Genomic DNA, 72,089 nt, shown 5'->3' with positions numbered 1-72,089 from the left:
TCGGGGATTCTACGCATAATGGAGGGAGGGTGGTTGCTCTTGACGTTGACGTACTGGGGCATGTTGCCTGGCTTTGTATACGGTTTGAATGTTCCGGTCATTAGATTGAATGTAATGTCTAGAAAGTTTACGCATTTCTTGTTAGCCTCGATAGTTAGTTTGAGTTTATTGTCGCTGAACACTTTACAGATTTCTTTCTTTATTTTTTCTATCTCGAGGGACGTTGAACGCGCTCAGGCCATCATCTCGGTACAAACCAATAGCATTTCTATACGTGGCAGGAAGTTGTGATAGCAAGTAGGCTCCCACCAGTTCGCATGTTTCCACACCGTCAAAACTGCCCATTGTCACATCAAAATTCGAGCTACTGTCCTTCTTGCACCAAGCTTGGTTTTCACTAAAGAGCAAGGAGTTCTTGGCTTGAATTATGATGTGACTTTCTTCTTCTGTTATCTCATCATATTGGGACGCGAATGCGATAGCCTTGTTTAAAAGCTCGTCTGTTTTCGATGGATAAAAATCAACGACGTCAAAGCTGATAAACGAGTGTGCGGGTTTGTTATCAATGTTCTTGAACCATTGAATGACAGAGATACTGTTTTTCCATTGCATCACACCGGTGGAAGATATAATTTTATTGTTGATTCGCTCGAGGATTTTTTTACTAATAATGCCGATCTCGGATTTTGCGGGATTGATGAGGCGCGTTGTCGGATTGTTGTTGAAGTTTGGCTTGTGGTCTTTTAACGTAATGAAACATTCTTTCTCGGCCATTGCATCGATTCTACTATCTAACTTTAGGTTTTTCGCGATTCTCCGTTCTTCTTTGGCTACTTCGGCTGTGCTGTTTGCTGCCGCTTTCTTGTAGGTTTTTGTAATGCTGTTGTGCATGGAGAAGTTGTTTGTATGGCTCGGGTTTCACGCGGTAGAAGTTGGTAGTCTTGTCGGCGGGTATGAACAGTTCGTTGTCTTTCTTTATTTTCTTAATGTCTTGGTTCAGTTTATTTTGGAATGCAGATGTTGACGGTTGGAATTCAATGTTCTGAACTAGCGTTAGCATTCTTTCCTCGAAATCATGAAGTTCGGCGATTGGTGGTGGTGATGTTGTTGTTTTGAAGCCATATGTTTCTCTCTTGATTGAAGTGTCAGTTTTGTGGAGAAAGTGGTGCGCTTTCCATCTCAAACGTTGAAGGAAGGATTGCGTTTTTTCAATTAGGCATCTTCTGTACATGTTCGACTGTGCTGTTGGGATATTCTTCGTGGAGTAGCCAAGGTTTGTGGGTTCCATTTCGATATGTATTAGAGTGCTCGACAGTGAAGGAGCGTGATATACAGGTGTAGTGATAGAAACTATCGTGAAGATAGAAACTAGCGCATACAAAATCGTCTGGGTAGAGTGCTCAATGCTAATGCAGAGCGGCATAACACAAGATGAGAAAACGCAGGTTACTTCATCGAAATTTTATTTACTACAGGACTGTTTCGTATGACAAGCTTATAGCTTGCCACACTCGTCAGGTAAATAATATAATATTACAACAGCACGAAGCTCTCTTAACAAACGCAACGAACTCGTATCCGCCTGCCGACATCGAAAGAAATTTCTCCTTAGTAACACCCATGTAACATGATCTAATTAATTATGCATCTCCTGTATATAGTCCGTCGTGCTGTTGTAATATTATATTATTTACCTGACGAGTGTGGCAAGCTATAAGCTTGTCATACGAAACAGTCCTGTAGTAAATAAAATTTCGATGAAGTAACCTGCGTTTTCTCATCTTGTGTTATGCCGCTCTGCATTAGCATTGAGCACTCTACCCAGACGATTTTGTATGCGCTAGTTTCTATCTTCACGATAGTTTCTATCACTACACCTGTTTATATATAATATATTAATTATATAATATATATATATATTATATATAATATATATATATACACCCGTTTGCAAAAACGTTGGCCACAGATAGATAGATAGATAGATAGATAGATAGATAGATACCTGAAATCTAATTAGAATTGCATATGTTGTGTAATATGATTGAAATCCCAAGCAAATGTAATCATATGCAATTCTAATTAGACTTCGAGTAATTATCTATCTATCTATCTATCTGCGGCCAACGTTTTTGCAAATGAATGTATATGGGTGTATATATATATATATATATATATATATATATATAATATATATATATATTATATATATATTATATATATTATTATATATATATATATATATATATACATAGCTACATAGCTTAATTGGAGGGGGGTGCATGTTATTCATTTTTTTGTCTTATTCATGCCCGAATGATTTCTTTTGTACGCTATTGTGCCTATTATATGTAAATATGCATGAATAAAAAACACATCCCCCCCCCGCAACAAATGAAGCGGTCCAAGTACGGTGCTGTAGATATACAAAGAGGGGAAGCAATACAGGTTTTTCATGGAATATTTCAGGTCAACTTCAAAGTTTTCCATTTATTAATGTATGCATGCATGTTCACCGTCGGAACTTTGAAGTTGATCACAAAGATGGCCGCCGTGAAAAGCCTCTTTTTGATTGGTTAAAAACCTGGATTTCAGACACGAAAAAATAAATAAATAAATTATGTTTATTCCAGTAAAAATGTCATCTTTTTATTGGACAAATAAGCTGAAATATTTCAATGTACATTGAAGGTATACATTTTCATGTTCATTGTCATTTGAAGTATACATTAAATGCACATATGCAGTTTCATTCATTCACAAGATCTATGAGAGTATATTTAAACTTTGCCTTATCCAGCCTCTCTGACAATCGCACCCGGATCTAACCTGTGCAATTAATTCCATTTCCTTCATATCCAGTTCGACATTCACAAATGTATGAACCATTCGTGTTTGTGCAGTTTGCATTGTAACCACATGGACTATCTGCACATTCATTGATATCTGCAAAGTTTACTCATATAAAAGATTCCTTTTCTGCGAACAAAAATTTTGTTTCAATATCTTACATATCTTTTCAATATGGGCTGATGAGGGAATAATTGATTATGAAAATTGGTTTAAGTTGCACTCAAGATATATAACAGCAATGCTGATTCAAATGATGAGAAATAATTGTGTACCATTGCATTTCTTTCCATTTCCTTCGTAACCAATTTGACACTGGCAGTTATATGAACCTGGTGTGTTACTGCAATTTGCTTTTTTACTACATTGGTGCGTTCCTTTCCCACACTCATCAATATCTGAAATAACATTTTTCATACGTTAATATTCATATTATTTAGAAGATAAATACGAAAAAAATTGATCACCTCCGATCATAAAGTGTCATAGGGTGGTATAATAAACCGTTAAAATTGGTGTTGATTGTGAATTAAATACAATTTACTTAGTTACAGTCTCCTGGCAAGAATTGCACCTACGCTTGTCCGATACCGGAGAATTGCTATCGCCACTAAGCTACAAAGGACGTTTTTCGTGGAACAGTTCATAGAACATGTTTTTGTTTTCCTAACCAGATTATTTACGGCAAGTTAATTATTACGCATATGTTTTAAATAGGGTAACTATGTAGACTGCGTTATTAGCATTTGCATTTTTTTTTAAAAAAGTTGCACGATAGTTTTTTTTACTTGCACGGCTTCCTGTATTAAAACTTTTTAGTTTTCAACTGTCTAAATAAAGCAAACTGATTGGCTGAGAAGCATTTCACAGCGGGCCGGAATTTTGCATCAGGCCCGCTGTGAAATGCTTCCAGTCTTCAGTGAAAAATGTAAACAAAACTACAATACCAAAGCAAAATGCGGCTAAAATGTGTAAAAACATTTCTGGAAAAGGCCAAAACACTGTAAAAAATAAAAAACTTACCCGAAAAATTCTTACTTTGGACTTTTACTCTTTTTTCGGCTGTCAATGTGTTGTTTTTTTAATCGAATTTTATGATTTAGTTGCTATGGTAACAATATTTTCCTTTTCATTAGTTGTTTCCCAACTAGGATTTCTTTATAAGGAGTTGTTGACGTACAAAAACTTTAAAATGGCTTCCAGAATTCATATAGTTTTTTAGCTCGCCTGCACTTTAGTGCAAGAGAGCTATTGCTATAGTCTTGGCGTCCGCGTCCGCGTCCGCGTCCGCGTCCGCGTCCGCGTCCCCGTCCCCGTCCCCGTCCCCGTCCCCGTCCCCGTCCCCGTCCCCGTCCCCGTCCCCGTCCCCGTCCCCGTCCCCGTCCCCGTCCCCGTCCCCGTCCCCGTCCCCGTCCCCGTCCCCGTCCCCGTCCCCGTCCCCGTCCCCGTCCGCGTCCACACTACATGATAAGTAGAATGTTAAGATGCCACTTTTATTTTCCCATTATTTTCAACTTATCTACTTAAGGAGTCTATTTGTTGCAAAAGAACCATTTACCAGGGGGGAGTGAACATTATACAAAAAAATATAATGATAAGGTCAATGTTAAAATGCTATATTTTTTCTATACTTTGGCTTTACATCAGAGGAATCATTATCAATATAAGTCATCAATATGCATTGTGACTATTTATTGCCATTTGGTACACATTTATACAATAATAAAGAGAGTTTTGCTCAAAATTATCAAATGATAAGGTGAATGTTAAGCTAATTAGCATAATGATAAGGTCAATGTTAAGATGTTATATTTTTTAAATATTTTGGCTTTGCATCAGAAGATTCATCATAAATATAGCTCATCGATATGTCTTGTGACTATATGGTGACATTTAGTACACATTTACACAAAAATAATGGGAATTTTGTCAAAATTATCAAATGATAAGGTGAATATTAAGCTAATTAGCATAATGATAAGGTCAATGTTAAGATGCTATATTTTTTAAATATTATGGCTTTACATCAGAGGAATCATCATAAATATAAGTCATAGATATGCATTGTGACTATTCAGTGCCATTTGGTACACATTTATACAATAATAAAGAGAGCTTTGCTCAAAATTATCAAATGATAAGGCAAATGTTAAGCTTATTAGCATCATGATAAAGTCAATGTTAGAGTTATCCAGAGTTATCACGCTCATTACGATTTTCAAGGCTATTGTGTAGCCCTGTTTTTTTTAGTTCAAAGTTGTAGCTGAATCATATTTCACGAAACTATTTGTACAACCCTAAGCCAAATGAGAAACTTTCAAATATTTTCACCTGTATGCTACCATTTGTTTGTATTGTACATGTACAATTATAAATTATGAGATTGTGTTGTGACATGCCGTATCAAAATTCAATCGCTTAATATAGAAATCATTCAGGGAGTGAAAATATATAAAACATAGTCCAACGTTAAAGTTTAAAGAATATTGTCAGATAATTCGCAATTACAAGCTTTAGCACATAAGTATTTATAAGTAGAAAGCCGATAGGCTCGGAATGCAAAGGCAAATTAATGGCAACGCATGTGACATATATTTGCATATTATTTATGTAGATACACATGCAAATATATTATTAAAGCACCTATAAGATTTATGTACATACCTTTTCGTTGTTTGATGCATAATCCTTTTTTGTGTAGATATAAAAATCCAATCTTGTTTATTTCATAAAGCTAGGCGCACACACGACGATTTTAGTCGGCCGATTCCTGTCTAGATTGTCTAGATGGATGTTTTCATCAAAATGTGGCGACTGGCAATCTATACTTGGTCAGATTAGACCAAGTAGACTCGCGTACACGCGCGAGGCGCGAGCGCCGCGAGAAGGAAAACATGTCTGGGCAAGCGCTGCCTATATGTCTAAACCTGAATGGACCAACTACCGTAAAATCGTTGTGTGTGCGCCCGGCTTAAAGCAGGGACTTTTGCCTGGTCCGTTAACTTACCTGTTGATATCACGTGCGCGGATTGCGACAAACGGAAGAAATATTGGTCACAAATAAAACTAATGTAATTCCGAGGCCAGTTTTGGCCAGTAATTCTGAGGTCACAACTAATATCTGAAGTTTGTGCTTAATATTACCTTCCAACGCGGATTTTAGCCTTGTAATTTGTAATAAAAAGATCGGTAATTTGTGCTTCATACAGATACCTTTCATACAGAGTTTAGCCTTATTCTAGACAAACAGTGCAGGCGAGCGTTAGGTGATTTCAGCACCTCTCTGGTTTTTATAGTTTATTCATTAAATTTGTTGTATTTTTTGTGTTTGATAAAGTCAACAAAGTTAAGGTTATAGAAATAAACACGTAACATATATATGTATTACTATTGTTCAATTTGTCAAAAGGACTCCATAATGCGAATAATGTCATTAAAAACGATATTTTTGCTACGTTATGTGCCTTGTAATCTGCTTGGAGTGTAGAACATAAAAATATTTAGAACCTCATATAATTATGTTGAAAAATTAGATAAAACATGAATCAGAATATTATTTGCATGCTCTAAAAAGGGACTTTCTATTTCCAAATATAGTTTATTCCTATGGAATTACCTGCAAATGCAAACTCTTAATGCGTTTTTTTTTCTTACCTTCTGTGACCTATATGAGAAAGAAAAAGAACATCGTAAATTCACATATTGCTGCAATCTTTGTTGCAGAGCAATGTAAAATGAGTTGTGGTTTATAAACAATTCAGTTGCATAATTTGGCTCTTACCAAAACATCTTCGTAAAAAACCCATGGCCCATTCTTCATTTTTGTTTTGTTCATCTTCACCGAGCTGTTGCTCAACTGACAGTTTGCTGTATAAAGGTTGCTTGACCTCACTCTGTAGTTGTAACCATAGCAATTTTCTTGACTAATACAGAGAATGTGGCACTCTCCCAAACGATGGATGATATGATTAGATATAAGATCGGATGGACGGAGTGCTTGGTTTCCTGCAAGAAAACATACAAACAATAACAGTTGATTAATTTTTTATTATATACCAGTTGTCGGAGTTGGTTTTTCGTAGCGCTTTATTGGCGAGAAGTGAAACCCGTCTGCTGGTGACAAAATCCCGGTGTCGCCCTTGTGTCGCCCAGTGCGAACGAAGATATATATGTTATTTACCGATTGCGAGGCCCGGATCCAAAAAAAATGTAACGAGGCCGTAGGCCGGGGGACGTTTTTCAGACTCCAAAAAAACTATAAATTCTGCAAGCCATTTTAGAATTTTAATGCCTCTGCAACAACTCCTTATCCTAGTTGGTATATGTTTTTCATTTATAACAGTCTTTTCTACGCGAGGTAGGAGATCTTTTACAATTGTTAACTAACGTTTTTTAATGTTAGTTTTTGGCTTCGTTCTTCTCTTCTCTTCGGATTCTTCGTCCTTTCGGACCTCGTTGTTTTCTGTTCTTGTCTTTGGTTGTCTGTCCTGTAAGGTTGAGCTTCTTAACGTTTCACATGCTTTCTACTCCGCTAGTCCACTGAAGGTTGGGGTGTTGTGCACGCCCTTTTATAGTAACGGTTGAGGGAAACTTGCAGACGTCATCAACCAGAGTGGGCTGATCCTTATCCAACCAATCAGCGTTGTAAGTTAGAAATGTGGGTTGGTCTTAGAAGCTCGTTCCAGCTCTCATATCTTGTTTGTTTAAGGCGTTGTCGCCCTAGTCGAGTTGGTCTTTTGGTCAATCGATCAATATTTAAAAATGTTCACAACTTAAAATATTCATCATCAACAACTAGTAATAATTACAAACAATACGTTTGTGAACAATATCTTTCAAGTTAAACTATTTTCACTCTTATTTTATCGAATTGAACTTTTGATGACGTAATCTATTACATGCTTGACCGCGCAACATTTTTAACACAATTGATTAACATAAGAACTTGAATGGCCTACAGCACGTACACTTTTTTTATAAAATGCGACTATTTAGATAAGTGAAGACTTAAGACTGTTTGTCCACGTATTAGTTTTGAGAGGATTATAAATATTTTCACCTTATTACTTATTTAATCCCACGATATGTGGCGATATATAAGGCGATTAATGTTTGCTAATGGCCGAAAATTATAGTTACTCAGGCGTCTTGTGGCAAAAATCATTCACTAATCCCTGCCATGCTATTGATATTTTTATTTTTACAGCTATTTTTATGTGCATATCTCTAAACTCAATAAAGCCTTGCGTAACAGTTGTTTTGGTTTTGTCGTTTTGATAATAATGACTGTCTAGAAGTGGATCTATTTTAGAGGTGGGGGGGGGGGTGTTGTTAAAATTGGTGTATTCATTACTTATAGACCTGTTTAAAGCTTTACAATTTACATCGGGCTGGATGCACCATTCAGGCCGCTTTGAAACGTTTTTCAGCGAATCAAATTGTTTTATTTACACCGTTACAAAATAAAACGAATTAATTGACGAGAAATAGCAATTATGTACGGGGCACGTGGGCTTGCAAGCGATCTTTAGACTAGGTCTCCAATAAAAAGTACATAATTAAGGAATAGATCTTTCATTGTTTAACTTCTTGTTTGGTTTTTTCTTGACAGGTGGTATTGACCGTCGATATTTCGACAGTCTTCGGGTCCACAAAACATAAATATTTTTTTTCGTTCAGTCGCAGCGAATAAGTCTTAAATGTTATAATTTTCATGTCTTTTTAAGGGTGAAAGATCGTTTTCCACTATATGCTAATTTGTTTCCGCGAAGTTATAAAAAGAAGGAAGCGATCCTAATTTTTTTTCAGATCGGATCACATTGCCGGATTTCAAGCTTGGCATCGCGCCACAGGAAGTGCCTAATTCAAAATTGTGTTTCACCTAGAGCAGGGGTAGAAGAAGATGGTAGAAAATAGCGAAGTATATGCAATCAGGGGCGTACTTTAGGGGGTGTGGCATTCCTCCCAGCCAGCAACTCATTAATCTTATTGTCAGTTATAAATTAGTCTTATAGTCAGTTATTAGTATTTCGTGCCGAGCTTTGTCTTGAATAATGCGCTCTGAAATTTCAGTTAACATATTATATGGTATAACCTCGGTATAAAATTCGGCACATAACGGTCTACTCTTTCAGTCAGTTAAATTGTGTATATTAAATGTTTGTAGTAACACAGACATCTGCGGAAAAAATTTTACGAAAAAATAGGAAGAATCTAGAGCATTTAAACTTCAAAAATTTCTTACTCTGCACCGACCAAGGTGGCGTATCGTTAGCCTATGGACCCCGGATCCTAAGCATAACTTATTATAATGTATTCGTTTTTTGTAACAATTCATCGTTTCACCAAATCGAGCAATTTATGCCGTAACAGATGACGTCTTAGAAATAATTGCAGCCTAAAATCCGGTTTCCAAAAGATAAAATTTTTAAAATTCTTGGAGCTTTGACAACTTTCCATGTGAACACTCGTATCTCCGCTAAAATTATTACGCGTACTCTTGTAAATTAGAGTCACAAAGCTTAGGATACCCCGATATTGGTTTTTTCAATAATTATAACAATATCCGCCAATTAACGACTGGGTGCAATTTACGACCATCTTCTTGATACAGAGAGTGTATTCCAAATTTTCCACTGAAAAGTTTGCGAGTCGCGAACAAACTTAGAAAAAAAGGATGTAGAATGTTTAAGAGCCTACCTTCACTGATCCTCTTAAAATTCCTCAATGTACATGGTTTGCCATCTTCCGCTTGTTGTGAATTAACCGTTGGCAAAATTACCACAAACAATAAAATGGAAATTAACATTTTGCACTAGAAATATAAATGCGACGTGTTCCGTCTGTGCTCCAATGAGTTAATGTACGGTAATTAATTGCACCAGTTGGTTCAAATTGCTTCAAAATTGAAAACATTCAATTGGTGCTTTAATTGCATGACAGATCTAAAGTTTGTTTACGTTCATTAGCATTTGATTAGGCACATTAAAAGTTCGGCGTCGAAAACGGGCTAAGGTAATTGTAAGTGCTTTATTAAAATGCCCATGGCAGCTGCAGCGTTTCATGAATCGAAACATTTCAATGCATTTCTATCAAATCGAGCTGATCAAAGTCTAAAAAAACTGAAAAAACGAAAAAACTGAATTATCATATCCTTTTTACACGGCACTAGAAAATTTTATTCTAAAAAACGTGTATCAAACGCGTGTTCTCATTGGAAGAAGCCGACGGGAATTAATTCGAAATAAAACTTGAGTGAGTACAGGATGTCCCAAGAAACTACTTCGGTTTGCTTGATCATAACTTTTAAAGCATGCAGTGAAGCCATTACACGCAATTCTACGCACGCGCGAATGAAGATTGTAATGAATAAGGTTCTGATGTGACAGTGTAATTGAAAGTGTAATTTCAATTTTGATAGGACAAATATCACTAGATCGACTGTAAAACATTTAGGGTTGACTGCATCTTTGTCTTTTTGAACCTTGAATTTTAAACATATGCTAGCTGCAAAAGTCCATAAACTACCTGCACGCGTAATGGCATAATGGCATACAAATCATACAAACATTATTAGTATTACTTATTACTATTATTATTAATTTATTAGATCTCCCAAAAGGGCTTTTAAGATCAATTTACAAAATTATATAAAACTGTTTAAATTACACTTTATATATAATATTTACATAAGTTCAGGGACCGCGGAGGGGGGGATGGGGGGCTTTAGCCCCCCCAATAATTTTCAAAATACATGTGATTCCTTTATAGCGATTTTTATATGGCCATAATAATACGAATAAAAACTTCTTATAGTAAGTTGTGTAATCATAATTATGTGTTCACTATCCGTGTTGGTGAACAATGTTTTCATTGAAGTGTTTACAAGAAAAATATAAACAGATAAGTATGGTCCCCCCCCGAGGGTTCACTCTTTCGGCTTCGCTAGCCCCCCAATCCAAAAACTGCTCCGCGGTCCCTGAAGTTAGAATAAAATATTAATCCTTAGAAAAATGTTTTGAAAGCATTGTCCGCTTTAACTCCTTTTTAAAAGTTATAACATTGCAAATGTCTTTAAGCTCATCATCTAAGTCGTTCGATAAGCTACACACTCGCTCTAACAATAACATTAGCTATGTTAAAGTATCTGCTCATATATCCAATTAAACAAAATAGACTAGTGATGATTAACGTAATAAAGACTAACCATATAGACTAACCAAAATAAGTCCCCAGTAATCGAAAATAGATTCAGATATAAATACATATATATAAATAAGTGTAGAGAAAACTATGTTACCAAAAAGGTATATTCGGACTGAACAGTCACATACCATACCATAAAAGTATATTCATTCTCTTATGAAAACTGTATTCCATTTATAGTAAAATAACTGTGTAAAGATAGATTAACCCAAATTGCTGTAACCATATAAATACGAGTGATTCTGTAACAAATACATTAGATGAAAAAGCTTCCAAACGTTGTATGTTGTGCTTCTGACTCAAGGTAGAGAGATGACAACATTACGAAACTTAACAAGCTAAATACTCGATACTCCATCGATAATATTATATAATATATACTGATTTGCATGAGTTTGAAATACTTGTTGTGTGTCAATATCTGATCGCTAATAGTGGAAAAAATTATTATAATTTTTTGTCATGTTATTTTTAGGTCTTTTCATCCTAAAATTTCATTGGGGTGGAACATTGCATGGACAACCACGAAACTAAGATCTAACTCACATGCAATGCATGCCGAGAGTTTATTAAAAAAATATTCGTTATATATTTTTTAAATATAACATAAATATGGGGAAAGAAAATGAGATAAATGAGTAATTTGTTTCATTGAAATTTGCATATATATAACAGGTCGATTAGTTTTTGACATAATTATTGACCACCCGCATATTCCCATTAACCCGTCATCGAGATGAAAGATCTTTTTGACTTCAGACCTTCTTGACTTTGATATATTTTAATATCAAATAATAAATTATACCCATGCAGTCGTGTTATAAATTATGAAATATGAATACATGTAAAAACCGCTAGAACAAAAACTGGATAATAATTAAACATTTTACATGTATCTCATACAAATATAATTTTTTAAAATATGCCTTTAAATTAATATATAAGCTGAATGCTGGCATTATCTGCGGCCTGGGCTACTACATATATTTGAAAAATACATGTATTTTGAGTGCTTAATAATAAATATGCCTTCAATTTAGCCTTGAAAACTTGATGCGAATAACATTAATTCTCTATATATTAATCAGTCAAAATTTTATTAGTATTAACAGTATGCATGGAGATATACTTCCTTTTTTCATATTTCGCTGTTTCTTGCTAACTATTTATAGTTCTTTTGGATGAGTACTAACTCTATATAGCTACCATAGACGGTATTTGCCTTCAATTAGGAAACACAACGACAGCAGCTATTAATACAATGGATCATTGAAACGAAATGAATAATTAAAATAAGAAGTTTTAAGCGGCGGGGGGCAAACCAGTGAACTCTATATATGGAAGGTTCGCTCTAGTACATTGAGTAATCTAAAAGTGAAGCCAAACATGGCGGATCATGAAGGCTGTTTGGGTACCGAACCTGACCACCACGAATGAGCGGTTAAAATTTATCGAAGAGATCTCGGTCAATTTTGTAAACACAACACAAATATACGGCATAAGTTCCGTCTCTAGAAAGAGTAACATTGCCAGATAAGGTTTTAACGAATTGTATGTATTCATTTTTAAAAACTTTATAACTTAAAAACTTATAGTTTTAAAATTCGTGTTTTTAATTTCCACGCGCGTTTTACGCCCTGGTTTGGTACTCAGCAGCCTTCATGATCCGCCATGTTTGGCTTCTCTTTTTGAACAGAGCGAGCCTTCCATATAATATCTAGAGTTCACTGGGGCAAACAAAACGAAGAGGAAGCCTAAAATTATACAAGTAAATGCGAACCTGGAGAACGCCTTTGCAATGAATGGTTTTAATTCGGAGAGTAGGCATTATATTATCAAATGGTGAATGCATGTGTGATAGTATAACATGATAGAAAAGGCCACATGCAAGACTGCCCTTTATTTCCGGCGCCCCTGCCTATTTGGGAGTTTTAGACGTCGCTTACGTTCTGTTTACACTTTATAATAGCAAATCTGCAAATCTTAAAAGTGTAATTTGAATTTTGAAACAACGAATGTCAATACAAAAATTTCAAAGTCGACTGCATACCCTAAATACATATTCGAAAGATAGCATTTACCGTTTCTTTGTCTTTTGAAATATTTTCTACTGTACGGTCTTTTCTGAAGGTTCATTCTTAGATATAAAAATTCACTTAAGCCGCAATTGTCCATATGTAAACCGTGCATGTATATCAATTAACAGAATATTAGCTATGATTAAAACAAGCTTTATGGCTTCTATTGTTGCTCTAAGAAAAAGGGGAATCTTACACCTAGTTTTGTTGCTCTGGTAATCCTTTCATTGCAACTTTCACTACGATAAATGGACAGGTACTAAGAAGCCTGTCTAGCAGTGGACCTACTTTAGAGGTGGGGGGGAGGTGTTGTTAAAATTGGTGTATTCATTACTTATAGACCTAAAGTAAGCGCCGGGGATTCGTTGAAATATTCCCGAAGTGATGATCTACAGGGTTGTTTAAAAGAGTACAAATTTACCTACGTTGCACAACTTTGGAATTAAGGTTATAGTAACTTAATAAGTTACAAAGATTGAATATTCCTTTGTTATTATAACAAATGGGCTAATTGCAGATCCCTCTGGTCCCTTCGGAGAAAGACGGCATGATAGTACAATGTTGCACCACTCAGGGCTGCTGCAACAATTAAGGCAGCATGCAAATATCAATGGAAATCCACTTTGCCTTTATGGTGATCCAGCCTATCCTCTAGAGGTCTATCTTCAAGGCCTTTATATTCAAACAACGCCAGATTACACCTGAAATGCAGCACTAAAATAAGGCCATGAGTGCAGTTCATGTCTCAGTGGAGTGGATTTTTGGCTGCATCAGCAATTATTATTATTTTCATTTTGTTGATTTTAAAAAAAAACAGAAAATTAATTTAAGTACCGTTGGAAAAATGTATGCTGTATGTGAATTATTACCAAATACAAATACTTGTTTATATGCGCATATTATAACTACATTACATTTGGGCTTTTGCCTCCAAACTTAGGAAAATATTTTCTATGATGGATAATTCCCTTTTTGTTGTTTGTTATTTCATTCAAAGTTTTCTCTTCAACACAAGGTTAATACTTGTATAAAAACATTGTAATATTCTTCACTTCACCCCAAAAATAAGCTCATCGGCCTCTTTAGCTGCTACGTTCTATCCAAACTATCTTGGCATTTCACCGTTCGACACTGTCAAGATCGTGGATCTCCAAGCATATTCATTCTGTAGGTAACCAGTACATTCGTAAATGGCTTGAGATCCCAATATCAGGAACGCTAAGTACTGTTTCTATAACCCGCATTGAATTTGGTCAAAACATTATTTTATACATCCTTCTTCTGTCAAATTTACCCAGTGTCAAGCCGTCATTCGAAATGCCCAAGAGCACTCTCCTAACGAAGCTATAATAATTGTGGAAATCCACTAGCAGCCATACATTATATAATTAATCCAATACGACATATGCAACTCCACTAAAGACGTATTAAAACAGTTTCGCTCTGGTCATGATGATAGACTTCAAAACCACCTTACTAATCAAGGATCCTTTTCCTCGAGTATTACCAAGTTCGCCTTACCACATCTCAACAAGGTCTGGTCATCAGCTCAAACAAAACTTCCTTTACAACATTTACAACTTTACCATACTCTGTTTAAACAACTCTCTTCCCACGCGAAAAAATATTCATAAATGGGGAATATCTCCAAGTTTGTAATTATAGTTTGTAAGCATAGTTTGTAAATTTCTAATCGGGGGGGGGTCATTATAGCGAAAGCATTACCTAATTTAATATGGCCAAGCTACACTGAGGAAAAAGTGAAAAAGCACTCACATATTTTCTTTTTAGTAATCTCCACAATGGGCAAAACTGCTTTAGATGGTGTAAATAAAAAGACCCACGTGTGAAAATATAAAATGCATAGTCAATATCGGAAACGAGGCATTCCAAGATTTCCTGAGCTCCGCAATGTGGTGTTTGCCTTGCGAAAAAACTGTGCATAATACGTGCAGATGAAAACAAATGTTTAAACAAGCGCTCTGAACTGCTTTCAAAATGCTGCTATAGAACAAGTTTAATAACGGAAATTTTAGGCGCGCGAAACATAGGCGCGTGAGAGACGAGAAACCGTTAATGCATGACGTAATCTAATATTGTAATGAATTTTTGTTTAGTCGCTTGATGATCGCTTTGCTTTTATAGCTTAGCGTGAAACAGTGTGTAGCGATGGCTTTATTTTGAAATTAAAGAATTAGTGAAATATTATTTATGTGCTTTTTTTTGGTATTGAGCACTCTACTTGGTATTGAGAACTCTACTTATTACAAACCAACTAAATTTTGAGTATAAATATACATCGGAATGACGACTACTTCAACTAACTACGGCTTATCTCATGAAGGAGGTTTAAGAAATTGCTTATATATAATGTATTATATAATATAATATTGATAACTGAATCATTAAATATATTAATTTTAAAATTTTAATGTAACAATAAACTGAATACAAAAAATTTATTCTGAAAATCAATAATTTTGATCAAAATATTGATAATTACAATAAATTATCAGGTATTAAATGCATCCAATATAAGATGTCATTAAACCAATGGAGCCAAATAAAACACCAAAGGCCATCAGAAGGGCATCCAAAGCCGCAGCTGGTGTTCAGCATATTAAAAGATAGTAAACTAAATATCACATATTTAAAGAGTGTCTCAAGTGCATAGTCAAAAAAGTTCCATTCCAGGCTGGATTGCTTTAATGACAAGTTCAAGAGGAAACTTAACTTTCAAAGTTAAGAATTTAAGAAGAGAACAAGAAGTTTACACTTTCATGGTCCATCACAAAACGCGCGTCATATAATAATATATATATATATATATATATATATATATATATATATATATATATATATACGTGATTTTATATATCGCCGATATTTTTTGAAAAACTCCTTTGTAGTTTGTAATTATTTCGTAAACTATAAAATGATGCCAACGAACTTTATGGGTGTTATTTTGCGTTTTAAATGTGGTTAAATATGGAGATATTAGCGAAAACAGCATGGTGTTGTGATGCCTTCAATGGAGTGAAAGTTTGAATTTGAGAGTTTGGGTAATATCCTAAAGTCTTAAGCATGATTTTACCGTAAGTAAAAAGCTTTTTATATTATGTTTATATCAGGAAAATTTGAAAAAAAAACATTGATAATTTGCGGCGAATGGAAGCATTTTCCAACTAGTTTTTTTTTGCACTCGTATTAAACTACTTTTTTTTCGCTACGCCGGTTGCCAAATGCGATAGAGCGATGTTAATCAAACGTGCACAGCCGCTGACCGAGCAAAGTAGAAAATTGTGTGCCAGGCCCCACAACACTTTTAGGTTAAAGTCCGAGCTAATTGTCTTTAAAATCTACCATGAAAATTTATCAAGTTAGCTTTATTACTCTTTGATTTATCATGCACGAGAATAAGGGTTAGTTTGTTATAGGAAAAGCGACGAAAAAGGTTTTGAGTATATTCATAAATTATAGAGAACAATAGAATAGTAAAACAAAACCATCCAATAAGCTGCTAAAAATTTTTTTTATACGCGTGGTAGTAGGATTTTTACAATTTTGAAACTAATGTTCTTAAATGCTTGCTTATTGATTAGCTATTTCTTTTCGAGAGTTTATCGTTACTGCTGTGTCTGTCCGTTTTTATCATTACTGTCTGTTTTTACCTGTACTGTCCTGAGTCTTTATTGTTACTGTACGTTTTGTCTTGTTGAATGTTTCATATGAGTTTTACTCCGTTTTTCCTCTTAAGTTTCGGGTGTTGCAAACTGCATGCCTTAAAATATAGGGGGTGGGTTGGTCTTTGAGGTTTCCTTTAGCTCCCATGCATAGCCTGTATTTTTCTTCAACTTTGGCGATCCATCTCTTTTGTGAGGAACATTTGTATAAATATTTCATAATTTTGATGAATACTGACTTGGTCGGGACTGTAAGAAACAAAACTTCTTCGTCGACGAAGCTACTTAACACTAGTATTTTTACGCTATGCTAAGAATCGGTATTCTTTTCTACGTCACAAACCACAATACGTATAACGGAGCAAAAGTTCGCACAGGAAGTGGCAAAAATCGCGATTTTGGAGAGCTATAAAAATCTTTTGAGAAAGCCAATTTTGATTCGGTTTTCACAAATGAAATCAGGAGAGTGAGCACTTTAAATTGAGCTTATAAAAAAGGGGTCGAAAATTTCGTTGCAGTAGCACTGCGTCCAGTCTCATGTCCATGTATGCAAGCATTCTGGCCATCTGGAAAGATCAAGGGAACGCTAAGATTTTCATGCGTTTTAAATTTCGTATTTGCATGACCACGGAGGCCTTCACTGGTACCTCGTTGGGGGAATATCTGGCTCATCCATCACATTAACAAGGAACGGGTGGGCATAGTCGTATTTGTCTGCTTTGGACTGAGGAGAGGTAAACCATAAACTTATGGTTTAAAGGAGCTGGAGAAGTTGTGCCCGATTGTCTTGAGCAGACGACCAAACAATGAAGATCGGTCTAGTATTGCCATAAGTAGAAGTATATTTATGAATAGAAAACATGCGTTTCCTTCGACCCGGTCTTCAAGTCGTTTCAGCACTCGTAGGACAGTTTGTGAACATTCCTTCAGCAGTTTTTTGATCAGCTATTGTTTTTTGGGGGGTATTTGTCGTCACTGTCGTTTTTTCTTTGTTTTTTTCTGTCTTGTTAATTACACGTTTCATAATTACGACTCTTACTCCATCGGACCACCGGAGTTTCGAGTGTTGTCCATCCCCTTGTAATAAATTATAGTGACGGTTGAGTCACACTTAAACACATCATACCCCCGAGTGGAGTGGGATGATCCTTATGCAATCAGCTATGTAAGTGTGAACTGTGGGTTGGTCTTAAAAGCTCGCTCCAGCTCTCATATAGCTATTATTCATATATGTGGAGTTGATGCTGTAGCAGAGATGGTCTTTTGCTCAGTCAATCAATGCTTAAAAATGTTCACAACTTAAATATCATCAATAACTAGCACAAATTTTCAAACATACCTTTGTGAATTGTGAACCTTGTTTTACAATTGATTACATCTACTACATTTTTTAATCGAATTATGCTTTCTATGACTTAATGCTTATAAGATTCTCTATCACGCGTATAATATAAAACACAATTGATTGACATAAATATGAACTTTGCAGCCGCCTAAAGCACCTTTTTTTAAGGTTAAATTTTGAATATTCAGATATATACACTGGCGGTCAAAAAGAACTGTTCAAATGTTGCTAGTATCGTATGTAACAGGAATCGCAACAATCTATCTTTTATTGTACACTAGCGGTCAAAATGAGCTGTTTAGATACAATTTCATAATAAAGAAGCGAATATAGGAGAAAGCTTCATAGGCATTTTGTATAATTCTCCTATTCCAAACAATATTTCAATAATGTAATGCAACCTGCCACACTTCCAAGATATAGTCAAACAACAATGCTTGCTGGAAGAGGGAGTGACAGAAATGGATTGGCCTGCACAGTCAAAAGACCTTAACCCCATTGAAAATTTGTGGGACAATGTCAAGGGGATAGTGCAAGAAAGGAATTCATTCATAAACGGTCCATGATTTATGCGTTGCTGTAAAGACTGTCGATAGGATGAATTTCTTTTGACCGCTAAGATTACCACCATAACAAAAAGTATGCCAAGCCGATGTAAGGACGTCATCAATTATAAGGCCAAAGGAAGGTCAACAAAATATTAATATTTCATACAGCTTAGCATGTAATCTAGAGCATTTTAACTTGTTTTGAGCAGTTCTTTTTGACCGCCAGTGTATATACGAATCATTTAATATGTTTACATATATTTTTACCCTTACTCATTAGTACTCAAATCTTTTCTTTTCTACGAAACAAAAAAATTAAAATCATGAAAGTAAACAAAAATATAATGAGGGAAGATATACGAACACATGTTGCTGCTGTTGGGTGTGCACTTTCCGAATTATCTTCAGACTTTACATTAAACCACCAATTCGAAAAACTAGAGATCTTTTTCACGCATAGTGAGGTTATAAATATGTGAAAAGAACTAAGTACGATTAACATAAGCATATCAACGGAAAATTTTAGAAGAGCAGGAATAGGATCTGCAGTTTTTGGTAACTCAGACGATATGATTACATTGTGTACAGAAACAGAAACTACAATTGTGAGTACAATACTTATCTGGGCTTCAATATTCAAGGGTAAAATAAAACTATAAATAGCTAAACTTGTAACCAAAATCAAAGGAATTATCATTTGATTTTTGTAGTAATCTGGACGACGTTGAATCTTCAAAGACAGGGTAATATAAGGATGAGGTGAAATTTCAGGTTTATAGTATCCGAAATCTTGACTCAAGGTAGCACTTTGTAGAATCCATTCCCCGCTTGTGATATAATGGCTCAAATCTGCATTTCGGTCGGAGTATGTCATGTTGATTTTTTCTCCCGGATGCGTCCACGAACCAATTTGAATGGGACATTTCTGTTCGTCAAAAGGAAAGTCTGTGAGATCTAAAGTGCAATAACTGTTTAATGTTACTGGAGCCTGCCACGTACAATATCCATCTTTAGTGATGACCATTTTTGTCCGTAAACGATGGTGAAGAATTACAATTTCACTTTCAAAACCTGCCCTGAAACATTCAAAAAGAAGGAGGTAACTATGGTTCACTGTGGGTTCTAGAAACCAGGATATGTCTATTGGGATTAAACTAAAAGATAGGCGTGACAACCGTGATTTAATTAATCCACAAAAACGGAAAATTGCTTCGGAATGAGCAGGCCAAAGGCGAGCAAGTATAGAAATATCCTAATTCGTGCAGCAGGCAGAAAAAGCAAATTTTTAGGGTTGGCATGGTGGTGTGGACTTTTTTATGCGCATTTATAACTTCACTACATGTAGTTAATCAGGAATATTTGAAAGTTACGGGGTTACAACAAAACGTTTATGAAAAAATTTACGAGATCTTAACCTATATTCTGTTTATTATTACTTACCATTGTTTTTTGGAGGCGAACCTGAGCGAGCTCTATAGTTTGATGGCTAACTGAGCTCAAGCGCAATGCATTATGGTGCATACATATGTACAGGAAACTTGCTCCACAGTGCTTTACAGTCAAACCAGATGTTCCGCTCCTCGTGTATTGGAATTTTGCAATCAATAATTATTATTGCATTATTCATTGGCAAATCGCCTAACAAGTTCGACCGAAAGTTCAGCACATCAAACTTGAAATTTTAATTGGGCGCAAAGTTCAATTTGTAGTGTTGTTTTTCAGTGAAAATTTGTCAATGTCGCGCACGCTAAAAACTAAAACGGTTTCAATTCCCAGAAGAGAACCGATTATATCGTATATCGTTGCTCAGTGTAACGTACTGTGTAGCTTTTGCGTTAAGTTGATATCACGTGCACCGCTCGTGAAGTAAAAGTACTTAATTGATTACACACGAGTTGTTGTTGTAAATCTTCGTAAAAACAAAATAAAAGAAACCTTTATGATTTAAACCGCTGTAAACCGAAAGAATATCAGGAAAACGAACGAAATTAATTATATGGCGCCCAACGTGGGGCAATTGGAAACTTCATGCGAACAATAAACCATTACCGATACGATTATAGCCGACTTATTTAGCACACAAAATGACGGACTTTGGCTCGCAAGCGAGCTGTACGAGCGGGCCATCGAGGCGTAATTACGAAATTAACGAAAGAAGCGGATCATATTCTTAGCGAGGATATTCCAACCGAGGAAATGGGAATAGCGAAATTGAAATCCAGGTTAAAAACAATCGAAACGATGTTAACAGAAATATTGAGGGTAGTGAAGAGTCTCGACGGGGAAATACTAGAACTTTGCGAAGATGATGATATACCGAAAGAGGTGGACGAGGCCGACGAAATTGAATCTCAAGTATTAGATATGCAGCACTTCATTGCCGAAAATCGAATGAAATACGAGTCAAAAACGAAGACACAACAACGTCCACGGTAGAATCTCCACCAGTAATACAAGACGCTGACTCAGCGTCGCTGAGTTCCAATCTTCCACGAACACAGGTACGTCAACCAATATTGATTCATTATCCAACTCAAGAGAGGTGAGCTCTCTTGCCAAACAATCAAATTTGCCCACCAACCCCCGTAATCCTACAAATCACAGCCGTCCCAAATTACCGAAGCTTGTGTTACAAAAGTTCAGGGGAGATATAACAAGTTACCGTACATTTTGGGACAGTTTCAAAAGCGCAGTGCCCAAGAACCTAGAGTTAACGCAAATAGACAAATTTAACTACCTGAACTCGTTATTAGAAAGTCGTTCACTGCGAGCAGTAGAGGGTCCTACTTTGACACGAGACAATTACCAATCAGCTATAGAAATCTTACACCAACGTTTTGGCAAACAGCAGCAAATAATTTCTGTTCATTTGGATGAGTTAATGAAAATTCCACCATCTACTAGTGATAAACCGTCCCAGTTGAGATACATTTACGATAAGATTAGTGTTCACACGAGAGGTCTGGCTTCATTAGGTGTTAATTCAAAGCAATATGGAAGCTTATTGATTCCCATTATCATGTCAAAGCTGCCCATTGAAGTAAGAATTCAAATGGCCCGTGAGACCACAAAGGATATTTGGGAGATCTCAGACACATTATCAATTATACTCAAAGAAGTTGAAGCTCGTGAAGTAGGGGAAAACGTTAAACTTCAGGCGGACAGTCGAAAGCCAGCTAATAACAAATTACCACAAGGTACTGCGGCCTCATTATTTGCTCAAGACACTCGTTCCCATCCGAAACCCTGTAGGTGTGCATATTGCAATGAACCAAATTTTTCAGCATCCTGCAATAAGATATTAGATATAAACACACGCAAACGAATCCTTAAACGTGATAATCGATGCTTTATATGTTTGGGAAAGAATCACCGAAGCGATCAATGCAGTTACGGTCGTACCTGTCAACGTTGCAACGGGAAACACCATCAATCAATTTGTCCCACATTAACCCCGTTAAACTCGAGAAATCCAGAAAATCAGCAGCAAAAGCCTTCCAACCAGAGAGATCCATCACGACATCACCCGCTATCCGAAAGAACAGAGCCGTCGGATAATGGTAACATTACCGCAGAAGATACGCAAGCTACCTCTGCTGTTAATCCAAGTACAGCCAAGGGACGTCGTCAAGTACTTTTGCAGACTGCTGTAACATATGTGCACTCGTCGAATGGTCGGAAGTCAGTGAAAGCCTGAATTCTTTTCGATAGCGGAAGCCAACGCTCGTATATCACCAATTCACTCAAGTCCAAGCTCGGTCTAAACCCAATAAAAAGGGAAACTCTCAATCTGAATACATTTGGTTCTCAACAGTATGCAAAACAACAATGCGATCTAGTTCAAGTGTCGTTACAAGGAAGAAATGGTACCCATTCTATTTCTGCCCTCTGCTATCCTAAAATATTTTTGCCCTTGTCAACTGCCATTGACATTGACCTTCATCCTCATCTACAAGACCTCGATTTGGCTGATTCTAGCTTGGAACATGCAGAAATCACCAGCAATGATATTGATATACTGGTTGGTTCCGATTACTACTTTGATCTTATCTCAGGAGAAATTGTACGTGGCCTGTTTGGATGTCTAGTATCCGGTCCAACTGCTCATAATGCGTGTTCTTCGAATCGGTTTGTTGCAAATTTGGTAATTGACAATACGATTCCGCATTCGGTTCCCCATTCATGGCAAACAACGATTCCGCCGATGACCTTACAGAAGTGATACGAAATTTTTGGGAAACAGATGCAATTAGAATCAAAGAAGAGATTGAACCTGATGAGTTAATTTTCGTGCGTAATGTTCAGTTCAAGGAACAGAAAGGTCGTTACGAAGTTAACTTGCCGTGGAAAGAAGAAAATGTACCAAAATCTACTGGGTATCATATGTGTCTAAAGCGATTGCGTCAACTCCAGTCTAGATTAACCAAGGACAAAATATTATTTCAAGATTATGATAAAATCATCCGCGAGCAAGAACGTGTTAGTATTGTCGAGCAAACAGGTGAGGAGCAAACGTCTGGGTATTTTCTTCCTCATCATGGTGTCGTCAGGCAAGTGAAGTTAAAGAGACAACGAAGTTTCGAATTGTCTTTGACGGTTCGGCTAAACCTTCTGAAGATTATAGTTCGTTAAATGATTGCTTAGAGAAAGGACCCAACTCTGTGCCCCTATTATTTGACATTATCGTACGCTTTCGAGAACATCCTATTGGACTAACGTCCCATATCGAGAAAGCCTTCCACCAGATCAACATTGCCACACACGATCGTAAAATGGTTAAGTTCCTATGGTTTGATGACATCAACAAAGAATTCCCTGAAATAAAGCATTATCAATTTCGTCGTCTGCCATTCGGATTGAAACCCAGTCCAGCCATTTTGTCTGGTACAGTGGATGATCATTTGTCACTACATTCCGTGTCCGATCCTGACGTCGTTAATCTACTAAGGAACTCCTTATGTGTTGACGATTTTGCTGGTGGTGCGTCTACTGATTCAGAAGCATTTAAAGTATACGAGTCGTCGAAAGAATTAATGAGTAAGGATCTTAGAGATTGGATCGAATCAGGGAATCTCTTACCATCATGCAACGCCGGGAGTAACGAGTCAAGGGAAGAGAACAGTATTCTACAACCACGCAAAACCGAATACTCTACCTCAGAAGAAAACAAAACAGTGAAGTCCCTGCCAAAAACGAAGCGTTCCGTTTAAAAACTAGCTGCGAAAGTGTTTGATCCGCTCGGCCTGCTGTCACCTTTCACAATCAACATGAAAATCCTATTTCAGATCCTGTGCAACAAGAGCATAGATTGGGATGACCCCCTGGACGGCGAGATTTTGTCAAAATGGACCGAGATATTAAATTAACTCCGTTAATCGATCTAAGTGTTCCACGTTGTTATTTCAAGTCCTCTGAAGAAATTCAACGTCACGAAATACACGGTTTTTCTGACGCTTCCAAAAGAACTTATGCTGCTGTCGTATATCTTAGGTACGTAAATGCTAATGGTAATGTCGAATTCGAGATTATTGCGGCGAAAACTAGAGTAGCACCGCTACATAAACAATCCATTCCGCGCTTGGAGCTCTTGGGGGCATTATTCTTATCGCGATTGGTCAACTCAATATTACAAGCTCTGAAAACATTGAGAATCGACGCTGTTCTTATGGACGGATTCACTTACTACGCTATGTTGGATCCAAAACGACAAGAATTGGAAGAAATATATTCAGAATCGAGTCCAAGAAATACGTGAACTAACGGACAGAGAATAGTTGGAGACATTGCCTTGGCAATTTAAATCCCGCCGACTTGCCCTCTCGCGGATGTTCAGGAAAATATCTAGTTCACAACGAGAGTTGGTGGAAAGTCCTTATTTTCTTGAGTTATCAAGTGATGAAAGGCCGACAACACCGTCAAGGACACTCAATAATGGATTAGCTGACGACGAGGTTATCAAGCATCCTCCAAATCTGATCCACACTCTTACAAGCAACGCAAACACTACCGTTTTATCAGTACATGTGGAGAAGATTATTGATGTCACGCATCACAGTTCGAAGGACAGGCTGCTGCGTGTTACAGCAAGGTGCTTCGCTTTGTTAAGAGGTCTCAAAAGCATCGTTGTCCATGTACGAGAGAGTTGCAAGCCGAAAAAATTACGCGAAGCCAAAAAACTTTGGTTTAGATCTGTTCAGAACGAATCATTTGTAGAACAACTTTCATGTCTGAAAGATGGTCGATTAAACAAGTTGGTTAAGCAACTGCGACTTTTCATCGACACAGACCAAATTATACGATGCGAAGGGAGATTATCGAACACAAAACTCTCAGATGATTCAAAAACACCAATACTTATGCCCACGAAACATCATTTCACTGAGTTACTTGTACGCGAGTGCCACGAAAGGGTCCAACACGATGGTACGCGAAACATTTAGCTGCATTCCTGAAAGAATTTGGGAACCTCATGGTCGAGAAACTGTAAAGCGAATAATTAGAAGATTTGTAACATGCCAGAAGTTAGAAGAAAAACCGTTTGCAACACCAAAGGAACCGCAACTTCCGTGTGTGCGAGTGAGTGAGGATCCCCCATTTACTAATTCCGGAATAGATTTTGCTGGTCCGCTCTATGTTAAAGATGCTAATGGGACACAAAAGGCTTATATCTGCCGCTTCACGTGTCAGAGTACAAGGGCGGTTCATTTAGAACTCGTTAACCGCTTATCGACAAAGTCATTTCTACAAGTCTTCAGACGATTTTCCGGGCGAAGAGGCCTACCTGCATTCTTATTAACTGACAACGCGAAAACGTTCAAGGCTGCTTCAAAGGAAGTACAACAAATAGTAAGATCGTCTGAAGTACAAAGAGCTCTTGTTAGTAAAGGCGTATCATTGCAATACATTACAGAAAAAGCACTATGGCCTGGTGGTTTTTTGGAGCGCCTGATGAGAAACGTAAAACGGTGTCTGAAGAAAGCTTTAGGAAGAACATCGTTGAATTTTGGAGCTTTGAGAACAATCATAATTGAAGTTGAGACCACTATTAATAATCGACCCTTAACATACATCTATGACAATCACGAAGGAGTTTCTTATACCCCCCCAAGCCCTTAGATTTCGTTTATGGACGAAAGATATCCGTGCTTCCGAATGAAAGACATTTCGAAGTTATGAGCACTAGTAAGTCGCTGATGAAGAAAGCTAAGCATCATAGACTTCTTTTGAATCAATTCGTAAAAAAGGGAAAGAAATGAATATCTCGTTAGTCTTAGAGAAGTTTCATCAGCATTTCATGGTCCTTCACGAGAGATCATATCCGTTGGTGATATAGTTGTGATCAAAAATGAGAGCGTTCCACGGATTTTATGGAAGTTAGGCAAGGTTGAAGAGTTAATGAAGAGTAATGATGGCGTATAACACGTTATTATTATTATTATTATTATTAGTTTATTAAAATCGTATCGCAGTACAAACTGAATTACACGATTATCGTTACATAGGGTATTAAATATTGTAAAGTGTTACAGAATTATTAATAATTTATAAAATAATCATCAATATAGTCTACATAGGTAGGCCTAATTGAGAAGTTATATACAACGGTAAAATGACTTATTTACATACTTAGCTAGATTAAAATGGAATTTGAATATTGTAATTCAATATTATTTTTTTAAATATTATACTTAACTGTAACAAAGTTACGAAACCGCTCAGTGCATATAAGCGGTGGAGATCGAATATTGTTTTGATTTCGTAGGTAATAATCATGAGCGGGTTCTTGGGATTCTACTTTAACAATAGATTCTAATGGATTACAAAAGTGTGTCTTGGATTCCCTTAACCTATGAACGAACAGTTTGCAAGCCACGTCTCTACGATTTATCAAATTATCAAGTCCTGTAACAACAAGCGCATCAGCATATGACAACGTCGGGTAAATAATTTTGAGAGCACGCCGTTGGATAGATTCAATTTCATCTGACAATGCGGATGACAAGGTAGCCCACGATGGCGATGCATACTCCAGTAGCGAACGGACGAAGGAACAATATACCATGGACAGGTCGGATTGTTTTAAACCAGCTTTCCGTAATTTGCGAAGAGAATATAATCGTGAATTAGCCTTTTTAATTATATAATCAACGTGGGTATTCCATGTAAGATCATTAGACAAATGAACGCCGAGTAACTTGAATGTAGACACAAGCTCTATAGGAACGCCTGCAACGTAGATAGGACTGAAGGAGGTATGGTTATATTTCAAGAAGCTTATAATCATCTCCTTACATTTTTTTGGATTGAGTTCCATTCCTCTTTTCATGGCGAACAGGGAAATCTCATTTACAATTATGGGTAGAAAACTAGGCGAACCCCGCGGAATGATCTCAAAAGCTGTCGAATCGTCTACAAATTTGATACGGCCCTGCCAGTTATTTAGAAGCTGGTTGACGAGAATTGCAAACAAAATGGGTCCAAGTTTGGTACCTTGCGGTAAACCACCATTAGTTTTCTTCCATGAGGAATAGCAATTGTCAATTTTTACACGTTGTTCGCGGCCAGTAAGAAAATCCTTGATCCACCGAACAATAGAAGGACATCGGACGCAATTCTTCAATTATAATATATGGTCAACCAGGTCAAAACCTTTTCTAAAATCTGCAAAGAATATTCTAATAGAGCACTGGCCTGACTCGAGAGCTGCTAAGACTGAGTGTAATAGGTAGACCAAGGCATGGGTTGTGGATTTTCTCGGAAGGGAAAATTGTTTAGGGTCCATTTTGTTAGCAACTTGCGACAACAAGGATTTAAGGGTAAAACCTTCTAGAACCTTTGCCACTTGGGATGTTAGAGAAATTGGACGCAGATCGTTCTCGAGGGTTGCTGGGGGTGACACTTTCGGAACTGGAATAACGACAGCACGCTTTAGTTGATGTGGAAAAATTCCTTGTTGTATTGATGAATTGTATATCAGCCAGAACAGGAGCAAATTCGATAGCAAACATTTTGAGCAGTATATTAGGAATTCTATCTGGTCCTGTGGACTTATTGGTCTTAATCTGACAAAGGGATGACAAAACAATCCCAGGATTGACGAGGAACTGGTGTGGTACGTCGGGGTCGATGGAGCTGGTATCACGTGTAAGCGGGGAAAAGTGAGAGGTAAGGTTAACCAGGAAATCATTAAATGACTCAGCCAGATGTGTTACAGAAGGGTTGTCATCACCTATTAACTGTTGGTGCCATGTATTAGTAGACGACAAACCACCCAAGCTTTTAACTTCTCTCCACCACTTAGATGGATTACCGTCTTTCAGTTTTTCTACTGATTTCCAATAATATTTAGCCCGTGCAATTTTAACATCATGTTGGACTAAATTTCGCCAATATTTAAAGGCTTTCGACGTCTTCCCATATTTGAAAAATGCTTTTTGACGTTTGGATATTGCAACTTTTAAGGCAGGGGTCATCCACTGTTTGTCTGACTTTTTAATTTTAGTTTTCTTAACTGGAAAAAAGTAATCAACTGCGAAAGTAATCATTTCATCAAATTTAGCATACTTTTCTTCACAGTCTGAAGTTGATAAAACATCAGACCAATCGTAAGCAGTAATCCATTGACCAAAAAGTCGTAAATTGCTATCTCTAAGATCCCTTTTCAGCACAGATTTGTTCGCTTGAATAGGTGGTTTATTTAAGTAAGGTTTAATTAGGATGGTGTTATGATCACTAAGACCAAGAGGGGGCAGTTTAGAAACATCCAAGGTAGACTTCTTTGCATTAGTTAGACACCAATCCAATATAGCGTTTTCTCTAGTACCCACGCGTATTATTTGAGAGAGACCTGTTAGCCTCTTAACACGATTAACGTCGAAGCCAGTGCTGGTTGGATTGAAATCACCTGTAATCAAAACAATGGCATCGGGGTGGTCTCTAAGAAATATGTCGACGTTACTTTGGATATGATTGTATAAATCCCAGTTCTCAGATGCACCAGATGATGTCGTGTGGTATATAGCAGCCACAAGAATAATTGAGATGGATCTGGGTAGTCGTTTAGGTCTTAACGACAACCACAAGGATTCAATATTGGGGTCCTCAAACTTTTTAAGTCTCGTACAGGAGATTTCACAGCTGACATAAATACAGACACCGCCACCACTCGAAAATTCACGGTCATTACGAAATAAAAAGAAATTAGGTAATAATAAGGCGGAATCAGGTATATTCGGCGACAACCACGTTTCGGTTCAGCGAAGGTCAGAGTCATGAATTCACAGCAACGAAGAATAACTGTTCTGCAACGCCATATCCAACACCTCGTTCCTCTGGAACTTCATATGGGTCCAACATAGAACGCTGATAGTATTCCAGATCAGACTGACGTTATATATAGAGAAAAACGTCACAACCCGAATACGACCTCCAAGACGAAGAGCTGCAATTCAAGGCGAACAAAGACGAAAACAAGGAAATGAGTAGAACTCATGACAGTCTATATTATTAACTTCTTATTTTGTTATAGATTTGATCAGATGCCTGAGTGATAAACGCCGGGAGTGTAACGTATTGTGTAGCTTTTGCGTTAAGTTGTATATCACGTGCGCAGCTCGTGAAGTAAAAGTACTTAATTGATTACACACGAGTTGTTGTTGTTAATTTTCGAAAAGACAAAATAAAAGAAAGCTTTATGATTTAAACCGTTGTAAACTGAAAGAATATCAGGAAAGAATAAAACGAATCGAATTAATTGTACTCAGCTTGCAGTAACACTTCAAGCAATATCGAAACTTGTATGGAATTTTATTGAGAGAGGTCATTTATTAGTGTTTAAACCATCGAGCAATATAATAATTCCGGAAGGACTTGCTCCTAATGTTTCAGGTTAAAAAAGTGGGCAAAAAACATGCCGGATTTTTCATGCTGACGCAGCACGAAGCAGTTTGAACATGATTAATATCAAGTTTAACATCATATAAAGCTGAAAACGGATGATAATTTAGGAGCGTGTATCCTTTGTTGGTTTGAATAGTAAATATATATTTACTCTTTATGATATGAGTATAATCTACTGATCATTCTTTATTCTTACACATCAAACTGTATGTATGTATATATAATATATATATATATATATATATATATATATATATATATATATATATATATATATATAATTATATTTATCACATACTTGTGCCTTTATCAGGGCGATAACAGGGTGACATAAAAACGATATCGTCACTGATATCGCTTTTTGTCACTGATATCGCTTTTTGTCCCGCTGCATTTGCCGCTGTCAAAACAAAGATGGCTGACTCGAGCAGTTCGAGGTTTGTTTCAGCCGATGTCGATTGCTTTATAGAAGAAAAAGAAGTATGTGATAAACAGGTTATCACAATCGGGACGAGGTGATATCAGTTTTATCGCTTTCAGGACGATAACATAAATGTCCCTCGTTCGCTGCGCTCACTCGTGACATTTATGATATCGTCACTCAAGCGATAAAACTGATATCACCTCGCCCCTCATGTGATAACCTATACATATATATATATATATATATATAATATATATATATATATATATATATATATATATATATATATATATATATATATATATATATATATATATATATATACACCCATTTGCAAAAACGTTGGCCGCAGATAGATATATAGATAGATATTCGAGATCTAATTAGAATTGCATATGTTGTGTAACATTATAGAAATTCCATGCAAATGTAATCATATGCAATTCTAATTAGACTTCAAGTATCTATCTATCTATCTATCTGCGGCCAACGTTTTTGCAAATGGGTGTATATATATTATATATATATATATATATTTATATATATATATATATATATATATATAATATATATATATATATATATATATATATATATATATATATATACAGTCGTTATCAAAAAGGTTTTCCCCATCAATACATATACAAATATATAAATATCAATCACGTGAGCATTAAACATTGTTTATTTCGCTCATTTTTGTCTTGTTTCTTTATTATTATCAATATTGTTAACTTTGCAATTATATTTATGAAATTTTTAACAAAGATTTTCACGAATTTCCCATTAAACTAACGTATGCAGTAAAATCACGTGACTGATAGTTACGTATTTATATATATTTCAATATGACAACCTTTTTGATAACGACTGTATATATATATATATATATATATGTACCTATATATATAGGACCAACACAGAATATATTGTAAAAAAGGCAACCAAGCGATTACATTTTTTAAAAAATTTGAGGAGGTACGGAGCACCTATATTGAGGATCTTTTGATGTTCTACTGTACAGTTATTCGATCTGTTCTGGAGTACGGTATGCAGATATGTAGTGGTAGACTTACAAAGATGCAAAAGGATAATAGAGAGAGTTCAGAGAAGGGCTCTTAACATTATTTATCCGGAGCATACTGGTTATAAGGATTATAGCAGCAAATTGGAAACCCTGGAAGAACGTAGAAATAAAGCATGTGTATTGTTGATTAAAGATTTGATTGACCCGAATCATCGGCTTCACGAATTGTTGTCAAAACATGTGAAAAACGTTAGTGAAAAAGAAACGAGATTAAAATTTTAACAAAGATGAATTATACGTATAATTACTTCTGTAGGACAGAACTTTGCAGACATAGTCCATTAGCCCAGCCTATAGACTTGTATAATTCATTTTTATATAGGTAATTTCAGATGTACTTAGTATAGCTTAAATTTTCATTGTAGAACGTTGTAATTTAGGTTAAGCTATTGAACGTTTTTATAAACCCACTTATAATAATATTAATAAGATCAATAGGATTTTGACTAATTCCTGTTTACACGCGATATATTTATTTTGAGCTGTGACATGTCACATTTGTCGGCATAGGAAATACGAAAAATAAATTGTCGCAAGCTGCTAAATAGCCTAAAATTTACGTAGCTGAGGTGCGAGTAATAGACGTCACAAATACTAGAATTTTAACAAAATTTGGTAAAATTAAACTGCAGTTCATCACAAATCAATATAGGATCAGGCCATCCAAACACGGAAATTTAAAGTTTTAAGGAGTTTAAATTTAAATTCAGACCTTGTCGTTTTTATTTTTTTAAACAATTAAGCCTTTTCTCTCGCCTTCGGAAAAAAACGGAAACCATTAAGTAATTGTAAAGTATCTAGCTACTGTTTGTGACCAAAATGGCGTCAAAAATAGAAGTCTTGAAATGTATTTATACGCCTAATTTAGATTACTAAACTGAATCAAATCCAAATGCTAAGCAGTATAATACCGTGTATAAATAAACAATGTTCCAATTTATTGAACAGACTTGAGGAATGTTATAAAATTATATTAATACATAATATATTTTCGGAATTTGAATTTTAAATCAGTATCCACTTTTTTTCATAATATTAAATAACAAATCATAGATACAAATACTTCAAATCAGTTAAATGAATCATTGGCGTAGCCACTCAAATCACTTAAATGATCATGACCATAAACCGGCATTATTTATTTTTAGGAGTTCCAAATCATGACAGGATAAAATTTTGTAGTTTGCATAGTTTATGCACCTCAACAGCCAAACTTATCCCTATATTGACCAGCATCACACCCTCTAAAATGTAATATTTAATATCTAGTGTAATATTTCCATATTTAAAAGCCCGATTTCGACTATATTTGGGCTGAATATTCTACCTGTAATTCTGTTATTCTCCTCTAAGAATATTGAATTTGCTCTGATTTAAAACTTTGCGAATAAGTCATCAAGGAACTCTCGTTGTTCTGGCTTAGTTTAATGTATGCATACATTTTATGTCAGGACGGTCGGCATTGGATGGTTTTGTTAGTTATGCGTATGCGTGAAAGCTGAACGAGTAGAGACTGGTAATCAGTAATATCCGAAGAAATCGAATTAGACTGTAACTAGCGTTTCAGATTTCAGCTCTTTCCAGCTCTCTGATTTCCCTGATTAATGAGTAAAGCCAAGATGGCGGAAAATGAGGCCTTCCTTCTAGGTATGCGACACGCGTGTTTTTGCGTGGGTTTGCCGCGAAGGGTTAGGCTATGGAAGAAATTTTGTACTTCTTGTACGAATCTTTACGCTTTTCAGTTTCAAACAATTTTCAATGGACAGGATATTTCACGAAAAGAATGTGCATTGGACGGAATTGAACACCTAAATTTATGAATGTACAATTCAACCAGAATCAACTTGGTGTGATCATAAATGGAATGCAGCAAAATTGCCTTATTGCAAACGACCTCTTGTGAATGGCATAAGATAAAGTTTAATGCTGTGATGAATTGGGGATTGTGATATCACAATCACAGTCACAGTTCGTTGCGTATTGTAATATTGGACGTTCGCATCGCAGAATATTCCAAGCAATGTTGTTCTGTGGAACAAAGTGTACGGTTGTAACTGATCTGTTGATTTCTTTCCGCCTGCATGCATGCATGCATGAGGGTTTTATAAATTAATACAAATACTCACTCATTAAACACTGCGACGTCAGGGAACCAAAAAAGATCATGGTCAACATGAACACTGTTGATTCCGCCATACTCTGCAGGATTCCACTTTAAGTGTGGATTAAGCCATTGAAAGGTGAGCCAGAGGATCAGCCGTATTACTTGATTCTTCTCGTCCTAATTAAAAAAAAACATTTCATCCATTCATAATGGTGGGATTCAGCTTTTTACATTGATTCGACGACGTTCGACCGAATGCATGTGTTCAATTGTGTATAATGATATGTGGGAGTGATTGCAGAAAATATCTGGACTGTACAAAACCATTTTTATCAGGAATACGAAAGACGATATCTTGAACAAAATTTCTTGGTATATCACACAAATTTCTAAGATCGTGGAAAGAACACGGCCAAAACTCAACCTGCAAACTCGTTTTTTCAAAACTTAAATTTTGCAATGTTCTCAGCAGGAATTTCTGCATCATCTAGTTCAGAAACTTACCAAATTTGCTATTTGACGCAATTTAATTCCCATTTCAACATTCACAGGCTTATTAATATGAGAAGCAGGGAGAATTTGCCGGTTGACATTTGAATTATTCATGAGCAATTCCAATAGTCGTTGATGTTCTTCAAAATGATTTCCGACTGTGTCTAGTTTAAATAAATTACAAAATGTTGGAAATTGATAATTAAGAAATTACCGAAATGATCTTATAATAAGAATATACCAACTACTGGAGTCTAAATAACATAGCCAGTGGAGTCAATGTGGACTGCATGGAATGCGTAATTGTTGTAATACCAAGTAAAAGTTATATTGTGATATATATATATATATGTAAGGTGTATTTGTTCTTCTGCACAAGTATAACCAACCGGGCAAGCAGAAAATTCTACCTGACCGCGGTGGGAATCGAACCCGCGACCTTCGCATATCTAGAACGATGCTCTACCGTCTGAGCTACAAGGCCAAGTTGGGAACAACTGTGATTTTACTTAAGTTGTTATTGACAATGCGGAGTTTCGTCCTTTTACATGTCGTTATGCAGTTACTGCATAGAAATGCGAAGGTCGCGGGTTCGATTCCCACCGCGGTCAAGTAGAATTTTCTGCTTGCCCGGTTGGTTATACTTGTGCAGAAGAACAAATACACCTTAAATATATATCCACAAGTGAACACATGGCTCAATTGAGAGCAAAAGTACATATATATATTATATATTATATATATATATATATATATATATACACCCATTTGCAAAAACGTTGGCCGCAGATAGATAGATAGATACTCGAAGTCTAATTAGAATTGCATATGATTACATTTGCATGGGATTTCAATTATATTACACAACATATGCAATTCTAATTAGATTTCGGGTATCTATCTATATATCTATCTGCGGCCAACGTTTTTGCAAACGGGTGTATATATATATATATATATATATATATATATATATATATATATATATATATATATATATATATAAATATATATATATATATCCTTTAAAGTTGATATTGTAGATCTTATGGTCTCCAAATACATTGCCAATCATCCAACCATGCGTCATTGTCAGTATTTTATAAATCCTAAACTCTACAGAGTATTACAAGCTATTGTAGCATCATCATATTGATTGAAAACCTTCTCAAGATTACTCGTTACTTTTTACTACGAAGAATACAACTACTAAATTCTAATGCCTTATTGAGATTAAAATCTGTATACTTTTTATATTTTTTTCTGTATAGGCCCTACAATCATTTTATGAGAGAAGGTCCAATAAAATCGAGCATCAGCCGGTCACGCTTAAAATTTCAATTTTGCTCATTTTTTGCTTCCTTAGAGGCATTACCAAGTAAGCAAACGTGCATGGTATAGCCAAAATTCTGAAAAATCCGAGTAAAAACGTTTGGCTGTCGGCGACTTTGAAATTTTGCAAATTTTCAGTGGAATCAAAATGTTCAAAAGCAAATAGCGCATGCAAAGCAGAAAAATATATTTAAATGGTCCGCTTGTAGATCCGTAGAAGAGCTGTTTGAGACTTGATTAGGCATAAAATACTTATTTTAGCTATTTATTAAAATTAGACCCCTGCATGATAATTATTTGAAATCATATTGTATTCACACATAGCGAAACGTAAAATCTACCGTCGGCATAAAAAGCATTTTAAATAAGTGCCCCAGATTTTTTCTTCAAGAGACTTACGCTATATCAATTATATAAGAAGATGCTTTTCTAGAACGTATGGAAAAATAATTTTGGTTATTGTATTTAGAGTTCGTACGGGGGGAGGTGAATAATTATATTGCGTACCTTTGACATGCATAATTATAGCGTAACCGAAATTGACAAGTGTCATCAGGAAAGCAATCCTAAATTGCATCAGTTTTCTTAAAAAAGCTACTATTAGCTATGTAGTAATTTACATAGTCCTACTTTTAGCAGTACAGCATTTTTAGGTAGTTGCTCTTGGAGTTATAGCTGTCAGTGCTATTATCGGGTTAATTCTAGCTCTTATCGACTTATTTCTGCAAAATAGAGAATTTGCAATAAAATTTTAAGGTTGCATTTGCTCATTACGTTTTTATGTTGTATCTTAACTATGAACAATTTGTAATGAGAAATAAACTATGAGGTATGAAAGATCTCCAGTTTGTCATAATTGACACCCGGTGATGTAAATCGAAACTTTAATACCGCATGTTTAAAAATAAGTTTGCACAAGGTCTGCCCGTCATGCATATGAAGTGCTCTTTTTCGCACGCTAGCCGGATGACCTTCTCAGCTCTTGGGACTTGGATTGCAGTTAATAGTTTACTAAATGGCAAGCACAATACATATTTTTATAGATTTGGAGGTTTTACTACAACATATTTTTTTTACTTCATGCTTGACTTTATGCAACAGAGTGTCTTGAATTATTAGCGCACACTACTTAGTATAATGATCTCACTCCTTGCTCCGATTTTTATAACTGTATATTTTGTTTCTCTATATTATATATATTACTTAATTATCTATAAATAGCAGTTATGTATATTACATCAGCCTTTTTTTTTTTTTTTAACAATATTAACATTTAACAAAACATAATTCAATCATATACTGAATGTCCAAATCTATCAGGTTTTCCTCTGACTCGGCTCGATCGTCGTGTCGGTATTTGATCTTGATGTCCAACATTTGTTGCTGCTGGTAGTGTGATGGTATTGTTCCTCTTTTGATGACGTTCTTTCTCATTATCGTCATCACTGTCCGTATCATCCCTTGGCTTTGGTATGCGTTTAAACTGAGACACATTTCGTGTGATAACGTGTCCGTTCTTGCTTCTTGCTTTAACCTGTGAATGCGATCTGTGTGTGACTACGTATGGAACGTTGTTGTAATTCGCAGTCAATTTGTTCTGCTTGTCCTGACGAACTAAGACATAGTCTCCTATCTTAATTTCACTCTCTTTTACGATTCTTCTTTCAATGTGAGCGGTTCGTAGCGTTTTTCCAAGGGGCTGCATGAATCTTTCCGCTTCTGCATTGCCCTGGGGCCATTTAGGTGTTGAAAAAATATCTTTAATTCCAAGAGCTGTCAAATAATGATTATATTCTGCACTATTGAAAGGCAGTCCATTGTCTGTCTTGATAGTTGTTGGGATGCCATGACGGGCGAACATTTGATCTAATTTGGGTATGACCACAGAAGCTTTTGTCGAGCGTACTACTTCCACTTCGGGATATCTGGAATAGCGATCAATTGCGACCAGAAGGTATTCTCCCGAAGGAAGCGGTCCGTAGAAATCCAAATGTATCGTTTCCCATGGTCCCTTTGGCATTGTTGTCGTTGATATTGGCTCTTGTGGTGGTGCTTTACCCACTGCCTGACAAGGAATGCACTTCTCGATTGTTGCTTGTACCATTTTATCAATATTCGGAAACCAAATCTTTTCTCGGATTAATGATTTCGTTTTGGTAATGCCAAGATGGGTTTCGTGCGCAATGTCAATCGCACGTTGCTGTAGCGATTCTGGTATCACTATACGAGAACCACGAAGAACCACGCCCTTTGTTGTCACAGTAAGTTCGTCTTTTACTTGTTTATAAGGCTTGACTACCTCGTAGTGCCACTTGTTGAGCTTTATAGCTGCCCGAACTCCTCGTAAGGTTTTGTCCTTGTTCGTTGCTTCTTCGATTTCCTCTATCGTCAGTGCTTTCGGAACACTGGAGCGAGCAATAAAGTTTATGTGCTCCTCTGTCATTTTCTGCTGTTTGTAGCTTTTTCCTGTTGGGTGGCGCGATAGATAATCAGCCGGATTGTTAGCTCCTGGCTTGTATCTTACTTGAAAAGCATAAGGTTGTAAGCGTAACACCCAACGTTCTATTCTTGCTGATGTTTTGGAGTTTCTGTTGCCATAGATTACTTCTAGTGGTTTATGGTCTGTGATTAGAACGAATTCGTTTCCGTACAGGTATAGATGAAAATGTTCCACTCCCCAAATAATAGCCAGCGCCTCTCTCTCGGTTTGGGAGTATCTTTGTTCGACTTCTGTTAATGCTCTACTCGCATATGCCACTACTTTCTCGTCGTCTTTTCCTTTGTTTCTCTGCGAAAGGATTGCTGATATGCCGACTGGACTCGCATCAACCGTTACCAGTGTCTCTTTATTTTTGTCAAAATATGCCATGCACGATGCTGAAGCTAAGGTGGAAGTTAACGTGTTGTATGCGTTCTGATGAATGTCGGTCCACACGAAAGGTGTATTTTTCTTCGTTAATTGGCGCAATGGAGCTGTAATGGTTGCAAATTTCGGAATATACTTGGCACTGTAGTTTGCCATGCCGAGGAGACTTCTTACTTCAGAAATGGTTTTGGGTACCGGCGCGTTCTTTAAAGCTTCTACACGTTTGGGGTCAGGTTTGCTGCCGTCTTTGGAAAATACTTGTCCGAAAAATTCCAGTTTGTCATTCAAGAAGCTACACTTAGCTTGATTCAAGCGTAGTCCTTTGTCGGAGATTCGTTTTAGACATTTATTCAAGTTTGTGTTATGTTCTTTCTGTGTTTTGCCATATACTAAAATGTCATCAGCTATATTCTTTACTCCGACTAATCCTTGCAATTGGGTTTGTAAAGTGTACTGGAAAATCTCAGCAGCTGCATTGGTGCCATAGTTCAGCCTTTTGTATCTGAAAAGACCGATGTGTGTACTGAATGTAGTAATGTAACGACTGTCCTCGTGTAGTTCTAGCTGATGATAGGCCTGTGTAAGGTCTAATTTGGAAAAACACGTTGCTCCATTTAACTCAAAGCTGATGTCCTCAACTGTTGGAATAGGGTGTCGTACCCGTTTTATAGCTTCGTTGGCAGCGCGCATATCGACGCATATACGAACGTCCCCGTTCTTTTTCGGTACTGCTACAATTGGCGATACCCAAGGTGTAGGTTGGTTTTCTGGTACCCGTTCAATAATATCGTCTTTCTCTAGTTGTTCTATCGCGTTCTGGACCTTCTGACGTATGTGATAGGGAATTCGGCGTTGTGGCTGTGCTCGGGGTGTTGTTGTTTTATCAACGTTTAATTTGATTTTCTCTTGCTTGAGTTTACCCAACCCGTGGAAAACTTTTGAATGTTTGTTTAGAATATTTTGGAGTTCACGATCTTTTGTTTCAGTTACTTTGTTAAGATGAAAACTTACCAGGCCAAGTTCCTCTGCCGTTGTTGCTGATATTAGATTTCCGCTGTCTGTCGTTTCTGCGACGTAAAAAGTTGCCACTGCAACTCGACGGCGAGTCTCAATAGCTTCCTCAAACTTGCCAATGAACTTTACTGGCTTGCTAGCAGTATACGCAAACGCTTTTATGTTCGTTTTCTTTAATTCTATTCCTGGTATTTTCTCATATGTACCTCGGTCGATGACATTGATCGTTGCGCCTGTGTCTACGGTAGCTTTAACGATCGTCCGCATACTTTAACATTGACTTTGGGGGTCTTGTCATTAGAAACTGTGTATAAATATTCGTTGTCAGAACTGTCCGTCTCGCTCTGAACTTCATTTAGTGGATTTAGTGGTCGTTTGTATTTCTGTTTCGGTTTCATTTCATGTTGAAAAGCTTTTGTCTGACGTTGCATCTTTCCTCGACACACTCGAGCAAAATGGTTGAGCTTTTGACACTTCCGACATTCTTTACCTTTAGCTGGGCATTGTCCTTCATGAGGATACGTACCACCGCAATTGTGACACGTTTTCGATGTTGTTTTCGATGATACTTTGTTAACACGATCTGTATTTGTGTCTTTTGATTCGATGTCTCGCGCTTGAAATGTACTCATCTCGGCACGGCGACCATCGATGAGTATAGACTTCAGATCGTATGTTGGGTCTCTTAATGCCTTTTTCCGAATCCGTGAAGATGACCCAGCCGTAATAATTTGTTGTTCGATTTCAAAATCTGCGTTGTGGAAAGAGCAAGTCTGTGCTAACGTCCGTAATCGTGTATGGAATTGATCAAGGGTTTCGTTCGGTTCTTGTTTCGCTTGTCTAAAGCGAATCTTGTCAATGGTTGTAGCGAAACCGATTGCGTATTTACTGTGATATTTTCTTGTGGCTCGGCTTGTCGTTCAGCCATTCTCGTCGCCAATATAATGATCTCACTCCTTGCTCCGATTTGTATAACTGTATATTTTGTTTCTCTATATTATATATATTACTTTTCATGTGCTCTTACTTTTCTCGCTCTCATACACTTTCTATATTATTGTCTGTCTCTAACTGTCAATCAGTTCTCATTCTATTGTCCAAGCTTAATTATCTATAAATAGCAGTTATGTATATTACACTTAGGGACGTTTATTTTCACCGTATATTATAAATGCACGTATTATCTTCTCTTTTATAGAATGAAACCAGTGATAGTCTCTGTCATAATATGTACCACAACATACTTCAAAGTACCTCAGCAACCTTTTACGTTGCCGTTAATTCAACTTTAAAGCACCAGGGAAAAACGATGCAGTAAAAGCTCTTGAAAAGCTCAATGCATGAGCTCCTACAAAGCAGGGATATAATTATGTCCAGTGAGGAATGTGATAATGAGAGGCCAGTGGGAAGATGCAAATGAGCTAACAAAACGCCGTTATGTGCGTAGCCGTAGGGCAAGAGAGGCTATAATTGCTGCTTTTCTTGAAGAAGTTGCACCAGATCAGCATCATCATCTCTGGAAAGCCATTGTTTCAAAGCCACTCGACCCACAATTTCCTGTCAAGGAACTAGAAGACGTCGACAGTGTGTTGGTGGAGGCTCTAGCACAGTGTTATACAAATTCTAGCAGATGGGGCACTCAACGCCAAATCTTATCAATAATGGTAGATAAAGTTGCTTACAGCACACTTCAAATTTGGATTCCCTAGCTTTCTCGATACCGGTTCACTGCTGCGAGAAAACACATCCTCGTCTACGGCAGAAAAACTCCACTAGTGCCTGATAGAAGAACAAGAATAGCAGTACCAGAGGACAAACTCGATCACTTTTTAGACTTTATCACGATCTCACACTTAATGCAAGATCTTCCGTTTGGAGAAAAGAGCATCATGCACCCTTTCATCGAAGGAAGTTATGAAGGTGCCTAATGTGGTGCGTCTGCTCTTACCGCAATTTCTAAGTTTTTAACAGACTATAGCCTGTATTGAAAAACTGAGCTCACTCATACTTACAGCCATTGAGTGTGACGTGTAAATTTTGTTAATGCTAGTCAATGAGAAATTTACTTTCGGAATTGGTGGAAAGATTTAAGGTAAAACACTGAAAATCAAGCCACAATTCGGCTGGAAATACCGCCATGAAAACGTTACGATAACATTTTAAAAGATCTCCCACTCAATGAGTTTGAGTGTGAGCTTTTAGAATACAGGCGTATATAACTGTTTTCGTTACCGTTATCAGGGTCTGACGCATTCGATGATTTAAGTGATGATTTGAGTGCGGAGAAGTTTGGCGATTTGATTGGCATGACATGGGGAGGGATCGAAAGGCGCTTCTAAAATCAACTAAGAGAGTGATTATAAGGTACGTTGTCCATCGTTATCTTCGCAACGAAATCCAACGTGTGAATAGGCAAGGCTACTACTAGTAACAGTTGTGTTAAGAGTGAGATGTTTTTAGTGTTGACTTTAGGTACACGTTTGGAAAGAATCCGGCATACCCGACCACTGTCGGTCTTATACCCTTAGCGAACCTAGTGATTCCGACTTCAAAGCTACTTGTACCTACGAGCACACTTACTACTGTGATCGATGTAATCAAATTGAAAAGGTTTTTAACAATATTGATGAAGCTTTAGCGCTAGTTCCTGAAGATAACAAGGACTTGAAGGAATAGTTAGTTTTCAAAGTCGCGCAAGCAAAACGGAACATAAATGCATGGAAGGCGCACCTGCTGCGTAACATTCAGCCAGCACGAAATGAAGCACGCACTATAATAATATGTGATTCTCTAGATGAAAAGCCCGTGCTTCTAGTTCAAGACTGGGCTATGAAGTTTCTTTCAAGGAAGTACAGTGAAAGCCAGACCAACTTTTTTAGAGAGCTCGGATTGACGTGGCATATAACTGTGGCAATGTACAAACCAGAAAACGGTGAAATCCATTCCATGACGCTCGTCCGCGTATACGAATCTTGTAAACAAAACAACGCGCAATACTTTCATTCATGAAAGATGTGATTCACAAGCTAAAGTGGAGCTTCCTGAACTAGAAATCGTGTACTTCAGGCAGGACAACGCAGGTTGTTACCATTGCTATTCAACTATCGTAGAAGAGAGTATTGGAAAGGATGTTGGTTTCTCTGTACGTCACCTGGGGTTCGTGTGAAAGAAATGGATGGTGTAAGCGCTTTCTCTAACGTCGAGTGTGGGCAAGGTCATCTGAAAGTATGGAAGGCTTATATTATTGGGCCGGGGAAGAAGCTGCCACTGAGCAAACTGGGTGAACTGAATCAAGAGAGTGCAATTGTTGATCTATTGACTGCTAGCCTAAAAAAAGATGCAGCGCTTCAGTGTGATGAACATTTCATCCCTTTAAAGAAAAGTTTTCGTAGCTGTAAACAAAGTGTACCAAAGCAAAAAAAACACAAGTTTAAGCTGTCGAAGAATCTCACAACCTTTTTTCCTGTCCCGAAGAAGCCTCCATCAAGACGTACCTACGCTACTCGGCCTTGCAACACCACCTCGACTGTGGTAAATATGAACGTAAGCTTGAACATGGAACACTACAGGGTGTCTCAAAAAAAACGCAACCAGTTAAATATGCAAGAATATTAATATTATTCGGGTTTGCACCACAGTTCAGCTAAAATGACTTTTAGCATTTTAAATGAAGGGTTAAGAGCCATTTTCAATTTCCAGAGGTGCTTATCTATTGTGCTTTAGAGCTGTATTAATGTCTTGCATATTTAAGTGGTTGCGTTATTTTTGAGACACCCTGTATGTGACGAAGCTGTCCATGGCTACGCAAGTAGACCAGTGGCGTCGCCAGCATAGTAAGTGGGGGGGACTTATTCATATATTCGTGTTTCACATTATTAATTTCTTTTCAAATTGATTGTTTTAACGGTCTCTGAACATTAATATATGAATATGTCCACCCCACTTATCGATGCTAGCTACGCCGCTGAAGTAGACTACACGATCTTACGTCAGGTGTACCAGAAATCCCATCAGGAGCAAGAAATGCTCTTGGAGCCAGCTCCATACAAAGTTTACCGATGGGTAGGGCTTTAAAATCAACCAAATACGCAAGAAGCGATTCTCCGAAAAGCAGAAGAGCGTCCTGACGGATGGATTTCTAATTGGAGAAGCAACAGGAGAGAAAGAAGATACAATGTCAGTGGCCAAGGCTATGATTACGGCAAAGAATGCTGATGGACAGTAGAGCATTTCTTACTAGCTAGCAAATTGGTAGCTTTTTTCTAGATTAGCAGCCAAAAGGAAACTTCTAAGACATGGCTCTGACGGCGAAGAAACTGACGACCACATCGACCCTGCAGAAAATGAAGAAGCCTGGGGGAGCTGTTCACACAACGCCGCTACAATCCAGAGCGCGCCGCGGAGCGAAAATCACTCTGCGTTAAATAACTCGTTGTATAAATATAACTTACCATTATATATTCAAATTTTATTCTAGTTCGTGATTGGTCGAATTGCCTCGGAGAATTTTCAGTATTTCGAAGCTGTCCCGTTGTTTCAAGTGCTGACATCAAAAGAGATGCAATTATACTTTTTTGGACCGAAGTTCGGTCCACATGCAGTTTGCTGAAAGCCCACCAAAACCAAATATTCTTAAAGCGTAAACAGAATGGCTTTTAGGCCTTTTGCAAGCGTAAAACGATCAAGATATCTCAGACAAAGACAACTACAATACGTGGAGGAACACGAAAATTGCCAAAACAGTATTCCAGGAGTACAAATATAGCTATCACCCAGGAAACATGCAGTGTTGAATTGACGCGGATTTTGAAGCGTTTCTATACCGAAGCCAGAAAGCAGGACGGCAACTTTTATTTGAATATAATAATAAAACAATCATTGAATAGAGTTTTCGTATCATTGAGATTTTTCAAAGCCTCGGTCTATGTTATCCACTCAGCAGCGGCTTCGGTGGATAACACAAACCTTGCCTATTATCAATTCTTTACCATTGTTACTAGATACACGATGCATGGTAGGGAGACAACAATCGCCCAAGTAATGGATTTTTCATGCAAAATTAATGTTCTTCGTATAAAAAATGGACTAATTTTGCGAGATATAAACAAGACGAAACATCTTCTGATTACTCTTTGAGGAGAGTAGATATAAATAATCATACAGTGGCGCGCCATCGTCAGTCCTGTCAGTTTGGCTCTCCACCCGACAGTCATTTTGTTTAGGATTTAATGTAAATATCAACTAATGAGAAAATAGCGACCAGAAGCATCAGACACTTGTAAATTTCAGTCAGACACGCTGTATGTCAAAAATACTCGATATCTAGGGCCTCCGTATACGAACTCTAAATGCAACAATCCAAACTAATTCTTTTATAATTTATGTTCTAGAAGAGCATCTTCTTAGTTAGTAGCGCAGGTTTCATGAAGAAAAAACCTGGGGCACTTATTTAAAATGCTTTTTCCGTGTCAACGCTATACTTTTCCTACGTGTGAATATCATACGATTCTAAAATATCAGCCGTCTGGTTTTAATTAATAGCTAAAATTAATATTTTATGCCCAATCAATTCTCGAACATCTCCTCTACGGATTTACAAGCGCGCCGTTTTAATACATTTTTCCTGCTTTGCATCAGCTATTTTCTTTTGAACAGTTTGAGTCCACTGAAAATTTGCATAATTTTAAAGTCACCCACAGCCAAACGGTTTTCCTCAGATTTTTCAAAATTTCAGCGGTTTTTTGAAAAACAAATTATATCACGTTTGTTTACCTGGTAATGTCTCAAGGCAAACTAAGAATGAGCAAAATTGAAATTTTCAGAGTGACCGCCAATTCTCGATTTTGCACATTATACACAAAACTGAAATGCATAAATCTGGACTAAATTTTGAAAATTTTTTTACGTTTGTTCAAACAAAACGGTATACATGCAGCAAATATACGTACCATTTGATCCCGAAACTTGTCTGAAAGACAGGAAAAAACACAGAACGTAGACACGTAGAAATAACACTCGACCAAAGTTGTAGGGCGACATTGTTTACTGCGCTTTCAAAAAATCTTCAAAAAGGAAGGTAAGATATACGTAAGATGAAAAATTTGATCTGCAATTCCAGCTTTCTTGCTGGAGTCATGATGTATATACCCGAAATCTAATTAAAATTGCATATGTTGTGTAATATGATTGAAATCCTATGCAAATGTAATCATATGCAATTCTAATTAGACTTCGAGTATCTATCTATCTATCTATCTGCGGCCAACGTTTTTGCAAATGGGTGTACATATATGTATAGGTTATCACATGAGGGGCGAGGTGATATAGGTTTTATCGCTTGAGGGACGATATCATAAATGTCACGAGTGAGCGCAGCGAACGAGGGACATTTATGATATCGTCCTGAAAGCGATAAAACTGATATCACCTTGTCCCAATTGTGATAACCTGTTTATCACATACTTCTTTTTCTTCTATAAAGCAATCGACATCGACTGAAACAAACCTCGAACTGCTCGAGTCAGCCATCTTTGTTTTGACAGCGGCAAATGCAGCGGGACAAAAAGCGATATCAGTGACAAAAAGCGATATTAGTGACGATATCGTTTTTATGTCACCCTGTTATATCAGTGACGATATCGTTTTTATGTCACCCTGTTATCGCCCTGATAAAGGCACAAGTATGTGATAAATATATATATATATATATATATATATATATATATATGTATATATATATATATATATATATATATATTATATATATATATATTTATATATATATTATATATATATATATATATATATTATATATATATATATATATATATATATATATTATATATATAATTATATATATATATGTGATTTTGTTATATTATACAACTGGGTGGACACTGGGTGGAAACTTAACTTTCAACTTAGACCGATATTAGGTGGTTCGATTCAGTCTCTCGAAAAAATTTAATGCACATTTTAAACAGGAAATAAAGCGTATACAAATTTTTAGTTTGAAAAATCGAGTTGATCTTCAATTCTAGCTTTCTTGCTGGGCCATACATGGCTAGAAATCTCGGACAGTCAGCGTGCGTGATTGCGGACTCGCATTCCACCGGAAGTGCTAATTTATGTCCACGCTTTTATATTTGATTTTGTTTGGCAAGGGGTAAACGATCTTAATACTTTGATTTTTACGGAAAAAATGGCACAAACATATTACAATATTGAGAGAGTCGTGTCCAGGAGAAAAAGAAAACGAAAGGTACTGTATGTTTAGACAGCTGTCGTTGCCATTTAATAGTTCAAGATGTCGAGAAATGTGAAGTCTATTTTAATTTGAAAGTCATCATTTTTCTACTTTGTTGTCCTGCTAGGTCGAATATTTAGTAAAATGGAAAGGCTACTCGAGCTATGAAAACACCTGGGAGCCGGAAGAAAATCTAAACCAGGTAGCGATAAGGTATTATGTTCTGTTTATTTTGTCTTTAGTACTTACTGTCATTAAAATGGAGCTGCCAAAATGATGATGGCACCAATAATTGACTACAATTGACTATATATAAAATTTCTTGCTGGAATGCCTTGTGGATTTCAAAATTTGCTTTAAAAAATTATAGAATACCTGTCCAAGTCAACCCCTAAGAGAGATCAATTCCTAACATCAACTTAATTGGCCTGGTTTTTTATAATTGGTATATATAACAATTAGTTCTAGAAATTTTTGACATGGCTTCTTGTCATTCTGAGTCTGAATGACAGTGTATGTCAAAATGCTATACTAACTTTTTATTTATGTTAATTTATATATATAGATCATACACAAATCCCAAACCATCAAAAGAAGCCATATCTGAAGGAATCGATGCCTTGGCTGCTGGGATTCTCCTTCATCTTAAATCCAGAAGTATTTTGGCTACTGTTATTAACTTTCGGCATGATGTTTTTAAGTTCCTTTTTAATGGTAAAGGTGAAAGAAGCAAGCAACAAGGATCAATTCTGCTAAAAGAGGAAGACTTTGATTTTTGTGGTTTTCCCCTCAATTGGGATAGAATTTTGGATCATGTTGGAGATGGAGTGAAAGTTGATTTTCCTATTAAACTACACCCTTATATATCCTGGAGCCCTAAGAACTACCGCTCGTTGAATGGAAAAATCGAACCACTCCCACGATACTGCCTTGAAAAACTAAGTATTTCATTCTGCAAGAAAGCCTACAGTATTTCAATAGAATATTAGGTATATATTTTTAGCTGAACCAAATGACAATCAGTTATGACTTAATATATACAGTTTACTGTTGATATTGTCTAAAAGAGAGTGAGAAAAAATTGCTCAAAACCTTATTTATGTAGCTTTGCAATCAGTGGTGGACACTAGGGACAAGTGGGGCTCCAGCCCCCCCCCCCTAATGATTTTGAAAGACTGTAAAGTATTGTAGGAAGTAACGCAACTCACCCATTATAACGGAATTGCCAAACTAAATGTTAATGGATTTCTCGACCCCCAATATTTCATAAAGTCCGCCACTGTTTGCAATACAAAAAAGGAGATAATCTACAATCCTTGACATACAACATTGTCATTATTTTCAAAGTAACTAACAAAAATAGAGTTTAAGATTGTTTTGTAGCATGTATACCAGCGAGATCCCAAGCTGGCACCTCAAACTCGCTTCATCTAAACAAGTCCATTAATGTAACTTACTAGTAATGCAACTTAGTTTAACTGAATCATATTGTTACATGTTATTGCTCCTTTTTCGCTTTTCCTTTATTTCTGTTTCCCAATACTCACTGTTACGTTTAACGTAAGATCGTTTAGGACGCTCGCACTCGCGTAAATTCCATTGTCGAGATTCAAGCTTTAATACGTCAACAGCAGGTTCTCTCTTGTTGGATTTGCACAGCACAATCTTTCTGGCCACATCGTTGTTTTTCTCCACTCCCTGCCCAGTGAAAAGTTTTATCGAATTGTACTTTTCCATAAACATTGGCACATGGAACACCATACAGTGCATATATGGAGTTACTTTTGATCGTTTGTAACCATGAAGTTTGACCCCAAGTGATGTAAATTTTTTCACCCAGCATCTTGCCATGTTAAAGTAGCTGGTAGCCATTTCACTTGATGAATTTTTGTCAGTTATTACACGATACAATTTATGAAATGACACCCACAAATCCACCACTCCCTGACACGTTTCAGAGTGAATGCATTCATGTAACTTACCAGGAAGTTCTACCAACAGTTTCTTCTTGTCATCACCAAGCAGACTGGTGAAATCATAGTCACCCTTCCCATTTTCTGACCTTTTTTCCCAGACTTCAAAACTTACACCGCATGATCGTATTGTCTGTTGCAGTTTCTGTAAACGAAGGTTGCTTCTTTCTGATTTCTTTCTGTTGAAATTTTCTTTGGCATCCCATGTGATAACTTCTTGTACTAAATTTCCTATTAAAATGTCCATTATTCTTAAAAGTAAGTGTAGTTCATCCAAGATAATGTGATCTAATTCTATTAGGAGGAGTGGCTTGTGCTCACACGAGTATTTGTCTTCGGTTCCTTTTTTGTCTGCCATCTGTGTGATTTCCTTAAGTGTGCGTTTCAGTGGTGCAGAGTTGTACTTTTTCAAATCAAAATCCATTTTCCACCGATTATCTTTATGTACTTTGCACCAAATGCACGAATAATTTGCTGACGCACATTTCATTCCCATCATTGTTAGCAAAAATTTATAATCTCCACCAAGAAAGAATTCTAAATTATATTCTGTATTGTTAACTATAATCTTCCTGGCATTAATTAGATTGTTTATTTCATCAAAAACTGTTTTAAATGATTCTTTGATTGTCTCATAACTCTCTGAGCCTTTCACTATGGCTATGGTGTGGTTGCCATTAGCTGACATCACCTGATTGCCACTCTGGAGTAAGGAAAATGAAAGCAATGTAAAGCTTGTGGTTCTTGTCATTCGGGCACCATCTCCTGAAACCTTAATTTTAATAGGTTGTGAGGTCCAATCGGTTTTTCCAGTTTGGACAACAAGATCTGAAATTCTTCCTTTAAGAAGGTGGGTGAATGATAACTGGGCACCTTCAGCGGTTCCGGGTGTTGGATTTACATGGCATAAGTCATTGAGCTGCTTTCTTCTCTGCCGTATTAAGTAAGACTTAGGTAGACCATCAACCACCATTGATAGCTCATGGTAGAAGTTGTCACCCACGCAAAACCGATCAAGAAGAAATAAAATTTCTTCAATTTTCTTCCTTTCTTCATCAGGCAAACTATCAATACCATGAAGCTCATGGTTAGCATCCTGATCATTTCCGGTTGCCATGGAATGTTTTATTCCAGTTTTGTCCTCTTTCACATTGATGCTTTCAATCTCCAAGCCAAACGATTTGGCAAACCATAATGCTGTTTTGGCCCTAGAAATAAATGTTTTCAGTGTTCTCGATTTGTTTTTCACATCAGACACATTCTTGCCTTGATTGGAGAATTTCAAATCTTTCTCCAAACATTTAATATACTCATCAAGCTGCTCATTTTTATTCTGCAATCCAACAATTTCCTCATTCTTTTCATTTATAGCTGTGACCATGTCTTCGTACAGATTATCCAATTTTTCTTGAAGGTTTTGGCAATTTTTCTTCCATAATTCCATCTCATCTTTTATGCTTTTGTTTTCAATGTCCAGTTCTTTAACCGACTGAATCATTTCTTCAAAATATGGAATTTCCTCACTGTAGAATTAAGTTGCTTTTTCTTATTTGACCCTTTCGCCTTTCTAAATTCACTGTTAACAGAGGAAGCAATCTTTCTCAGGGATTCTTCTATTTCGCTTCTAGTTTGGCTTTCTTGGGAAAAAAGGAATATGTTTCCAGGTATGGAGTATTCCAGTAAGTCAACATATGTCCAAGAGCAATTATGCAAATGCACTGTGGAACTTGAGTCTGGAGAATCTGAAGAATTAGATGCATTTAGGCAGCTGTCATGTTCAAAGTGTGTGTTATGGGGATGGGGGAGTTGTTTGAGGAAAATGTTCACTTGCGCATCATCCTAGTATAATAATATAAAACATTTTCATGCTTCCAACAAAGGGAATGCAAATATGGGATACTAATGTTTTCTTCAAATTTTTGAAATAGATTCCTGAAATATACTTACTTAATGACCGCTCCGTTAGTGGTTTTTTAACATTTATAGTTTTCTTCTTTTGTGTATCCATGAATTCATACCAAGCTTTCCAAAGTGGATAAGGTATTGCCAGTGCCATGAGGACCGGTTTTGCTCTAGTTTGCGTTGCATATTGAACTGACGCCCTTTCAATCCCTAATTTATATTCCAAAAATGACGCTGGAGGTGAAATATCAGACATTTTATCCTCTTAAAAGCCCAAATCCACTTAACAGTGTGATATATTAACAAAAATTTTAAGAAGCACCTTGAAACAACACTCAAATTTCGCACGGATTATTCAAAAAATTTAAAACTTTCGCGCTATTTTTTTTGTAATTTGAGCCCACAAAACAATAAACACTGTCCAGCAGATTCTTTTGTAAGTTTTCAAAATGGCGCTTTTCAGCAAGTGTAAAAGACACGGTCAATATGCAATAAATTTTCGATATTTCCAAGTTGATTTTGGAATAGTATGGCTCTTGCAACGACTACTTAAAACAGCATAAATAAGCACTAAAAGCAAGCCATTCACTGAAGGAAATCGCCTAAAGCAACCTCGAAATGAAAGATCGTCATGGAATCAAAAAATTGCTATGTGTGCACCTTTTCATCGCTTCATAGCGGCGTGGAAATACCAAGTTAAATGTGACATATGCTGGACACTGAACGGAATTTTATAACACGATTTCATTTTGAAAGTGGATAAATTGTGTCTGTGATGGCAAAGTATCAAAAACTTCCTGGACTCTACGAATCTGAGTATGTAATCATTGAAGCGTTGTTCAAATTTTGTTATCTGTGCAGGAAGGTTAAACCACGATATTTTTTTCTGCGCATACCATTTCTAATTTTAACAAGCTTGCCGCCTATAAATACGCCATATTGAATCTCTACATTTCATAATGTTCTGCGCATATTTTTAGCCGTTTTGTCCCAGATTTCTAGCCATGATATATATACACCCATTTGCAAAAACGTTGGCCGCAGATAGATAGATAGGTAGACACTCGAAATCTAATTAGAATTGCATAGGTTGTGTAATATATATCTGATCAGATGACCTTTAAAACTGGTTGGCTCACTTTAACTTGCAATTTCTGTGCAAATTCTAGGCCGATTTTAATAAAAATTAAACAATTTAAAAGAGGACATTGTTCTCAGTTGTTCTATATGTTTCAAATTTGCTGTGATATTTACTTTAGAATGCATGCCTAAACACGCACTTAGCAACGCTCATCAAGGCTCATCGTTTAGACATTAAAATGGCTATTTCTCCGATTCTTTTGCACATCCTAATATCCAAAAATACATCGAAGTTATAACAAAATGATAATAGGCAAAATTAAGACAGTCTAAAGCCAACAGAGAACAAAATAAATTGACAAACATGGAATTTCGAAAAGTATATTGGTTGCCATGGGCACTGAGTAATTTGAGATAACAACGCAAGCTAGTATTTTGGCTTATATTACAAGTGCGGCTTATAACTAACTGCTGAGTTGAATATAGAATTTATATGACCTCTTCAAGCGCTATCGTTTGGTGGTATTCCGGTATCTTTAGCCTAAATACTTGCAGAGATATTCAATTTAAGAAACGGTCCCTTCTATGACAACCGACATTAGGACAAACCGATAATGAACAAAGTGTAAACGACATTTCATTTAAAAAATAACAGAAGCATTAGAAATAGCTAGAAGTAATTTAACTGCGAAACTGTTTATTGGATGTCAATTTAAATCGGTCTATCATAAGGTATAGGTGAACGATTGCTAGCTAAATGCCATATTTGCAACAACAGGTCAACCGCAACGTCAAACCGCTAACGTGAAACCGCGGTTTCCCGGAAACGTCTATCTAAAAATCATTATTGTCTGCGTGTGCCAGGTCATTATGGACAGGTCCTAATGTTTGGGTGTCATAGAAGGGACCCTAGCTTAAATTGAATATCTCCGCAAGTATTTAAGCTAAAGATTCCGGAATACCACCAAACGATAGCGCTTGAAGAGATCATATAAATGCTATATTCAAATCCGCAGATAGTTTTAAGCCGCACTTGTAATATAAGCCAAAATAGTAGCTTGCGTTGTTATCTCAAATTACATGCCCATGGCAACCATATACTTTTCAAAATTCCATGTTTGTCAATTTATTTTGTTTTCTGTTAGCTTTAGACTGTCTCAATTTTGCCTATTATCCATTCTGTTATAACTTCGATGTATTTTTAGATTAGGATGTGCTAGAGAATCGGAGAAATAAGCCATTTTCAGAGCTAAGCGATGAGCCTTGATGAGCGTTGCTAAGCGCGTGTTTAGCGCTTGCTCGGAATGTTGTCACGCGGTTCAAAAATGTGACAAAAGTCTGTGATGCCCACCCCCTAGGCAAATTTTGACCCCAAAAATCGATTCCTGGCGTAAAATTGGACCAAGGGGTCCGTTTTTCGGTTTTTTTGCCCGAAATTTTTGGTGAATCTTTTTATTATTGTGAAATGCTTTCCGTGAGCGATGCGATAATACATACCATAATGCAGATTATGAATGTTTATGTAAAAAATCGGCAAAAATCTTCTAAAGGCACCATTTTGAAGCTAAATATATCAAAATGATCCTAGAAATGTGAACTAAATCACGGTAACCAATTTTTGTTTGCGTTTTGGGCAATATTCTAAGGATTAGGCCGCTTTGAGGTATAATATCGAATAATAGCTAAATCGCATGCATTCTAAAGGAAATATCCTAGCGAATTTGAAACATATAGAACTAAAAAAAAACATCTATCTACTGAGGACAATGTCCTCTTTTAAATGGTTTAATTTTTATTAAAATCAGCCAAGTATTTGCACAGAAAATGCAAGTTAAAGTGAGCCAAATATTTTTAAAGGTCATCTGATCAGCTGACAAAGAGTTGGTTAAAAGTAATTAGATAAAACTTACAAAAGTTGAAGAATTGTGATGGATTTCCACCATGCAAGTTGATCTTTAGTCTGTCAATAATACGGTGTCACAATTCCTTGACACGTCGCAATCTTTATTGTGTTCAAAACAATTCCTTATAATCCCCGAACTGGTGCGGAGCACCGTGCAAGGGTACTAATTCCGCCCGGAGATTAAGAATTACACCCGGGTATTCTGACAGAACATAGGCGAATCCAAAGTTGCCCAAATGTCATGGACGTTCAATGGTCATGGTACTTGTGCGCACGCGCAAAATTTGAACGAGTGACGACTGGTAATTAGCAACTTGCTGATTGGTTAGACGAAACGTTCGTGTTTCAGTGAAAAACGTCAGCAATTTAAGTGTCATTTTGCAAAATATTTTTTTAAAAAAATGTTTCGAAAACACAATATGAAATGTGGAATCAAATAACAGATAAAACACTGGGAAGAGTTTAAAATATTATCAGAACTGGAAGAATTAGCGGTGAAAAGGAACAACTCGTTTATAATCCCTGAAATGGTAGGAGTCTATTTTGTTTATTTCGAGGTTTCTTTCGTGTTTGCTGTACGAATAATAATAATAATATATAATATATAATAATAATAATAATAATATAATATAATAATAATAATATATAATAATAATATAATAATAATATAATAATAATAATAATAATATATATAATAATAATAATAATAATAATATAATAATAATATAATAATATAAATAATAATATATAATAATAATAATAATATAATAATATAATAATAATAATAATAATAATAATAATAATATATATATAATAATATATAATAATAATATAATATATAATAATAATATATATAATAATATATAATAATAATAATAATAATAATAATAATAATAATATATATAATAATAATATATATAATATAATATAATAATAATAATAATAATAAAATAATAATAATAATATAATAATAATATATAATATAATAATAATAATAATAATAATATAATATAATAATATATAATAATATAATAATAATATAATAATAATAATAATATAATAATATAATATATAATAATAATAATAATATATAATAATAATATATATAATAATAATAATAATAATATAATAATAATAATAATAATAATAATAATAATAATAATAATAATAATAATAATAATAATAATAATAATAATAAACTTTATTTAAAGAGGGTTTTTTTAATATAATAATAAACTTTATTTAAAGAGGAAGTTTTACCTAAGCGGTATTCTTCCAAATGGCCCTCATTATGATACATATAAATAGTTTATGCGGTCATTATATACAGGAATGGCATTAGAGAATTATATATACCACACAGTTAATGAACAGAACTATATGTACAAAGGAGAGAATATTATGTATACGTACATATAAAACACAAAGACTATACACAACACAATATATATATGTACAACACAATAGACGAGCCAACATAAACTGACAAAAGAAATATTGAATAGTTTGAGATAAAAGTAGAATGAATATTGAATAGATTGAGAGAAAAGTAGAACAAGTGAAAAGTCAATAAGTGTAACATATACACTTAACAATGTTAGTACATGAAGAGCAAGAAAAATGTTCAAGATGGTCAACTTCATAATTTAAATCTCGAAAGAACTTTTTTAGTTTAAACTTGTAGGCCGAAGGGGAGTAATCATGGACCATTTTTAGGTCATTTGCATGGCAAGGAGTTAAACAGCAAAACTCCACTGTATGAGAGTTTAGTTTTAGCCAGCTCAGATTTGACTAAGGGTATACCCTTAGATCGATTAAGGAACGTCGAATATGGACATCATGCATCTCACCAGATATATGAAACAGATTGCGAAGCTCACTTGGTGATGAGCTACGCAGGGTGTTGACAACTAACAGTATTTTCCTCATCTTAATCAAGTTATTGATGGGAATCCAATTAACCAAAAAGATCGACAGAAGGGGTTGACATACTCTCATCCAAAGTTAATCTTGCAGCTCTTTTTTGAAGTTTTAGCAGCGGATCAATAAGCTCGCGACGTGCATTTCCCCACACAGTGATGCCATATAAGAGATGAGGGTATACTGAATTCTACACTTCACTGGAAGGGATGGACAAATACACTTAAATAGATATAGTCGAGAATTTAGCAGTTTGAAGATTTTATCCACTTGGTAGTCCCAAGTAAGATTTTTATCAAGAATTATTCCAAGTAGTTTACCGGAATTAATTTCCTCTATCGTGAATATTTAATTCCTCGTGTAATATGCTGACACAGTCGAGCATTGGATACTTTCGCTTTGAATATATTTTCATGAATTTGGTTTTACTAAAGTTTAAGGCCATATTGTTATGTCTAGCCCATTGGGAGGTAATACACAGATCGGTTGATAATGCTTTTTTGGTCATTGATAGTTCACTATTATGGGTTAAGAGGGTGGAATCATCAGCGAAAAGTGAGGGATGTGTGGTGTTTAAAAATGTTGGTAGATCATTTATAAATAACAAGAAGAGTAACGGATTGAGAATAGATCCTTGGGGGACCTGGTTTTTATTGTTAAGGGGTCTGACAAATGGTCGCTTACTTGGACTTGTTGAGTTCGCCCTTCTAGGTATGATATGAACCATTTCAGAGTTAGATCAGTAGCTCCGTATGCGCGGATTTTTTGAAGCAAAATAGTATGATCGCCTAAATCAGACGCCTTGGAAAAGTCAAGCACCAGAACTCCATTGATTTCTCCTTTTTCGATATTACTAACAAGATATTCATAAATCATTGTCAACGAAGTTTTGCATGAATGCCCCGGTCTGAATCCATGTTGGTGGTGCGATAGAATTTTATTATCAGTTAGATAAGAGAAGTACAAATTGAACACATGCTTTTCTATGATCTTAGAGAGAATAACTAGAACCGAAATTGGCCTAAAATTTCCTCTTTCATTCTTTTCACGCGATTTATGGATTGGGATTAATTTAGCCTTTTTCCAAAAGGATGGAAAGATACCTGTGGTAAAGCTTTGGTTACAAATATTAGCTATAGAAATTGGTATCATTTTGGCAGGGAGCTTAATGAAGTGAGCAGGGACTCCGTCAAGTCCTGTTGCTTTAGAAGAATTTAATTTATTCCAAGAGTCAGATACTTCCTCAATGGTAATGAGAGGGATACTAAATTGAGTTGGCTTATTCGGCAGAGAAAAGGCTGACTGGTTGTAGTCAGCATACTCTCTCATTTCAAATATATCCTGAATGTTGGTAAAATATTCATTGAAAAGATTACTGATAGACACTGCATCATCATACATTGTATTATCAACAGTTAGACAAAGGGGAGAAGTATCCCTCTTACCAGAGATGGTAGATTTTAAAACACGCCATAACTGTTTAGGATTTGAGGAATTAACATTGAGAAGAGATTGAATATACGTGTCTTTGGTATTCTTGATCAAGTACACAGTCTTGTTGCGCCAAGACTTAAATTGATACGAAAAATATTCCTGGCGCCGGTTATATAAAAACGTAGTTAACTTTAACTATGATTAGCGCTAATCACTGTAAATAAATCCTTAACTATGATTAGTTAACTACACGACTTAACTGCGTTGCACAAAACGTAGTTAGTCGGATGATTAACTAATCACGAAGTTAACTTGCGTGGAGCTTGCGTGGGGTTGTTAAACAGAGAAATAGCATGAAGTATCCCGAAATTATTGACCGCTATTACTGACTTTAAACAAGACTGTGGACTTGTATTTACAAAAATTGACAGTATTTTGATCTAAAATATTGGAAGAAATGCAATAAAACAAGGAAAAATTCAAAATAATTCAACCAAAAAGGCGCTCTTAATATAAAAAGGTCCCTTTGAGCCAAAATACCGGGTGCGGTTGAAAATGGAGATGGCTAATCTTTGCTAGGATCGTAATTTGGCATCGAAACGTCTCCCGAAGCAAAAATATACTCCGTTGCTGCCCAAATGAAAAAAATAAAAGCATATTGAAAGTTTACAAGCTTCAACAGGGCCTTTTCTGAGTGGATAACAGTTCACAACTCTGGTATGTATTGATTTTAATGCTTTCTCACTCCTTAAAATCTCAAGACGCCATTTTTAACTACGATTTGGAAAGTTAACGATGCCCTTTAGGATAGTTAACTTTAACTACTTTTTATATAATTAACTGCAGTTAAGGCTAACTACACATTTATACAACCGGCTTAACTACGTGATTAAAGTTAACTACTTTTTAACTACTTTCTAACTGCAGTTAGCGCTAACTACGTTTTTATACAACCGGCCCCTGATCTTTTACAGTGCTATTCCTGGACATTTTAAGATAATAGTCACGTTAATTTTGAGCGATGCGGATTTCATTAGAAAACCACCCAGGAAGCTTTTTAGTTTTGACTCGTTTTTTGATAAGTGGTGCGTGATTGTTTAACACCGAGAGGAAGTGCTCGTAAAAGAAATCTAATTGATCATCGGGAGAATCAGTAGCGTAGCCAGCCTGTCGATTTGTCCCGCTATGCTAATATTTTTGTGTTCACTGAATGTGAAAACAATAGATTTTTAAAGACATGAATAATTATAATAACTTGAAATTTACATAGCGGGACAAAATCGTCAGGCTGGCTACGCCACTGGGGAGAATCATATACTTCTATTAAAACTGGAGGCAGAATGTCAAGATCATTGCAAAACCGCGAGACGTGGAAGCATTTCGTTCTACGGTACGTTATAGTTTGGTGAAATTTTGGGTGCGTAGATAAGCGAGGATTAATCTTTCGCGTTATGAATATGGGGAAGTGGTCACTTAACTCAAGTTCAATTGTGCCACTTCTTAAAACATTTTCACAGTGAGTCGTATATATGTGATCAATTAGAGTTCCTGAACTAGGTCAAGTTCAAGTATAATGGCCTATATTTGCTTTTATCGAGAACATTGCAGTTAAAATCACCAAGTATCAGAATCTCTTTACGTTCTGTATTCTCTGTTTTGAGCAAGTACTCAAAATGAGATCTCCCCCTTATAATAGTATCCGGTTGGTATATAAAACCAACTAGGATCGGTCGAGAGTTATGAAAAAGGAACTCAATCCATAAGTATTCAATTACATGGCAGTCATCTGTGACATGGATATCAAAACGAACATCATAAAGCAAGCCGTGAGGAATATAAACAATAAGGCCACCTCCTTTTACGAAATATTTTGCTTTGTTTAAAATGGTGAGGGGTTAAAAACTTAATCAAAACCCAACATAATTTCGCGTTCATCCCAATCTTAGCCAACATGTCAAACTTTTCAATTTAAATTCATTCTTTATCAAATGCTTATATGTAAATTTTACCAATATTTAATAAGAATTCAACTGTGGAAGCACTTCTATTTTATGATTCAACGGTTAAATATTTTGATATGTATATTATAATTATTTCACGCTCATCACCATGTTATGATTCAACTGCAATATTCCCGCGACGCAGAGATGATGCCGTTGAGAACATTTCAAGGGTGTGTTCACATGATCCAATTTTGCCAGATCCAATTCGCTTCAGATGGATGTTTTATAGTGTGCTGTCTTGTAATGTGTATGTATGAACAGTAAATCCACTGAAGCCAATGCACTAGTGCTTATCAGTAACTGACTATATTTCATACGTCAGAAGAGAATTGGATCCAACAAAATTATATCATGTGGAGAGACCTCGACGTCCTTTAGTAAATATTTAGTCGGTAGCTTACCTACAGTTGTTTCACTGCAGCGCTAGACGCATTTATTTTCTCTATTATTCCTTGCAGCTCTTTCCAGCCATCTCCGCCAATTATTAAAGATTCTACAGAGTTCAGGTATCCCTGTTCCCTATTGCTTCCTCTGAATAGGACAATTACGTCATTCGTGATCACTGCAGAGCAAGCACTCCTTTTGTAAATCATGAATGGCAGTGTATCACTCTGCCCAGTCTCAGTCTCTTACATCATGGCGTATTTTAATACCTGACAATTCCTTTTCTTACCGACTAAAGCAATTATCATATTGCCCCATGTGACTGTAGACATGAAACAAACAGGCTAAGGTAACGATAGAGGTGGCTTGAACTCATTTGTAATCAGATCATAAACAACAACGCTATCAATAGCATTTGTATAAAACCCGGTTGTTGTTCCGCCGAAGGTAAACAGTTTTCCATTAACAAGTTCTGCTCTGTTATAATTATCTTCTTTATTTACTCAGTCATTCTCATCAGCAGCTTGGCAGTATAAGGTGGGGTAAGAGCAATCTCGTAAATTGCATTCGATAGTATTCTTTCATTCCTGTCATATCCTCCTATGATGTATAATTTTCCTCGATAAACCATGACGACATGAACATACAATTTGTCTTGCAATTTACCATCAAACATTGTCCATCGTAAACAGTGGCGTAGTCAGCCTGACGATTTTGTCCCGCTATGTAAATTTCGAGTTATTATAATTATTCATGTCTTTAGAAATCTATTCAGTCAGTAAACACGAAAATATTAGCATAGCGGGACAAATCGACTGGCTGGCTACGCTACTGATCGTAAAGGATGTTGCTTCATCTCCACAACTTCGATCTCGTCACTTCCTTCATTACCATCGTGACCATCGACAAGGACATCATCGTTGTAAACAGATGATGGCTTGATGGCCTTGGAAGTGTCTCCCAAAACAAATCATATCATAAAAAATATAGCTAAACCATTTCTGCACAAGATTATTAATGATTTAGTTCCAAAACACGGCTGGGTTAACAAAAATAACAAAAATCTTGCATCCATTTTAAAAATAAACAAAAGTTCTAAAACTCGCGCAAAGCATCACGGTATTCTTGAGCGCTAGTTTCTCGATAATCTAAAAAATTTCCTCTTAATTACTTGGCAGTGATTTTATGAATTTCCCTATTTGCCTAATTAGGTAGCACACTATTCTTGAGTCTTTACTCGACCCAGTCTTTTCACCCGACCTATACTGTATATTGTCAACATCTTGTTCATGTGTCTCTCTGTCCGGAAAGATTATTTTTCGGGGTATGACGTCACGTTTTAGAATATTCTTGAAATGAGGGGGAGTGAACGACAATAACGACAAAAGCTTTTCCGACAAATGAACCCAGAATTATTATTCACGATTAATTAACGATTAATTAAGGAAGAGAATTTTGCGATTATATTAGAATTAATTTATTGGTTTAATTCACTGCTGCTTCTATAAAAGAGGATGATGACCTGTTAAACCTGGACCTATGATATACGCAGACTTTGGTAGTTATATAAAGGTGCATAATGTATACTTTGACCTTAAGGCTATTATATTGCTGTGTAGTCGTGTGTTCTCAAAATCAAAGCATATAACTATAGTCTAAAAAGCGATCGGTATGGCAGAAAAACGACAAGTTTATATATATCATACCGATCGCGATTTTTTACCAACCCATTTTCAAACTTCATTTGCACCTGCAAAAACATATATTTATATTGACTGTGAAACAATATTGTAACAATATCACGAGGCGAAGCCGAGAGAAATATTGATGGTCGAGGGTCCACAAAACATATTAATATTTTCTCAGTTCTCGATAAATAAGTTTTTTATTATATACCATGCACTTGTCAAAGAAAAACCGAACTACAAGGTAAACAACGAAGTATCTATTCATAAAAGACATAATTTCGAATGAATAAACAGTTTAAAGGTCGCACGTTCTACATTTTACTTTTCTTGGATGACAGAATAATCTATATACCTTGTGTGCAAGGCTTTACACAGGATTTTTCCGCTAGAGTACCGATCTTGTGCAAATCGTTACACGCTAAAAATCTTCAAGATTATGACTTGATAAACAAAAAATTATAGTCGTCAACATACTTAAGAAGTTTTACATCAATTTTAATTGTATTACAACAGTAGTGAAGAGAATGTCTTTCTAATCGTCAGGACCAGAATATACATGTATTAAATATATTCTAACCCCAATTAAATCTAAACTTAATCGAAATCAGCATCAAAAGAACGGTTTATTTGTTCCTCTTGGAGAAATTGCCGTATCATGCGAGCGAAATCGAATCGCGCATCGGAAAATTAGCCAAAGCTGTGCACCACAACTCTTGGGACACAAAACTGTCACGTAGATAAATACACATTTCAAATGCTAGTACATTTCGCGCACAAAAGACACTTGCGACGACGAAAAAAAAGCAAAACAAAAACGATGGCGAATTTTCAAACTCCGTCGCTCACGCCGGGGTAAAAATCGAAAAACTTCATGATCAATTTATTTACACGTCAACCAATAATTGTAAATGCTAAAATAAATATGACAGCGGCAGGCTTGACGCAACGCCCATAATATGTTTGCCATTTTCTTAAAAGATCTTGAATCATTTCAATAAATTTTCTATCAATTTCAAGTCGATCGAAGTCTAAAAATCCACGAAAAAATTGAATTATTCACCACGCAGGTCCAACTTAGCTGAGTTTCTCTCACTCGTGCAGGCTCATATTGTCAGCAGACAACTTACACAAAATTGAGAGCAAGGCGTAAAACGAAAAGCTTCTAATTTTTCATGCGAAGACCGCTGGAAAACTGAGCCCTCTTTAACGGGAGAAAATTTGCCGAATATGACCAACGTGCACTGCAAAAGCCAAGTATTCACAGGTGAATCACGTGAATACGTGCGAATATGAGTTCGAATATGGTTATTATTCACACGTATTCACAGTCACACATATTCACTGTTAAAATCGTTGGAATTTTAGGGGTCTTTCGATGTGATGAATATCTTTGAATAAAACACACCCCATATTCTCACCTAGAATACGAATATTGCGTGAATCTTTTTTTAGGTAGGATATTCACACTTGGTCATGTTATTAAGTGCTCTTGAATAGGTATAAAATAAGCGAGACTTCAATGTAAAAATTTGCCGGTAATTTATCTTTAGTGCCAAATAAACATATATAGCCTTGTTGTGATTCCCCAATCGCCTGCGAGTGTCCGCTATTGACGATATAAATTACATTTTCGAGAATCGAGACTTTATTTAGTGTCTTTACTCGCCAATCAACACATGACTAGGACCCATATTTTCTGATTTTCAATGGGAAATTTTGATCGGATTTTTCCTCTTTGCAACGCCTTGGGCCTTCAGTACTGTACTGCAACGTGCTATACTTCCAAGATGGTCAAACAATGGTTTCAAGAAGAGGGAGTGACAGAAATGGATTGGCCTGGACAATCAAAATACCTTAACCCTATTGAAAATCTGTGGGACAATGTCAAGGGGTTGGTACAAGAAAGGAATTAATTCATAAAGCGTCCATGATTTATGGCTTGCTGTAAAGACTGTCTATAGGATGAATTTCTTTTGACGACCGCTCACGATTACCACCTTAACAAAAAGTATGCCACGCAAGTGTAAGGCCGTCATCAATTGTAAGGCCAAAGGAGGGTCAACAAAATATTAATATTTCATATAGCTTAGCATGTAATCTAGTCTATATTTACTCGTATATACTGTTAGAGGGACAGTTACGTCCATTTGAGAGCATTTAGACTTGTTTTGAGCAGTTCTTTTTTACCGCTAGTATATATATGTATATATATATATATATATATATATATATATATATATATATATATATATATATATATATTTATATATATATATATATATATATATATATATATATATATATATATATACACGTTCATGGTGCGATATTCTTTAATTTTCCTGTTCCAAAGTGGTGAGCCAGAAAAATTACTACATGTTGTATGCAGGCCTGAAGTGGATTAATTCATTTGTTCCTTATGACACAAGCTACTCAACTTTCTCCTGGCAGAGTCATATGATGTTTGCTTTCTCTTAACTGACAATAATAAGTTTTTTAGCTTGGATTGAAATCCCCATTGTTCAATATGATTGGCGGAGACAAGTCATCTTCCTAATTATAGATGAGGTAGAGGATGTTGTTTCTCTCCTTTGGTTAAGAGGCCTTAGTTCTTTGAAGAAGACGAGGGTAATTCACACTCATCTCTAACAACAGGGGGTTTTCCCAAACTGGTTTTACTATGCACAACAACTTCACCTCTTAGCTGGTCCCTCATTTCGGCCAGGCAGCATCTTACAAAATTGAAAAGCATACCCTTTTATTAGAGACGAATCTAATGTGAAAGGTTTGGTTGCTGCGGCCTCGGGATCGGATCTCTAACTGACAAATCGGAGTAGTTGGTTTGTAAGTCAGATTACAGAAATATCTACCTTACCTCTAATTAACCCCAAAATGTGTTTTAATGGGAGAATACCACAGGTCTTAGGTCGCAATCGGACATGTCCCTGTCTACTCTGGACTCCTCGTTCGCCGTTAAATTGTGTACGCCTGGAATGTGCCATTGCATCACTACCAAATTTCGAACACAAGGCTTCTCAGGACTGGGGATGGACCTCCTGTTTTCTGTATATAAAATATTGTAGTTGTATTGTCCATTAGCAAATTTACTTGGATTGAATAAAATATAAATATATGGTACACTATGTTGCTTTGTATGTGTATATTGCTTTGTATGATGTATTGCAATTGTACGTGGGTAAGCGGAAAGATGACTTTACTATCAATAAGTAACTACACATCTATGGGGTTCCAGAATACCTACTTTCGGTTCACTAGCAAGTACGTACCATTCCAGTATGATGTCACAGAATATCTATTAGATTTTTTTTGCGTGAGTGGATTCGTCACTCAGCAAGTACCGTAAATCGATATAATAACATCCTTGCCAACAGCCACAATTTAAATATGGCCAGGGAATAACAGCCTAAAATGCCGAAACTATGGACGGGATATTTCATATTTTAAGATGATAACTTATGCAATCAAAATGCTATTGCAATTTGCAAAATTCAATGAAAATCCATCTTGTGCCCAACAGGCTTCTTTGCATCCCATGCTGTATAGGGTGTACCACAAAAATGATCACGTGTTCATTTCTGCCGATGGAAGCCGGACCATTTATCCAGCATTTGAGTGAAAATGTTACAACTATCGTAAACAAGTAACACATTACATTAAAACACACCATGCATAATTTATTCAAAACGATTGTTGTTAAATATCTTGCGTTGCAATTAATCCCTTCAAGTTTTTCATACTTTCCAACAAACAGTAAAACGTTCACTGTGTTCTTCAAACGTTCAAATGTTCTTTTCTTTGAACTATACAAAATGTTTTCACATGCATTAACTACAGTAAATTATAAACATTTCATCCCAACATTACAGTTCATAAAGCAGATAAGCGTTTCCTGTCAGTGCATGTTCTCAACTATTCTGTTTGGCAACCTGGATGTTGAAAACATGTCGAAAACCATTCTTGCAAATTTCAAGCACTAACAGCTGACTTCAGAATGGCCTGGAAATAAAATTCACTGGCAATGTTCTTCATCTTGTCAAAACAAGAGGAAATACGCTCGCTTTTTAAGCTCTCTTATATAGAAAACTACATTGGGAAAATTTCAATCACTTTCAAAGTGGTTGTGATACGTGCCGGTACATATCGAAGTATTAGCGGCCTATATTACAACACGTTATAATATATAGTATATAATAAGTTACATTATTATATGGCACTAGGGCTCGTGACTAAAATGGCGTGCGCTGATTGACTCTTTGCCGTTCTAAAACCCCCCAGTATTAGACCGTTGCCGTAGTAACGGTCCAACGCTCATCATTCTTATTTAACGAGTAAAAAACAAAGTTTTGGAAGCCACTTCAGTGCTTATTTGGCGACTGGCTGGCGAAAGAGCCGGCAAGAATGCTGCAGCGCATTGTATAAATAAATAAATAAACTAAATACTGTATGCCATATAATAAATCTCTTATTAACCGAATACGTTCGGTCCGTACTGGAAAAATATCAGACCTCGGTCTTTTATGTACGGACCTCGCTATCGCTCGGTCCGTACTGTCAAGACCTCAGTCTGATATTTTTCTAGTACGGACCTCAAATTCAGTTAATAAGTGGTATATATATTTTAAAAAATTACAGAAATATGTAACACGCCATGATACTATGAAAATTTTGGAGCAACACTATATATACAGCGGATATTGCATAGCAAAACCTAAGCAACAAAAAGGGCTCTACATTGAGGACAAAAAGTATGCAGAAATGATGGAAACGACACAAAAAAATTCTTCGACTTTATTTTTTTTCAAGCTGAAACTATATAATAGCATGTGACGTAAACCGTGGCCCCTAAATTTGTCCTCATAAGCGCCTTCCTGAATTTTATTGTTAATATACCCCCGCCCCCCTCTATATATTTTACATTAACCTCAAATTCTCTCAAATCATCTCCTTCGATCTACGATTGATTCCTGTAATAAATTTTGCTAATAGTCATTTTGCTTTACACAATCCATCACCTAAGAAAAAGAAGAAACAAGGAAAATAATTTTAACCTTATTGTTATCAATTAATTATTGCCCGGGACTATGACCAAAAATTAGAATTTGTCATGCCTATAGAAATGACTTTTGTATTGCTTTTCAGGCGGCAAAATATCGATTATAAAGGTAGCGGAAATTGATCAGAGCTTTACCAGCAATGCGGTTGGAGATGGCAGCGAGTATATGCGCATTACACGCCATTTGGTACACGGACGCGTCTCTTTAAAATGCGTAAAATGTGCTTATATATTTGCAAGAAAAAAAACAATTAACGCAACTGTTTGTTGTTAAGTTTTTTTTGCATTCAGCGGTGCCGAAAATGCGACTCTTTGTACTTTTGAATTGTAACCTATCTGTATCTTCTATCGATCATATTAATGACACATGTATACGTGTGTTCAGAATAATATTTGCTGTTAATGCTATACTTATTGAACGCAAGGTATGCCGATCAGATGCCTAATTATTCAGGAAACTGTACACACATCACAATTTAACTTGAAACTTTAAAACTAACCAGATTTAATACAGGACTTCAATTTCGAAAGGGATGAAAGGAAAGCTCCCTGCAAGGAGGTTTTTCGTTTTGGGTTCGTTGTATATGTAACCATTTGGAGATTCGTAGGTGGAAGCAAAGCCAGTTGAGGAATATCCGTCGGCTTTTGGGTTGCTTGAAATGTAGATATCATGGGACCAACCAAAAGTTGGCCCGTATGAATTACGCCGGTAAATTGCATGCACATCATTCTGACTCTTTAACAAAGACTTGAATGGAGGAAGATTGTCATTGTTACGAAGAGAAAACATAAAGGAACCTGGAGCAGATGCATATCCATCTATAAAGCACGCAATGAACTCTTATGACATAATTATATGAGTATCTCAGATATCTGCAATTATAGAGAGTAAAATGTTCCGCCACATAACTAAACCTTTTCCATAATTAACAACAAGTATTAAGTATAATTACATGTATACTGTAATATTTTTATATAATAATTATGTATAAAGAGTTAATAGGGTGTTTGAAAGTTAAATAACAGCACACTTAGTGCGCGACATTTTGGGTGGAAAACCCGCGTTTATCAATCGCTCGCAAATCTATCTTGTGTTTGCGTTTTTCAGTCACTAGAGCCGTTCCGCTTGTAAAAAAGCAAAAGATGTTGCATGCACAATTCGAGTATACACGAACTCCTTGGATGTGGAACGATATGGAACTACTTTCGTTTTAGTAAAATATGGTAAAGCACTGCTGTATTGTCCAGAAATAAATAAAACTGCGGTTCCAGTTCGGCCAATTGACACCGCAGTCGACCGCTAAAGAAAAAATACGATCGTGGAAGCCGTTCGCTTCTGAACGGAATGCTATGAACAGCTGAGAACAAAAACAAATCAACCATCAAAAACATCTTAAGAAATTTATGTCAGATCGAGTAATGAGGCCTAGGTTAAAACTCGTCTCATCGCGGTTCGACCTCGGTTTGACCAAGGTTAACCACGGGTTTTAGATTTTTTCTGGACAGTACTTTATGTACATTCGTCAATTGCTTCTTTAAAATTTCAAAATTAAATTATTAATAATTTAGCAGAATGACACGAGTGTACAACCGCAAATAGTGCCTTCTACTGTATAGCAGCTCGCTATCTACTCGATAGACAGCCAGTTAGTCTATACGACCAGTAAAGGAGTTTTTTTGCATTAAATATCGAACGGATTACCTCAACTGTTTTATAGTAAACATGGCATATGTGCACACCACTGAGCTATACTATTATTCTTGGAGGGTTTGCTCGCCATCATCAAGTGAAGCCAAAAAGATGGCGGATTTTAGGCTTTGCTGACGCCACATTGTTCTAAATAGCCTGGGTAGTTACCGCTGTCAAACCGCGATCCAAAGACAAAAAACGAGTCATCTCCCTCCTGGTTTTTGATAAAAAATACTTTTGTTTTTCGGTGAATAATTTTTTCCTCACTTTTTGTTTTTAAAATTATAAATTAAAATTGTTTCTTCATTTCCGAGCTTTCGATTCCCTGTCTCACAAATTAAGCGAAGCTGTGGTTTCTTGATCTACTTATGATGTAGTAAATGTTTCATCGGAAGAGAATCAGGTAATCTTTTTTAAATATTTTCGTTTCTTTTGTCTGGACTTTAGTATAGAACTAATATAGGCTACCACTCAAAATTAAAGATCAAAGCCAGTAAGTCTATCAAAACTTATGTTATAAAAAGCAAAAATGTTTGCCAACAACATATTTTGATTTCATTATAGGTATTAATTCGATAAAAGTTTCATTGCTATGTTGTAGTGAACTAGTTTTTTATGTCAGCCTTTTTGGTAAATTTTCATAATGCAATTGAGTTAGCGATTGAGTTAGTAAAAAAAAATCGTTAAATAAAAGTACACTCATAAATTGAAGTTGCTTTGGATAGAATGGTAGGTTACAACTATTTAACTATATCAAAAAGGGTTGTAGAGCTTATAAACTAATTTTTCAAGCTCTATTCAAATCCGTAAAGATCCCATAAGTGATATAGGCACTTTAACCAGCTTGAGGATTTATGCCGCTATGCTGATTAATATTTTGGTGTTCGTTACCAGTGAAAACTATAAATTTCTAGAGAAATGAATATTAATAATAACTTACATAATCGACTCTTAAAGTGGGATTTGTTCGTTCAATATTCAAATTTTACTTTCGTGAGATTACCTTTTTCAATCGACCTTTTCCCTTTTATAGCAGCACGAGCGCTGGTGTGATTGGTTTTGCCTGTTTTTGTCATGCAAACCTTATAAGAAGTCTCTGTTCTTTCTTTCTATATTTGCCAGCATAAAGTACGTTCTCATTTTTTTTTAAATTAAATTCGTGGTCAGCTTTTTAAAATATAATTGTAGGTTAAGCTAATTTATTTGAATAATATCAAAAAATTCTTAAAAATGTTGTAGCTAGCATTTTTTAAATGAATTGAAAAGGCAAATAATGAAGAAATATTACATGAGAATATCAAAGAACTCAGAACAAAGTCAATGTTATCTGCCGAAGCGAAGCTGAGGCGTATAACATTGACGAGGTCTAAATAACTCTTAATATCAAGCAAATGCCCAATTTTATTATACATATAAAGAAATCAGAAGAGATTGAAGGAAGTTCATTAATGCTTATTTTATTTTAATAAAGTTTTTTTATTTTATTTTCACGTTCTTTTGTGTTCCTGGCGTGCTCAGGTCTGGGCGTGAGAGAGTCCAATAATTATTGGTTTTTTTTATGAAAGTTCGATAAAAAAACGATTGTTGGACGCTGAGCACGTCAGCAGCTGAAATAACGAGTGAATTGCGAGTATTAAGATTTAACCAGTTGCTTTCTGGCTAATCAAGAACGACAATACACACGCAATTTATAATAACAATAATTATAAAAAATAGTAAATATTTGATATAATCATCAGGGTCTTACCATTTCCAGCCCATGAAGTAGTTGCATATCCACCAAATATCAAATTCTTATTATCTTTGACAACCTTAACAATCGTCAATGTCGGTGATTTTCCATCGCATAGAGAATGAAATGTTGAGGATGCCCATCCATCTCTCGAAGCTCGCCAACAAATATTCCAGTCTTTTATTGATGGCAACCATTCACTCAATTTTCGATCAAAGTCAACAGGCTCATTTTTCAATATTTCTTAAACGCAAATATTTTGGTAAGTATGGATGACTTGAACTTGACGGATACTTAAGTGCATTTAACTAGTACTGCGCTTTTTCTAAATTAAATTGAGATGACGAACACTAATGAAATGTATTAAACACATGCAATGTATAAATTAACCTATTGTTCGAATATGATCGCTGAGGGGGAGGTGTTGAACTAAGATTATACCACGTCCAATATACATGGGGTTGTACAAACATTCGCACGAGGCAGAAGACAGCAAGTTGTCTAAAGCGTTTAAAGGTGTCTAATATATGGAAGAGAAAGATTTTGCAAGAATATAAATTATTCACTTTTATTTTAGTTTATAACTATTTATATTTATTATATAGTTTTGTTCTGGTAAGTTTAATCTATCCCATATATAGCCCCGTCGTTTTGTTCTGGTCCCCGAGCCGGTGCGGAGCACCGTGCGAGGGTACTAATTCCGCTCGGATATTTACACCCACGATGTGCAAATGCGAAATGAAAGTCGTCCGCCATTATGCAATGGACCTCACGCCATGGACGGTCTTCTACGTTATGCGCATGCGCCAGTGTGAACTACTAACTAAGCTCTTGATTGGTCGAGACAAAAATTTGTATTTTCAATGTCAATGAATAACTGTCATTTAGCAAAATTTTGATGAAATTTACAAATTTGTATTTTCATAAAATAATATGGAATATATGTATTTTTACTAAATTAGAGGGAAACTCGAATGAGGTTAGGACTTTTCACGGTTTAACAAATAACAATACCAAATTTTCGACCGAATTCACCGTGTATGATGAAGTCGGAAGATTTCACACTTGATAATATTTCATCCGGCACAGCTTTAAAAAGTTATTCTTTTGTGGTAAACAAAACTTTAATATTCTCAAATGTATTTCACTATAAATCTGAATGTGTTATGTGATAAACGACATTATAATTTCATTTATAAATTCCGTTTTCATAATGACAAAAAGAAAAGAAAATCAAAACATTCCCGTGCAAAAACCAGTCGTCTGGTCATGAGACGTCTGATGCTATATTTCATGGTATTTAATAATTAAAATAATTTACCATAACACTGACTATAGATGAGTAACTTAACTTCTAGAAAAAGGTAAGAATCTTGTCGTATTTTTGCCATTTTTTCACAAAAATATGAGGGTAAACTTTGATTCTTTTTACAGCCGTTGCGAGTTGCTATGACTACAGTGTTTCCACGTGCAGAAAAATATTTCCATACTTTTCTCAATTTCCATTTCTCACATACCATGTACCCTCCAAAACCCGCAACCCACATAAATTTTCTAACAATCATGTTACCATCCATACGCTCAACTAATTTCGTTTAACCGAGGCGAGGGGTTGCTGCATGCATGTATTTCTAGTAATTTTTATAAACAGTCCCTTAAATTCCCAACGTGGCGCTGTAGCCATACTACACCTCATGTTTCACCTTGTCCAAGCAATCTTCTGGATTTTTTATACTCAAAAGCACATGTGATGGTAGATAAATTATGTAACTTAATTCAAAAGTAATATGACAATGTTCTCTCACTTGCAAATTAAAAAAGCTTTACCAACATTTACTTTAATGTCCACAATGAACATGATTTAAAAGCGATTATGTTTTCATGCATGTTTAGATATCTAGGAGCGTCGCTAGAGATATAATTAGGGGCAGATATTCGTAGCGCGTGAAATCAATCGATATCAAAAGCAGTTGGGTATAAGACGAATATATGAATATGCACTATATGACGAATATATACAATATGCACTTGACTTTCTTGTGACAGGTCTAGAAATGCCAAAATGTAGACTTCTCTACAAAAATTTTATTAAACGAACCATAGAATAATATTACTTTGATATTTGAAACTTTCCCACTTTAAACACATGTTTGGGAAAAATTGAAGTTGCGTTTGAAAAGATACAAACATGTCTGGTCTACATGTACCTACTTCCAACGTTTAAACCGATAACTGGGAGTTTGCACCTATATGAGACATTGTGCAGGTCCGGATGTCAATTTAATTGTGTTGAGGCACTTGAGCTTAAACATCCGATCTCAGCACGGTTGTACGAACGCCTAATAGAGCAATCAACCATGGCGATAGCAATTATTTAATCGCTCTGCATGTATTCGGTGTTTTGGCCTGCTTCAAACCTAAGCATTCTCAAATTGGTTATTCCCTTCGTCAACTTCCAGTTTCAAATAATATCTATTGTTATATAGGTGCTGTGTACCGTATTTTAAATGTGATTTGTTCATTCGTAGTCGACTTCGTCTCGCGAAAAATTTAGATTCTTGGGAAAACTAAACTAATGCACAAATACCCTGAGGAGCATACATTAGTGTTCTTGCTTTTTAATGTACATACATGCAGCAATCCCTCGCCTCGGTTAAACAAAATAAGTTAAGCATAGGGATAGTAACATGATAGTTAGAAATTTATGGTTTGGGGGTTTTGGAAAGCACATGGTATGTGAGAAAAAGAAAATGAGAAAGGTATTGAAATATGTTTTTGCGCGTGGAAGTACTGTAGTCACAACTCACAATAACCGTATATTTTTAAGGTTACCCTCATATTTTTCTGAAAAAATGGCAAAAAGACGACAAGACTCTTACCTCTTTCTGCATTGGTAAATTATTTTAATTATTTATTACCATGAAATATAACATCAGACGTCTCATACAACTTTCGAAGTTTTATGTTACGCCTCGACTGGTTTTTGCACACGAATATTTTGATTCTCCTTTCTTTTCGTCAGTATGAAAACGGAATTTATAATGAAATTATAATGTCGTATATCATATAACACATTCAGATTTATAGTGAAATACATTTGAGAATCAAATGTCGTATAACAACTGCCTAA

At 36.0% G+C, this 72,089-nt stretch overlaps 2 protein-coding genes across 2 annotated transcripts in view; both read right to left on the bottom strand.

Moving 5' to 3' along the window:
• The window catches only part of LOC114539633 (neurogenic locus notch homolog protein 1-like), a 14,501-nt gene extending 7,816 nt beyond the window's left edge, over positions 1–6,685 (bottom strand). Inside the window, exons 1-4 of the mRNA XM_028560249.1 lie at positions 6,632–6,685; positions 6,505–6,514; positions 3,126–3,248; positions 2,830–2,946 (exon numbers count right to left, since the gene is read on the bottom strand). Coding sequence (XP_028416050.1) covers positions 2,830–2,946; positions 3,126–3,248; positions 6,505–6,514; positions 6,632–6,685 — 304 coding nt within the window. The remainder of the gene's footprint in view (positions 1–2,829; positions 2,947–3,125; positions 3,249–6,504; positions 6,515–6,631) is intronic.
• A 12,307-nt stretch (positions 6,686–18,992) lies between these two features.
• Positions 18,993–53,090, bottom strand: LOC114539632 (neuronal acetylcholine receptor subunit alpha-5-like). The gene is made up of 5 exons (XM_028560248.1): positions 53,042–53,090; positions 44,879–44,992; positions 33,731–33,882; positions 33,249–33,403; positions 18,993–19,785 (listed from the first exon to the last, which is right to left on the bottom strand). Exons 2-5 carry the CDS (start codon positions 44,967–44,969, stop codon positions 18,993–18,995), a joined length of 1,191 nt encoding a protein of 396 aa, XP_028416049.1. The 5' UTR covers positions 44,970–44,992; positions 53,042–53,090.
• Between the last annotated feature and the right edge of the window lie 18,999 nt (positions 53,091–72,089).

The sequence above is a fragment of the Dendronephthya gigantea genome, unplaced genomic scaffold, assembly GCF_004324835.1.
Source record: "Dendronephthya gigantea isolate DGI-Jeju-01 unplaced genomic scaffold, DenGig_1.0 000209F, whole genome shotgun sequence".
NCBI lineage: Eukaryota > Metazoa > Cnidaria > Anthozoa > Malacalcyonacea > Nephtheidae > Dendronephthya > Dendronephthya gigantea.
The sequence above is the reverse complement of the archived record's forward strand: the minus strand, read 5'-3'. Positions and strand labels throughout refer to the sequence as shown.

Coding starts and splice junctions, on each gene's coding strand:
- LOC114539632 (XM_028560248.1), bottom strand. CDS start 44,969: ATGTCGCCCTACAACTTTGGTCGAGTGTTATTTCTACGTGTCTACGTT. Junction 33,883..44,878: donor ACAAGTTTCGGGATCAAATG/GTACGTATATTT, acceptor TATTTAAACTAG/ACACAGTCGGAAATCATTTT. Junction 19,786..33,248: donor GACGTCGCAGTGTTTAATGA/GTGAGTATTTGT, acceptor TGAATGTTTCAG/GGCAGGTTTTGAAAGTGAAA.